Below are 72,089 nucleotides of genomic sequence, written 5' to 3' on the forward strand. Positions count from 1 at the left end.
TCCACCAATTCTATCTCCCCCAAATGGGAAGAAGCACATGCGCCTATATATTTCAGCTTCAGATAAAATAATAGGCAGCATGCTGGCGCAAGAAGATGAGAACGACATCGAAAGAGCCATTTATTACTTAAGTAGAGTACTCAATGATGCAGAGACTAGATATACCGCTATAGAAAAACTCTGCCTTTGCTTGTATTTCTCTTGTATCAAACTTAAGTATTATATAAAGCCAGTTGATGTTTATGTTTCGTCTCATTGTGATGTTATTAAGCATATATTATCCAAGCCTATACTGCATAGTCGAATCGGTAAATGGGCTTTAGCCCTAACTGAATATTCACTAATATTTCAGCCTCTCAAGGCAATGAAAGGTCAAATTTTGTCAGACTTCATTGTCGACCATGCAGTAGCTGAGAGTCATCAACAGTATGTGGGTTTAAAACCTTGGAAGTTATACTTCAACGGTTCAACGCACAGAGAGGGAACTGGAGTTGGTTTGTTGATAATTTCTCCTGATGGAATTCCAACAAAGCTCAAGTATAAAATCGAGGGTCCGCTATGCTCCAACAACGAAGCTGAGTACGAAGCATTAATAGCTGGACTTGAAGCTTTGTTAGAATTGGGGGCAACCAGAGTCGAAATTAAAGGGGACTCTGAATTGGTCATTAAACAACTGACAAAGGAATACAAGTGCATCAAAGAAAATTTGATCATGTACTTTGTCATAGCAAATAGGCTACTCAAGAAATTCGAATATGTGGAATTAAAACACGTATCAAGGATGAATAACCAAGAGGCAAACGACTTGGCGCAGTTAGCTTCAGGATACAAGGTATCAAAAGAAAAGTTAGAAGAATTGATTGAAGTAAGAGGGAGAGCAATGTCTACTAAACTTTCCCCAAGTGATCTGGAGAATTCACAATTGGGTTACGCCAACAAAGGAGAATTCGAAGTGCTAAACATAGACTCATTAGCAGATACAGATTGGAGGAGTCCAATAATAAACTATCTAAAAAGCCCTTCGACGGATACAGACAGGAAGATAAAATATAGAGCCCTGTCATATTTCCTGATGGGAAACGAATTATTCAAGAAAACTCCTGAAGGGGTATTGTTGAAATGCTTAGGTGAAGCAGAAGCATACTTGGCTCTGTCGAACGTACACAGTGGGGCATGTGGTGCACATCAAGCAGGACACAAAATGAAATGGCTTTTATTTCGTTATGGAATGTATTGGCCTTCCATGTTAAAAGATTGCATAGAGTTTGCAAAAGGGTGTCAAGAATGTCAAGAACATGCAGGTATCCAGCACGCCCCAGCAAACGAATTAAGTACAATAGTGAAACCTTGGCCTTTCAGGGGATGGGCGTTAGATTTGATCGGAGAAATTCACCCTAAGTCGTCTAAAGGCCAAAGATACATATTAGTAGGAATAGACTATTTCACAAAATGGGTCGAAGCAATACCAATAGCAAATATGGATCAAGAGGCCGTGATTGAGTTTATTCAGAAACATATTATATATAGGTTTGGAATCCCAGAAAGTATAACAACTGATCAAGGTTCGGTCTTTACTGGACGAAAAATGCAAGACTTTGCCAAAGAAATAGGTTTCAAGTTATTTACTTCTACACCTTACTATGCTCAAGCAAATGGACAAGTTGAAGCAGCAAACAAAATAATAATTGGCCTTATCAAAAAACATGTGGGAAAGAAACCCAAGAATTGGCATAAAACTTTGGACCAAGCACTTTGGGCTTGTCGAACATCTCCAAAAGAAGCTACAAACACAACTCCTTTCCAGTTGACGTTTGGGCATGATGCAGTACTCCCAATCGAGATATATCTACAGTCAGTAAGGGTACAAAGACAAGCAGATATTCCTCCCAACGTATACTGGGAGTTAATGATGAATGAGTTAGTAGATTTGGATGAAGACAGACTTCGAGCGCTGGAAATGATAAAAAGGCAAAAGGAAAGAGTATCCAGAGCATACAACAAAAAGGTGAAAGGTAAAACGTTTATTAGTAATGACCTAGTTTGGAAAGTTATTTTACCTATAGATCGAAAGAATCAAGCACTTGGTAAATGGTCCCCGCACTGGGAAGGACCCTTTCGAATCTTAAAGGTATTTTCGAATAATGCTTATGAAATTGAAGAGTTAGCAGAAGATCGTAGGATCTTGAGAGTAAACGGAAAATATCTAAAGAGATATAAACCAAGCATGTACGAAGTAAAGATTGCAAAAACGTAGACATTCAGGGGACTACGAAAGCCAAAATGGTCAGACATGTACCAAAGTATATGTGTTGCATTGATCAAAATGGCTTTACGATCAAAATAAATGGTAAATTAAGAAAAAGAGTCAGAGAAGCACCAAAATATTTTGTCATTGAAACATAGAAGTTCAAGCACTACAAAAAGAGATCCGGGGACATGACCCAGGAACTCCTGAAAAAAAAAAAAAAAGGGAAAGCATAAAAACCTAGGGCAAATATTGGCTAATTAATCCTCTGATCCAATCCTTCTAAGGACAGCACAGGCAAGCTTTCAGCCTCGAACATGTCCATGGATCCAGAAGTGCGCATCCGCCTCACGACACCCTTCTTAAGGAATATATAAGAGAGGAGTCTACCATACGGAAGACAGGTTACGTTTCCTTGACCGGCAGTAGCCACAGAAACGGCCTCAACAAGCCCTTTGAAAATCATCAAAGGGAAGTTAATCTTCTTCCCTCGAAGACCACAGAGAATAAACTCCAAGTCTTCGACCATGATGTTGTTTTCGTCAAGCCTCCGAGGACGGAAATTACCCACAAGCATTTGATGCCAGATCCTGATAACCTTGGCACTGAAAGGATCGTTGTCCATGAGAGTCCTCAACATAAGATGAGTAGTCATGTTGAAGCTGTTGTCATCAAATGTTTCCCCAGAGTTGTTGCATCTCATCAGGTTAGCAATGGTGGTGGGAGTGATGCTGAGATGAGCGTGTCGAACCTCAGAAACTATGGTGGTCCTCCCTTCAGGATCTATGCGTAGAGACGCAAACATCCAGAAATTTGCAAGCATGTTGGGGTAAACAGGACCTTCCAGGATTTCTTCAAAATAGAAATCCAGTTCTTGGTTAGCAAAGAGATTGCCAAGAGTGATGAAGTTGCTATCAAGTTCATCCTCACAAAGTTTGAACTCCTTCTTGATAACAGCCTTTATGTTGTTGTAAGAGAGAGGCGCAGCCATTTTTTTTGAAAAGAAAGTTTGAAGAAAAGGTTTCTCTCTTCTGTTGTTAGTGTTTGAGGAAATGCAAGAATGGAGAAATGAAAACGATCTTAGGCCTTTATATAGACCTGAGGTAATGAAGGGTGGTTTAAAGTTTTAATGATTGATTGGACTGCGGTTTGGTATTCCAAAAATGGAGTTAAGGCTTCCGCCGTTTCCCGCCCTTGGAAGTTGAAAAGTAATCATGAAACTGATGCACGCGCGTCTCAAATGAGCGTTTTGAAGAAAGTGACGTCACTGTTTAATAATGATTACGGCTAGAGAAGTAGAAACGTCAAGTCTAAGAATAAAGATACTGCGAAGAGTGGTCGGGGTTATGTGTTGCATTGATTAGAATCACTGTGGAAAATCTGAAGATATATATTTTGGCAGAATATGAAAGATTTGCTAAAAATAGTGCTTGCGAATATGGAAAACATAGACGAAAAATAGAGGTCAAGCATACAGATAGATATTTTTATAAAAGGTTCGATTACAAAACAAAAGTGCAACAAAATACAGAGTTCGAAGCAGCTAGTTGAAATCCTCAGGGAGACTATTTTTGATCTTCAAATATTGAGTTTCCCATGAAGACATACGAAGTTCGAGTAACGCCCGGTGTTTCTTCAATCCTTCAATCTCTGGCACTAAATTTTGTGCGGTTTCGAAGTGTTTAATCCCCAATTGCGCCACTGCAAGCAGATCTTGTTGATTGGCCTTTTGTATGGTTGCCTGACAATTCTCAGCTTCCTTTATCTTTTCTTCGAGAGCTTTTATCTCTTGTTTCCAGGAGTTGATATCCTTCTCATAATTATCATATGCCTTCAGATTTTCTGAATGTTTAAGCTTGAAGGCCTCACCTTGTTTCGTTGCATCCACAGCAGAGTTCCATGAAGAGTCATGAGAGGCTATTTTTTCAGATAGTTGCTTTTCGATATTTTGTTTTCGAAGAATATTAGCTTGAAGTTGTTCAACTAGAGAACCTAGCAAAACAATCACCTCTGAAACTTCTTTCGAGACTCGAAACAAATCCACTTTCTTTAAGAGTTGATTCAAGTTATGACTTTTAATAGGATCTTGACTAAGAACATCCACAAGATTGACCCCAAAGAATCTTTCTTTTATCTGTCGAAGGAGGTCAGGAATGTCTTCCTTGTCACCAGATTCTACAAGGACAGCTGGAGAGATGTCAAGTTCTGAAGGCGAAGTAGTATTCACATTCATCATAGCTTTTAGAAAACTGAGAGGATCAGTTTGCTTAAGCTGTTCCAGTTCCGAAGGAGTGGGCTTCGCAGGGGCAGGCATCGAAGTTGCCCCAGGAGTAGTTTCTGTGTCAAGAGTTGAAGTTTCTGGAGGATTGTGTCATACCCCAATTTTTGACCTAAGATACCACCTCATATCATAGCATATGCATCATTTGCATCTCTAACAAATTGCATAGCTTGTGTTTGCTACTTGTGACTCAGCAGGATTTGATCAGGAAATCACTCATCAGTACAAGTAACAATTAATTAGGGTTTTGTTCTCCCTTCATTTCAAATGAATCATCTTCATCAACAATCAACATTTGGTCCTCAGAGATTCATTTCAACAAGCTCAAAGGCTCTGAACCAACCAGATCAGGGTTTTGACTGAAGATAGTATACCCCTGACTTTTGCTCAGGATTTGACCTAATGACTTGGGACATGACCTCAAGACCCCAAGTGCATCATTTTGACCTAATCCATTGGCTCAAGACATCTCCTACACAAGGATTGATCAACAGTGAAATTTCAAATCATCAGAATAGGGTTTTAAACTATCAGGGACTAAAATCAGGGATCACATTTGGGAAACCCTAAAAATCCCCAGGAAGTCAATCAAAGGTTTCAATCATCTTCAAATAATCCCTATGACAATATCCAATGGAAATTGTGTCTCAATTCAAGATCCACAATCATCAATTTCATCAGGTCGACAATTAGGGTTTTTGACCTAATTCACTGAATAACTGACTTTTTAATCAGGACATGTTGCCACAACTCAAACCATGGCTCAATATCCTCCAATACCTCAATATGATCCATTCATACCATTCATTTGGTAAGGATAGCCTGGTTCATTTGAAATCTCCAGAAACGCGATCCGTCTGAAAAAGTCAACTGTACAAGATCACCATTGACTTTTTGGAATTTTGGTCAACCATGACTTTTGAAGTTTCAAATCATCAATATATGATATATGAAGTCATTTGATCAAGGAAAATCAAGAAAATCAATCAAGAATCAAAAAGTCAAAAGTTTGACTTTCCATACTTAGAAAAATTCTAAGTGTTTTTCAATGGTTTTTTTCCAAACTTTGGAAGGGAATTTCTCAAAATTTCACCTACAAACTGAAAAAAACTTCCAACATGAAAGTTGTAGATTTTGATCCAATGAACAACTTTGTCACATGCAATTTTTTTCCAAAAGATCAACCATTTAAGAGATATGGAGTTTCAAAGTTGGTATCTTTTGAAAATTTCACTTAAAACTTCATTTTCTTCAAAGTTCATGGATCTTTTTCACCCATTTCCTTAAAAGTCTTGAAGAAACTTTCAACTAGGGTTTTGAAGTGTGTAATATGAGCTTTCCAAAATGTCCAAGAGCATGAAAAAATATGGAGTGTAGCCATGGTTTTGAATTTTGACATTAGTGAACTTTTCACTTGAAATTTCAAGTCATTTTGCCAAAGTTATGAACCATTTTGCCAAATGATCCAAGTAATGATGCATAGATGCAATAATTGAAGATATTTTCTGATTTGAGATCAGAATGGAAAGAGATAAGAAGCTTGGCAAAATAACCATGGTTAAGTCACTTTTAACCATTTGCATTTAATGTGAAAGATTCCATTTTATCTCTTAAGCCAAATCATCACTTCTTGATCAACATGCAAGAGCTTTGCATTCAAAATCCTTGGCCTATAGATAGAGGTTCAAATCATCTTCAAACTCACACCAAAACCTCACAAATCATAGGTTTTCTCTTCCTTTCTTGAATTGCAAGTTTCATAGTTTTCAAAGAGATAGAAAACTCAACCTCCAAATCTTTGAAGTCATGGCCAAAGTGATGGTTCTAACATCTCATAAACATCATATGGGATGTGTTTGATCCACTCACACGCCCCAAAACACCTTAAAACTCAGAATCATCATCTCACCTCCATGTTTGCATAAAGAGAGCCTTATCATGCCAAAATCCATTCAAGATCATTTCTGTCCAAACTAACACTTCCAACACCTTATATACATCACATATGAACTATCCCAACACCCATCATCAATCAAAAGCTTCAGAATCATCAAGCTCGATTCACACTTGGTTCTACTGCAGATCGGGTTCCATGGAATGATCCAGATGTTTTCAATTCACTCCAAGCATCCAGACATGTTCTATAAACATCATTGAAGCTGTTCAGATCAAGCAACAACTTCTGTAACACCTCCAGCTCAAAATTCAATCTCCACTTTGGCCGTTTTTGAAGGTAAGCCTCATGAACTTCAAATTCATACTTGCACGCATCATAAATGAAATGTGAGCATACCATCTTGTTTCTGCACCTATGAGGATCATTAACCCTCAATCAATTGCATCTTAACTTGCACATACACGATTTCAGAATGAATCATAGAATTAGGGTTCTTCGTGTTCATCAGAAAATTGACCCCCTTAGAGTGAAAATAAATGAAATTAAATGGTACCATTATGTTCCTGGTGAAAAATCGAGCAAGATAGGCTATTCACTCGATCCAAATAATTCAGTTTTCAGAATTTTCAAATTTGAATTGGGTTTGTGTTCTTGGCGCCAGATTTTGAAACTGAGTTTAGAATTTGATTCAAAAATATAATTGGTTTGTTACAAATGTTAAACAGACCACGCGCGTGGTCCAGTTGGCAATGTTTTTGAGTGGTAAACACAAGGGCGTGGGTTCAAGCCCTTTGGAAGACAAAACCTAATTTTTATCACTATTTTTCTCTATTTTCTTCACAACTTCATCAATTAATTTAACCCATCAAATTAATTCATTTTGACTTCATTTTTTTACACACTTATCATTTAATATGTCTATTTTATGAACATCTAAAAGATCACAAAAAATATATTTATTTAATACATTTTTTAATTAAGTATAAAATGACATGTTTTAAGTGTTTTTAATACTTTTAAATATTGTTTTTCACTTGATTTTTCAAACTTAATCACTTGTAAATATTTTGTGATCAAACCCTAGTCATCTAGGTGTTAATTAAGTATAATCTTTTTGTTTATCTTGATTAATTTGATTTCTTTCAAAATTTCAAACCGTTTTAAAACAGACGATCACCATTTTTCAAAACAAATAAACCATTGATTAAATCTTTTTGGATTGATCAATTGATTTTCAATACCATGGGCCTCCATGTAGGTATAAGTCCCAAGCCCCTTTTGTACATACCCTTTTCTTTTTCTTTGTACAAAAAAAACTTCTTTCAAAACAAACTTTCAAACAGTTTTTTTAACAACAAAACAATCAACCATGTTTTATAAAACAAAACAGGGGCCTCCACATAGGTATAACTCCCATTCCTGTACATGAAATTAGGTATTTCATTGTACACACGCCTTTTTGTATATATCTCGTTCAATTTGTTTTTTTAACTTCGAATAACAAATCAAAAAGTGAAGGTTTTCTTTAAATCTTCCCAAAAATACCATGGGCCTCCATGTAGGTATAAGTCCTGAGCCCTTTTGTAAATACCTGTTTACATAGCTTTTGAATAAACTCAAGTGGGTCTCTCCCCGAGTATAAGTCCCGAGCCCCGTGTATACAAATGGATAATGCTTACAGGTATATTTCCTTCATAAACTCCATTATATACACACACCTTGTCATATATATGTATAACTGTTCATAATTGTTCATGTACTTGTTCATATTTGTTTGTACTTGTTCATACTTGTGATTGTGATATATATACTTGTTCAACTTAGTACATCATTAGGTTCCCCATAGCCTCCTATTGGGCTTCGTGCAAAGAATCTCCCTAGTTTAGGTTAGGACATAGAGTATGGTTTCCCGGTGAAATCGCTCTAAGAGCTCAAACCAACTATACCATGCCTCCCCTTGGGCTTTGTACAAACGAGTGACCCTCCCATAGCCTCCTCTTGGGCTTACAATGCAAGGACCCTCGATTGTCCCTCCGATAGCCTCCTCTTGGGCTTACAATGCAAGGACCCTCGGATAGCCTCCTCTTGGGCTTCGTACAAGGACCCACGGGCTTCTTATAAGCATCCTCAATATCCAAATCAAATACCCTAGGAGATTAGACATTTATCATCTCTATGATAGGAGTATCTCTTCTATATCATCACAAACAATCAATCAATCAATCAATCAAACAACTTAACTTTTTTTGCCACAAGGCTGGCTAATCAATCAAACCGTTTCGCCACCATACTGGCTGATTAATCAAAGTTTTTGTCACAAGGCTGACTTCATTGAAACTTTTTCCACAAGGCTGGCTGATTAATCAAAACTTTTTGTCACAAGGCTGACTTCATTGAAAGTTTTTGCCACAAGGCTGGTTAAACAAAAAAAACATCTTTATCATTCTAAGCGCCATAAGTGGCACAGCCCAGGGCTTATAATGAAAAGATTTTCAAACAAAAAACAAACTGATGTATGTGATGATATAGATTAGATACATCGAACATTTAGATGACATTTGTCTCTTTTCCTTTGCTTCCACTAGCATAAGTGGTAACTACAATTGCTCTGACTTTCTCAACATCCCTTTGAGAATACGTAGGCACAAGGTCGTATCCTTGGCGAGAAAAACTTCTCTCTCAAACCATTCAAACCTTAGCACCCGTAGACCCCGAGCTACAGATGCTCTGATTCCCTCTAATGGATATGTATGCAGGGGATCGCGATGATCTTTGCGAGCATAATCAAACAAACACCTTAGGTCCCACCTATTTCACAAGAACCTCCACCACAAAGGATGAAAAAAAAAACAAAACAAAGAAACCTATAGAGTACTATAGATACGTTGGGTGCTAATACCTTCCCTTCGTATAACCAACCCTCTTACCCGGAATCTCTCCCCCACTTGTGCATTGCTTTTAGTTTTGGGCTTTGCATCTGTTTTTAGGTTATTGCAGCTTTTTTCCTTTTCCTCCTTTGGAAACAATAAAAAGTTTGGTCGGAACAAAAGAAAAATCATTTTTTGAGCACTCGAGCCCAAAGAAGGCATCAGGTGTCTCATCCCGAAAAAAGATACGATTTTTCCCCGCGACAGATTGTGTTTATCTGGTTTAGAAATTTCCTCCATAGCATCTTGTTCGGATACAGTATCTTCACTACCATGTGGTTGTGGATTCACGTTGTCACTACCTGAGAATGGATGATTTTCTTCCAGGTTTTTATCTTGATGAGTAGCTGGGGATTCGTCAGTGGATTGGCTTTCTTCGACTGGCTCATTAGGTAAGATGGTGGTAAGAGGCCTGGCATCTTCAAAAACTGGTGAGAGAACATGGGATTTATTTTGGGAAATATCTGCATTAAACAAACCAGACTTGGTCAGAACGATAAGGCCTTGAGAAGTTTATCGATGAAAGTGAAAGAGTTATGATTACCTTGAGGTTTATCGACATTAATGGTGAGATTGTAAGTCTTAAGACCTGAAGTAGCAGTGCCAGTATCATCCTGCAATGAAAGGTAAGATGTTAACTTAATCATGTAGTTAAAATTATGAGATGATTTTAGGTTGAAACCCAAATACCTTGGGTGGAATATTGTCTGGACTTGAGTTATGACTTTCGACAACGAAGGCATTACTGGCAGTTTTTAAAGGTGATTCCTCAGAAGACGCCTTGTCGCTAGGAGAAGCAACTTTGGAGGAACCTAGCCCTTTCTCTTTTCCCGAAGGAGTAATAGCTTTCTGTCTCTTTCTATGGCCTTGCCTGGTACGAGGAGGAGATTTGTCTTCATCATCTGAGACAACTGTTGAAGAGACTTGTCGTTTCGAACCTACCGGGGGTTTCGAATTCTGGGAAATATAAAATTGAGTAAAATAAGCACTACTCACAGAATATATGAGATTAATGATATAAAATGGGTATGTACCGTGGGTTTCTTGTTGGTGGCAATGGAATCACTCTCACTTGGCTTGTTACTTTTAGATGCCCCAGAGTCCTTCTGTGTAGGAACTTCTTTAATCTTCTTTCTTCGAGCAACGGTTGTAGTTGAGACTGGAATCAGTATATCAACAGAAAAAAGAAATGTCAGTCGAAAGATTGTCTGAGTCCAAACCTTCAGGTATTGGGGTCAAGACACGAACATGTTCAAGATCTATATGAAGATGCCCTTTGAAAGTATCTAGGGTATGCTTAGTCGGAACCACTCGATCAACACGTTTTTTAGTACTTTCTTGAAGATCTTTTAAAACGTTGCCACAGACAAACCAATTTGGAAAAGGAGGGCTCAGAGCCACACCAAAATTAGCACTTGGTAGTGGAGGGAATTTGGAGGATTAAGTTTGAAAGCCACTTCATACAAGGAGTCAGTCCTTAAAAAGTCAGCATGAGAATCCTTCCGCTCAGTGGAGGTTCCTTGTTGGTAGTATATGTTTAGCAAGTTTAATTGCGAAGACATTATTGCTTTCATTGAACTGTAGAAGCTGAGTTGGCTGTAGAACCCCAACCCATCCTGGCCTTATTAGGTTGTGGTGCAGAAACTATTCAGGTGAAGACTTGGATTAGTTGTCATGCGGAGAACCACACTCAGACGAGTTTTTCTTGAGAATATTGCTGGCTCATAAGTTTAATTGTGCAAAGCCGGTAATATCCGAAAGAAAAATGTAGACTCTGACGTATCAGTAGAACATGTTTTGCAGGTGATAAACCCTAGTACTATCCCATGTTTGGTTCTCTGACCTCATGCTCGTGACGCTGGACCTTTGAACCTGTGTGTACCATATTTGTATTACCATGTCTGTATTACCATGTTTGCGTTACCATGTTTGAACTACCATGTTTGCTTTACCATGTTTGAATATGTGGCATCCACGCATCCATGCATTCATACATTCATTAAAAAACCCATCTTTTTCCATAAAAACATGATTTTTCCAAAAATATTTAGAGAAATTTTCCTTGCAAACATTATAGGATTAAGTGATGGAGTGGGTAAAAAGGCATACCAAGAAATACGGTTTCAAAGAGCCTAATGTGGAAAGACTGAAAGAGTTAGCATCTTTTGTACAAGATCCTTCCGATTTTAGGAAAAGCCATGGAAAGCTTTTGCCTATCTTGAACACTCACGTTGATGAAGGACTTCTCAAAACTCTGGTTCAGTTCTATGATCCCGTCTACCGGTGTTTCACCTTTCCAGACTATCAGTTGGTACCAACCTTGGAAGAATATGCCAATCTTTTGGGTATTCCTGTGTCTGACAAAATACCTTTCAATGGTTTAGAAGCCATTCCTAAGTCACCAGCCATTGCAGCAGGTATCCACTTGAAGAAATCTGAAGTAGAAAGTAATTGGACTACCAAAGGAAACCTTCCGGGTTTGACTTCGCAGTTTTTAATAAAGAAAGCCTTTGATTTCATTGAAACTGGTAGCATGATAGCTTTTGAAGCTGTACTAGCCTTGCTCATCTATGGGTTGGTTCTGTTTCCCAACATCAACGACTTTGTTGATATCAACGCCATAAAGATCTTTCTGATTGGAAATCCTGTTCCGACTTTGCTTGGTGACATGTATTTCTCTATCCATCATAGGAATCGCCAAGGTGGTGGAATCATTGTATGTTGTGCACCTCTTTTGTACAAATGAATTGTTTCACACTTACCTGAGTCTCCTACTTTCACGGAAAACCGAGAAGGTTTGCGTTGGTCTCAAAGGCTTATGTCTCTTACTAATAATGATATTCATTGGTATACCTTGGCTCGCTGCGGCACAAAAACCATTGATAGTTGTGGAGAGTTCGCCAACGTACCCCTCATTGGTACACAAGGAGGAATTAACTACAATCCAATCCTAGCCCGACGACAGCTCGGGTATGCAAATTCAGTTAAACCTGTTGGTCTTGCAGTGGAAAGCTACTTCTACCAAGAAGGAGAGGATCCTCAGAGGTTGAAGACAAGAATGGTGAAGGCTTGGTACGATGTCCGAAGAAAAGAAAAAGGTGGGATAAGAAATTGCATTGCCACGAACGCCTACACCTGCTGGGTAAAGAAAAGAGCAAAGGAGTTTCAAATGCCTTATGATTATGAAGAACCCATGTTCCCTGCAGTATCTCAATTGCCCGACATTCCCACTATAGAAGAATACCAAGAGACTTTAGCCAAGATGAGGTTAGAAAAAGACGCTTGGGAAGAAAAGTTTCGAAGAACTGATGTGGAAAACAGAAAGTTGAAGAAACGAGTGAAAGATCACGAAGAAACTCTCTATTATCAAGATGGATGGCTCATGAGTAAAGATGAGAAGATCCGTCGGAAAGACGCCGCAATCAGGAGGTACATCAAAGAAAGCAAGAAAAATCTTGAAGCCTCGACAAGCAACGCTCTGATGCCTGACAATTGGAAGAATGTTGTTGACAAGCTGAGGGCTGAAAAGGCCGAGTTGAAAGCTTACTATGGGAAAGAAATCATGAAGCTCAAGCTGCATAATGCATTTGGTTCTTCGTCTGATGAAGATGCTTAGGATTGTTTAGATTTTCATTTATCATTTGCTTCTGTAAGGAGCTATGCTCCAATGTTGTAACATTTCCCATTATTTCAATAAAAGAATAATTTGTGTTCAAATGTTTGCAAGAAAATAATCTTAAAATAATTGGAAAAATCATAAATTTCTTTTTGCATACATCATTCTGCATATCGAGTCTGTTGTATAGAGTCTCATCTTTTGGATCTTTCTCCATTAGATCGTCAAGCTGTCGCGTCTCAAAGTTTCTCGACCGCGCTCGCAATCAGATCACAGATACAATACTCGTTCAAGCAGAAGAAGAGTAATGGAACACTCTGAACAAGAGAATATTGAGCTTCGTGGTACAGTGACCACCCTTCAAGAAAAATTGGAAAGTCTCACTACTCTGGTTGACTCTTTAATGGCCGCACAGAATCAGCCGCCGCCACCTAACAGTCAAGCAACAGTAACATCTGAAGTCACTACTCCAGTTTCTACAGTTGCATTCAGCATTCCATCTTTCTCCATGCCAGAAGGTTGGGGCCCGCCTTTCAGCTTTGGTGCAGGTTTCCGCCATAATTTCTCTGGGGTTCAAACAACCACAACTGAAGCGCCTGCTGCACAAGGTTCGGCGTTTATTCCACATTCAGGGGTAACTTTTTCCCAAATCACTATGGCACTTTCTCAACCCACTATGACAGTTCCGACCCCTACGGTTCACACTGTTCCTTATGATGGCAATGAGATTTATCATGATCAAGGTGATAGCACAAATCAGCGTAACCTTGTGGAAGATCTCCAAGAACAATTCAACAAGATTCAACTGGAAGTCAAAGCTATTCGTGGCAAAGATTTGTTTGGAAAGAATGCCCAAGAGCTATGCTTAGTTCCCAGTGTACAAATACCTGCTAAATTCAAGGTCCCAGACTTTGAGAAGTACAAAGGTAGTTCTTGTCCACAAAGTCATCTCGTAATGTATGCCAGAAAGATGTCTACTTATGCAGATAATCATCAGTTGCTTATCCATTACTTTCAAGACAGTTTGACTGGTGCCGCACTGAAGTGGTACACAGGTTTGGATAGCACTAATATTCGGACTTTCAACGACCTAGGTGAGGCCTTTGTCCGGCAATACAAATACAACTCGGACATGGCTCCAGACAGAGATCAGCTCCGATCCATGGCTCAGAAAGACCATGAAGCTTTCAAAGAATATGCCCAACGATGGAGAGAAACTGCTGCTCAGATTAATCCACCGTTAAAAGAAAAAGAGATGACAAAGATCTTCTTGAATACTCTCAGCCCGTTTTATTATGAACGCATGATTGCTAGTGCTCCAAGTGATTTCACCGAAATGGTAAACATGGGGATGCGTCTAGAAGAAGGAGTCCGAACCGGACGTCTAACTAAAGAAGGTGGATCTTCAAGCGGAACCAAAAAGTTCGGAAGTGGTTTCCAAAAGAAGAAAGAACAAAGTGTTGACATGGTATCCCAAGGGAGGCCAAGAGGAAATGTCAATCATCAACGACAAGTAGCTGCTATCGCACCAGTCGTTAATACAACGCCGAATCCGGGATTTACCCCGCAGTTTCAACAACAACAGCCTCGACAACAGGCTCAGCAGTTCAACAATAATCATAATCGTGTGCAAAAAGCTCCACAGTTTGATCCGATTCCAATGACCTACACAGAATTGTACCCTGCTTTGATTGAGAGAGGTCTTGTTCAAACTAAAGCACCACCACCAGTACCTGAGAAACTCCCATGGTGGTACAAAGCTGAGGTCTCATGCCCTTATCATCAAGGAGCACCTGGCCATGATCTTGAGCATTGCATAGCTTTGAAATATGAAGTTCAGAGGTTGGTTAGATCTAATCTTCTCTCTTTCAGAAATTTGAATCTAAATGTGCAAGCAAATCCACTGCCCAACCATGGAGGGCATGTTGTAAACATGGTGTATGGATGTCCCGGTCCATATCGAGTCTATAATATCAATTTCTCAAGAGCAGATTTGGTACAAATGCACGCCACTCTCTGTCGAGGGCAGAATTTTCGCCAGCATCACTACGATTCCTGTAGCATATGTTGTGTAGATCCTCACGGATGTTCGATTGTGAGAAGAGATCTTCAAGTCTTGCTAGATAATGGTACTATTCAGATCTACAGAAATAGGAATGAAGATGAAGTTAACATGATAGGATGTTATCCGCATGAGCTTTTAGTCTCAGATATCAACTCGGAAATGCCTAAAGTTAACATCATCGTTCCTCATTTCAACATGCCTGAGCGCATAGAAGTTACCTACAACAAGCCAAAGGTTCCTATTGCTCCTATGATCATTTGTCTACCTGGACCTGTTCCTTATGACTCTGACAAGGCAGTTCCATACAACTACAATGCAACAATGATAAAGGATGGACAAGAAGTTCCTTTACCTACTCTTTCATCTGTCGTGAACATCGCTGATGTGAGTCGAGTAATAAGAAGTGGACGTGTGTATACTCCACTACCTCCAAAGCAACCTGTTGTTCCTGCAACCGGGCAAAATCCTATCAATACACCAGTGGGGAATCCTGAGGAAACTCCTGTCAGTAATACAAACACTGATGTTGGTCAATCCAGTGGAACCAATGTCAATCCTGACTTTGATGAAATTTTGAAGCTTATCAAAAGAAGTGAATACAAGATTGTGGATCAGCTTATGCAGACTCCTTCAAAAATCTCAATACTTTCATTGCTGTTGAACTCTGAAGCTCACAGGGAAGCCCTGATGAGAGTCTTGGATCAAGCTTTTGTAGATCATGATGTGACTGTTGACCATTTTGATGGGATAATAGCTAACATAACAGCTTGCAACAATTTAAGCTTCTGTGATGAAGAACTCCCCGAGGAGGGAAGAAATCACAATCTTGCTTTGCACATTTCTATGAACTGTCAGTCAGACTCTTTGTCTAATGTGTTGGTAGACACCGAATCCTCCTTGAATGTGATGCCAAAGACGACTCTTGCTCGTTTATCCTACCAAGGAATGCCTATGAAGTTCAGTGGTGTGGTAGTCAAAGCATTTGATGGATCGCGAAAATCTGTTATCGGAGAAGTCAACCTTCCCATGACAATTGGTCCACATACATTTCAAATCACCTTCCAGGTAATGGATATTCAAGCTGCTTATAGCTGCCTGTTAGGACGACCATGGATCCACGAAGCAGGGGCAGTAACTTCTACGCTCCATCAAAAGTTAAAATTTGTAACAAATGGAAAATTGGTAACGATAAGTGGAGAACAAGCCTTAATGGTGAGTCATTTATCCAATTTCTCTTTCATTAGTGCCGATGATGTGGAAGGAACTCAGTTCCAAGGTCTCTCTTTAGAAGACGAATCTTCCAAGAAGAAAGCATCAATCTCTTCTTACAAAGAGGCGGTGAAAGTAGTAAAAGATGGAACTACCGCTGGCTGGGGGCAAGTTGTGATCCCTACCAAGAATGAAACTAGAGCAGGTCTCGGATGTTCACCAACATTCTCAAACTGCACCAAGAAGGATGAAACCCTTCGTCCGATCAAAGAAACATTCATTAGTGGAGGGTTCCTCAATCCAATTCCTCAAGAGGTTAATGTCCTTATCGAAGAATGCATCGAAGAAGGTCTCTCCGATGATGAAGAAGAATGGAAATGTTATCTCAATGACTCGGGATACATATCTCAGGAAGAACCATATCCTCCGTCACAGAAATCCAAAGGCAATGAAACTGAGCCTGTTCCTGCAGAAATATGGGATACCTTGGGACAACCAAGTGGCAAATTTGATTATATGGTGAAATATACTGCACCTGAAAGTTCAAAGATTGCGATTGAAGATATCCAAACAACTGGATGGGGAGATTCCTTTGAATATAATAGTCAACCAGAAGAGGCTTATCAGCCCTGTCAATTTTCTCAGCAGCCTGAAATTACTGAAGATTTCAGCTTCAACGCACCTGCCAAGGTTTATAATCCTGAAGGTGGTTATTATCACATAAATGCCATTTTTGAAGATGAAGGGGAAGTGTTATACCCCAAAATTTGCCCACATATTTTTCAAGAAAACTCCAATCTGAAAATTAAGGGTCTCATATAATCATGGATTTTTATTTCAACAAATATCCTGACATATGAAATACTTAGTTTTTAAAATTTTTCTTATACAGTAATTTGGCTTGCAGTTGAATTTATTCTTACGCAAAACGCCAAATACTGTTTATTACTTCACACATGCTATTTATTTATTTACAGATAAATGGTACTGACACAATTGGTACAGAGTTAAATCTTTTTGCAGGCGCAGAATCAGGAAACTCAGACTGTACTGGTAACAAGTAGATTATTATTATCTTTTGTTTCCCACTAGTTTTTGTACTATATTCCATTATTTTCAAAAATCTTTTCAAATCTCTTTTTCAAAAATCAAATCTCTCTTTTTTCAACACTATCATACACTTTCTTTCAAATCTTACTTCCACTCAAATTTTCCTTTTGTACGGAATCACATCATTCCCCAACGTCTCTTTCCTTCTTTCCATTCTATAAATACCTCTCATTTCCTTCCATAAAATCTCACATCAAATTCCAACTCATCTTTCAAATTCCTATCTCATATCTATTTTCTCTTCTTCCCTGACAAGAATGGCAAAGTGGATAGAGACACTGTTTCTTACAGTCATCACCATTGCTACGGTGATCATGACTTGCTTCTGCCTGCATAGTCCTGAAGAGTGCGGACCTGCAATGGTTGCACTCCCAATCATCTACATGTTATTGTTCATAGCATGGGTCATTAATCGTCATTCTTAAAATTTGCCGTATTTCTTATTTCTTAAATGTACCGTTTATTCGTCGTACTGTTCAATATAGTATGTGATATTTGTACTGTCAGTATTAAATGTTGTACTATTTGTCATAATATTGCTTAATTACCAAGATAATATTTTGTGTGTTTTCTGCCAGTCAAATATTCCTATTTCTGTGCATTAAATGATTTTCAGGGTTATCATCGGTAATTTTGCCCGCATACCGTAAATATTAGTTATTTATTATGTCTGTGTTTTTCTAACAAGTCATGTAAATAAACTTTCATTTTTCACATAAAACAAAAACAAAAAACAACAAAAAAGAAAATTAACTTTGACTGTTGATTTTTCACTCTAACTGCTACATCAATACCTGAATAGTCAGTCGACAGCCAAACTGCTGGCAGTACAATTCTCAGTGTTTTGTACCATCAATCAAATCAATCTTTCACAATTCAAATTTCCAAGATTTTTGTGTTAGAAGTCTTCTGAATATCACGCGATTAGCAGAAACTCAGCACTGCACAAAAATCAGGTACGCTTAACTGTCTCCTACACAAACAGTCCCTAATCAGGGTTTTTCTTGTTTTTACAGGAGCAACAAGTTTTTGAGAGCTCAAATGGATTTCATACACATCCATATATCTCAAAGTACCATCATACAAATTTTCAAACTTCAATTCACTCAGACGCACCGTCAGCAGCTCAAACAGTCAACAGACGACCCGTTTGACCAAAAAAGTCAACAGACAGTCAAAAATGAAATTTTTTGTCAAAGTCCATATTTTGTCAAAGGATTCATCATTTGATCATTGGATGATCATAATTCATCAAGGAAAGATCAAAAATCAACAAAACCCTAATATTCAAAATTAGGGTTTTTGCCTGAAAAGTCAACTCAACTTTGACTGATCATAACTCTCTCATCCTTCATCCAAAAAATTCAAACCAAAGCTTGTTTTGAAGGAAATTCAATTATCTTTCAAATGCCATTGATCCCATGGTCATTGGATTCACCATTTGAAAAATATGATCAAAGACATTACAGGTCATTTTCAAAGTCAACAAAAAGACACTTTTTTCAAAAGGACACACAAGGAGCTTCAAAAATCATTTTGACATGAGACCAAAGGCATTGGTTAGAGGACTCTTTGAGGTTTCCAAAAAGTGCAAGATCTCCTTCATATGACAAAAATTGAAGGATTTACACCTTGTTGAAGTTGGCTAAATTTTGGGAAAATACATGAAATCAACATTGCTCAAAAATGTATTTTTTCCAAATGGGGCCAAGTTTTCAGCATTCAAACATCATTTCCATGATGTTATGGGCCTCCCACGACCAAGACAAAGCCCACATCATTTTTCTCCATTTTTTGATTTAATTTTATCATTTAAGATTAAATTAAAAAGGAAAAAAAGGAAGGATAAATCATAGCTTATTTTCTAAGCTAAAAGCTCACACATGTGGCTTAATTATGCAGCAAGAAAGCTGCAAGGAAAGGCTAAGGAAAGAGCAAGCCAAGGTTGCTTGAGTTCCAAGCTTGAAAGTCAAAATTCAACAAAAGCAATCATTGCTTTTAGCTTCAAATTTAAGCACTCCAAGGCCTATAAATGAAGCTGCATATTTCACAAACAAAAAGAGCCAAGACACCCACGAAATATAGCAAGAGTATAGCAAGAAAACTCATCAAATTTCTCAAAATTTCCATACACTTTGTAATTTTCAAATTCAATATTCCAATCAATATCAATACAAACCAATCATTCCAATCATCTCCTGGGATCTAATATAGTAAGTTAAGATCATAATTCATGGTTACATGTACATAAAACTCATGCTTTAAAAAGTTACATATTCATGTACTTTTCTAATTTTCGAATCTCATAACTAAGCATGTTTTAACGCCAACTAACGCTTCTAACAAGTTGCTAAGATGGTTTAGGGAAGATTTGAACCCTTACATGTAAGTCTTAACGTGAGAATACACATGTGCCATTCTTGAGGTTCCAAATATGTGAACTTTCGAATCCCATGATGCAGGCGTTTTTAGCCAAAACTAATGCCACCATCGTGTTCAGGAGGTCATTTTAAGTCGACCTGGGTGCCCCTTGTTTTTGTTAATGACCATTTTTGTAGGTTTTTGAAAGCATGAGAATCTGAAGCAAAATCCGCAGGTAAAGTTGTAGGAAAATCCGCAGCAAATTCCATAGGTAAATTGAAGAAGATGATGAATAGTGATGAGGACCCTTTGACTGCACGCGTGGCCTGTCCTTGTCTTTCTATTCGCCAGTCAACTGAACGTGGGTCCCACGCTGGACTCTCAAAGTCAGCATGATCTCATGCTACACCTCTAATCACGTGTGCCATGTGACTTCAATCTGGGCCATAGATCTCCACTAATTCTCCATCCAACGCATCAAAAACGTAGCTACACCATGCACCTTCATTTAATTACCACACATGATCATTGTCTTATTTTATTTTCTATTTTTATTTTAATTTCTTTGTTAAATTAATTAAAAATAGTTTTAAAAATCCAAAAAATACACAAAAAATATTTTTAGACTTCTAAAATAATATATTATTTTCTGAAAAAAAAATATTTTATTTTTCTTCAAAATTTTAATATTTTGCATAATTAATTAGTATATATTTATATATTTGCTTCTTAATTATTCTAACCAATCAAAAAATCATAAAAAAATTGTTCTTTATGTTAAATATTGTTTATATATTATAAACTAATTTTGTACATATTTTGAATAATTTTATCTTTAAGTTTTAATTATTTGTATAATTATTTACATAATTATGTTTTAATTAACTTAAATCAATTTCAAAAATCCCAAAAAAATTAGTTTTGTTTTGAAATTAATTGACAAATATTTTGTACATATTTTAAACTTAATTTCTAGGTTTAAATCTATTTTCATCTTTTTTCTTCATTTTAATTTAATTAATCATGCATTAATTATAATTAAAACCAATCATAAAAATTCCAAAAACATGCCTTTTATTTTTCTTGCAATTTAAATTCCTAGATAAATGTATAGGATGTCAAATTGATGTAAATAGGCTAGTTTACATTTCTCGCACAATCGATGTAATAGCGTAGATTTACTTTCCGCACTTTACATTTCCGCATTTTACTTTCCAGCATACATATAAACTGCGTGTATGTCAAAGATAAAATTGAACCGTTAGATCACTAACTTCAAAGATAAATATCTGAATCCAATCACAATCACACTTGCACCTCTTCAGGTAATCCTTTTCATTCTTTCAAAATCAAAGTCAAATTCTACTGTTTCGAGTACAAAATCGAACCTTGCTTTTATATCCGGTGAAAGGATAGATTTTTAAAGGAAATAGGATAAAGACCTTACAACTCAGGGTAGACCTCCTAGTTTGCTTGCTCAAATCAAAACAAACAAAATTCTCATACACTGTTGATTTTTCAAAACTTTCAAAAAAGACAACACTTTGTATACATCCAAACACGGGTTATTACAAAGTTAACGTTCTTTTCAAAACATCTTTCGAAAGATAAACAAGCATTTTGTATACATCCAAACACGGATCATTACAAAATTCAAATTACAAAAGTATTTGAAACCACATATGAGCAATTTCAGAGCAATTGAAAAGTGATCGAAAAACAAGTGAGCTAAGCAAACTTAAGAGCCCATGGATAACCATGGATACAAAGGGTGCTAACACCTTCCCTTTGTATAACCTACCCCCTTACCCAGAATTTCTTAAAGGTCTTTTTTCTGTTTCTTTTATAAACCTTTCCTTAATTGGATAAAATAAAAGGTCGGTGGCGACTCTGTGAATTTTCAAAATGCGAAAGCATTAAGCGACAAAAAAGAGTCAGTTCACGTATCTCTACAGATCAGAGGTATGGCCCGGTATTAAAAAAAATCGGAGGTCCACAGGAAGATGGCCCCGCAGTTGACTCGGAAAGTGTCGCTGACAATGAGTCTCTTCATCCTGAAGACTGGGAAATACATCCTGAAAATTCTGAAGATTGTGACTCATCATATGCTCTTCAAGAAGTAGAAGAAGACCGTTTCAACTCTACAAAGAACAAGGTTGACAAACCAGGACCTTCAAATCCTGCTCGACCAGCGGTCAATGTCAATACTGAAGATAATTCTGAGGAGAATTTTCCTGAATACATAATACACAGAGGAGTTCGTTGCTACTGGAAAGCTGTCGACGTTCCGAATGTTGTTCGCCGCTCAAAGTAATCACCTCGCTGTTATTTTGACCTCCTGCCTTGCCCAAAGCAGAGAGATGTTTTATAGGGCTTTGCTTTTAAATGTTCCGCCCAAATAACTTTGTGTATAGGGCTTTGTTTTAAAAGTTTCCCTCTTTGTCCTGCCCAAGACAAATGAGTTTGTGTTTAGGGCTTTGTTTCAAAAAAATGAATCATAAATAAAGTGTCACTTTGAATTCCCTACATTATATGTTTTATTTTTGCTTTTTCTGGAAATGGTAATCCTAAAAAACCAAAATAAAAAAAAAAAAACTTTTTCAAAAAAAATCTGCATACACTCCTGCATTCATAAATTTTCTGAAATAAATATAAATCATATGTGCAGATTTACTATTGATAAACCCATTGAATGCAATAACCCTATGCCCTCTCCCAACTTTGAGTTTCCTGTGTTCGAAGCCGAAGAAGAGGAAGAAGAGGAGATCCCGGACGAGATCTCTCGATTACTTAAGCACGAGGAAAGAGCCATTCTGCCTCACAAAGAGCCTTTAGAAAAGATCAACTTGGGTTCTGAAGAAGACAAAAAAGAAGTGACCATTGGATCGCTGCTTGATGCTGATATCAAGAGTAAGTTGACAGACCTTCTCAAAGAATATGTTGACGTGTTTGCCTGGTCCTACCAAGACATGCCTGGGTTGGATACCAGTATTGTTCAGCATTACTTGCCATTGAAGCCAGAATGTCCGCCAGTTAAGCAGAAATTGCGAAGGACTCACCCTGATATGGCTAACAAGATCAAAGTGGAAGTTCAAAAGCAACTCGACACAGGTTTTCTTGTCACCTCAGAATATCCTCAATGGTTGGCCAATATAGTGCCAGTTCCGAAGAAAGATGGCAAAGTCAGAATGTGTGTTGACTACCGTGACTTGAACAAGGCCAGTCCAAAAGATGACTTTCCATTACCGCATATCGACATGCTGGTTGATAACACCGCTAAGTTCAACGTCTTTTCCTTCATGGACGGGTTCTCCGGTTATAATCAGATCAAGATGGCTCCCGAAGACATGGAAAAGACATCTTTCATCACCCCATGGGGTACCTTTTGCTACAAAGTGATGCCGTTTGGATTGAAGAATGCAGGCGCAACTTACCAAAGGGCAATGACTACTCTCTTTCATGACATGATGCATAAAGAAATTGAAGTTTATGTGGACGACATGATAGCCAAGTCCAGCACAGAAGAAGAACATATTGAATACCTTTTGAAGTTGTTTCAACGACTAAGGAAATATCAGCTTCGCTTGAATCCTAACAAATGTACTTTTGGGGTTAGATCTGGAAAACTCTTGGGTTTCATTGTCAGCCAAAGAGGTATCGAAGTAGATCCCGACAAAGTCATAGCTATTCAAGAGATGCCTGCACCAAAAACTGAAAAGCAAGTAAGAGGGTTTCTCGGACGATTGAACTATATCTCTAGATTCATCTCTCAAATGACTGCCACTTGTGAGCCAATTTTCAAGCTTCTCCGCAAAGATCAAGGGGTTGTATGGACTGAAGATTGCCAGAAAGCGTTCGACAGTATCAAAGAGTACCTGTTAGAACCACAAATATTGATTCCTCCGGTTGAAGGAAGACCGTTAATCATGTACCTTACCGTGTTGGAAGAATCCATGGGTTGTATGCTTGGACAGCAAGATGAAACCGGTAAGAAGGAGCATGCCATCTATTACCTGAGTAAGAAATTCACAGATTGTGAGTCTCGTTACTCCATGCTCGAAAAAACGTGTTGTGCTTTGGCTTGGGCTTCAAAACGTCTCCGCCAGTACATGATCAACAATACTACTTGGTTAATCTCCAAAATGGATCCGATCAAATATGTCTTTGAAAAGCCTGCCTTAACAGGAAGGATTGCCCGATGGAAAATGCTGTTATCTGAGTATGACATTGAGTACCGTGCCCAAAAAGCGATCAAAGGAAGCATTCTCGCCGATCACTTGGCACATCAGCCAATTAATGAATATCAATCTCTCAAGTTTGACTTTCCTGATGAAGATGTCTTGTACTTAAAGATGAAAGATTGTGACGAACCGTTACCTGAAGAAGGTCCTGAGCCTGGATCAAGATGGGGCCTAATTTTCGATGGAGCAGTAAACGCTTTTAGCAATGGAATTGGGGCAGTCATCATCACTCCCAAGGGTTCTCATATCCCGTTCTCTGCCAGACTGCTATTTGATTGTACCAACAACATCGCAGAATATGAAGCTTGTATCATGGGTCTCGAAGAAGCCATTGACTTAAGGATCAAGATCCTAGACATATATGGAGATTCAGCCCTCGTGATCAACCAAATCAAAGACAAGTGGGAAACTTACCACCCTGGCTTGATTCCCTACAGAGATTATGCAAGACGTCTTTTGACTTTCTTCAACAAGGTTGAATTGCATCATATACCTCGAGATCAGAATCGAATGGCAGACGCCTTGGCTACTCTATCTTCCATGTTCAAAGTCAATCATTGGAACGATATGCCTACAGTCAGAATTACGCGCCTTGAAAGGCCCGCCTATGTGTTTGCAACTGAAGCAGTCATCGATGATAAACCGTGGTTCCACGACATCAAGCGCTTCCTTCAAACTCAAGAGTACCCACTTGGGGCATCAAACAAAGATAAGAAAACACTAAGGAGACTTTCTGGAAGTTTCTTCCTGAACGGAGATGTGCTATACAAAAGAAATTTCGACATGGTTTTGCTCAGATGCGTGGACAGACACGAAGCAGACATGTTAATGCATGAAGTGCATGAAGGGTCCTTTGGAACTCATTCAAATGGGCATGCAATGTCCAAGAAGATCTTAAGAGCAGGATACTATTGGTTGACAATGGAATCTGACTATTATAAACACGTGAAGAGATGTCACAAGTTCCAGATCTACGCAGATAAGATCCATGTGCCACCGACTCTACTCAACGTTCTCTCATCTCCATGGCCTTTCTCCATGTGGGGTATCGACATGATCGGAATGATCAAACCGAAAGCTTCAAACGGTCATCGTTTCATCTTAGTGGCAATTGATTACTTCACCAAATGGGTTGAAGCAGCATCTTATGCCAACGTTACAAGACAAGTGGTTGTGAGGTTTATCAAGAATAACATCATTTGCCGATATGGTGTTCCCAGCAAGATCATTACTGACAATGGTTCAAACTTGAACAACAAGATGATGAAAGAATTGTGTGAGGAATTCAAGATTGAGCATCATAACTCTTCTCCTTACAGACCAAAAATGAACGGCGCCGTTGAAGCTGCCAACAAGAACATTAAGAAGATTGTCCAGAAAATGGTCGCCACTTACAAAGACTGGCATGAAATGCTGCCATTTGCTTTACATGGGTACCGTACTTCAGTGCGTACTTCAACAGGGGCAACTCCCTTTTCTCTAGTATACGGCATGGAAGCTGTGCTCCCCGTAGAAGTTGAAATACCATCAATGAGAGTCCTCATGGAGACTAAGTTATCAGAGGCTGAATGGTGTCAAAGCAGATACGATCAGTTGAATTTAATCGAAGAGAAACGTATGACTGCTCTATGCCATGGACAGTTATACCAAGCAAGGATGAAACAAGCTTTCAACAAAAAGGTTCGACCTCGTGAATTTCGAGATGGCGACCTCGTGCTTAAAAAGATCTTGTCTTTTCAACCAGATTCTAGGGGCAAATGGTCTCCTACTTACGAAGGCCCGTATGTTGTCAAAAGAACATTTTCTGGCGGCGCCATGACTCTTGCAACCATGGATGGTGATGAACTACCGCATCCTGTGAATGCTGATGCAGTCAAGAAATACTTTGTCTAAAAAAGACAAAAGAACAGCTCGGTAAGTTGAAAACCCGCAAAGGGCGACTTAGGCAAAAATGAGCGTCTCGGTGGACTGAAAACCCGAAAGGGCGGTCCAGGAAAAAATTAGAGACAAAAACAGAAAAAATTTCATCCTGGTAGATTGAAAACCTGAAAGGGCAATCTAGGCAAAAATTAAGGAATAATGACAAAGTAACTGCATCAGTCTGTACTTCGTCACCTGAGGAGTCTTTTTCATCAAAGGATCTACGATCAAATCATCGCCAATCTGAAGCGACAAGCACAGTTGGAACTCAAAGTTGTTAGGGGGAATAGTGGTTATTGCTTTCAATGTAGCCTTTTCCGCATAATTACCATTTCCAACTTTTGTAAATACTCCATGGAATCACGCCTTTAGCTGATTTCCATCCTATTAAATAAATTCGAGCCTTGTGCCCATTTGTTTGAAATCTCTAATTTCTTTTAGCTTGCAAAATGACGCTTTAATTGTGTTATTCACTTTTGAGAAAAAAGAGTTTTAAATGAATTTACTTTCCTTTTTCAAAATAAAAGCGAAACTTTCCTTTGAGCTGTGAACAACAGAAGGAACATCAACAGCTATCTCCATAGGATGAATCAAAGATTATGATAGGAAAAGTTCTTCTATCCCCAGTGAAGAAGGTCTTTTATCCCCAGTGACGAAAATTTTCTATCTCCAGTGAAGAAGCTCTTCCATCTCAATAAGAAAAGATGCTTATCTTCCTCAGAGAAGTTTAAAGCACGCAACACCGTTCATCACCTGTGTTATCTACACCGTGTTGAAGAACATTTGCCAAGTATCTGGTTGTATTGCGACGTCGGTCCCTCTCCAGTATACTTCTTTGTCTGTCAGTATTGTTAGCATGCAAGTGACATTCATGACATTCATCATTCATACATATTTGCATCATTTATGCATCATTGCATTTTTCAAATGTCTGCCTAAAATCACTTGTTCAGGATATATCTATCCCAAAAAAAAGAGAGAGAAAAAGCAAAAAAAAGAAAAAAAGAAGAAGAAAAAGAAACAGGTACGGGCATGTCATCTCTCCAGTAGGTTGTCACCCATAAGCAGAAAGAACATCTTCTTTCTCCAGTTCCCCACTGAGATCATTCCTCGTGGAAGAAGGTTGCTTTAGTTTTCTCCTCTCAAAACAAAGGAGAAAATCCCCAATTGAGTTCATTCCTCATGGGTACAAAGTCTTGTTTGACTGTTTCTTTCCAATTCATTCTTGGTTAGAACCCTGTCTTTACCAAAGATTCAAGTTCCGATTCCTCAAATAGAATCGTGAAAAACAGACAATAAGCAATAGCCTCATCATCCGAGCAGCTTATGTCTCTTTCAAAAGCTTTTTTCCTCTCAAGGAAATCAATCATGAAGACCATTTGACAATCAGGGCCTTATTACTGTTCACAAGGCTGAATAACCAGTAATTTCCCTAGCAAAGTCTCCAGAATCATTTTATCACTCGGCTGATAATTGATCATGTCTTCAAAACCGCTATCACGAGGCTGATAGTCGGTAACCTTTGTGTTCTGGTTATATTATTAAACATGTCTATCACCATGCTGATAGTCGGTAATATTAACCGAACCTTTGAAACTCTTTTACCTTGTCAAGTCTATCACCATGCTGATAGTCGGTAATACAGTTTCATACCTTTCACCTTCGCATTATTAACAAGTCTATCCCTGTGCAGATAGTCGGTAATGTCGATAGGTAAGCTTTTCTTACAAAGCTATCATTCCCCGGTGAAGCATACACTTGCTTTCCCGAAAAGAAAAAAACAGATTCTCTTCCTAAAACGGATTGAACCATCCTTCTCGATCTCTTGTCCCCAGTGGAGTCAGTTTGATATCCCTCGGTAAAAATATCTTTGCATCATTCGCAATTTTGGTATCTTAGGTCCAAAATTCGCGTCTTCTGATATTTAAGTCTCTTCCACCCTATCAAAACGAAGATTTTCAATCTTCATGTCTCAGGTTGAAGAAACTTAAATAGGGGCATCTGTCATACCCCAATTTTTGACCTAAGATACCACCTCATATCATAGCATATGCATCATTTGCATCTCTAACAAATTGCATAGCTTGTGTTTGCTACTTGTGACTCAGCAGGATTTGATCAGGAAATCACTCATCAGTACAAGTAACAATCAATTAGGGTTTTGTTCTCCCTTCATTTCAAATGAATCATCTTCATCAACAATCAACATTTGGTCCTCAGAGATTCATTTCAACAAGCTCAAAGGCTCTGAACCAACCAGATCAGGGTTTTGACTGAAGATAGTATACCCCTGACTTTTGCTCAGGATTTGACCTAATGACTTGGGACATGACCTCAAGACCCCAAGTGCATCATTTTGACCTAATCCATTGGCTCAAGACATCTCCTACACAAGGATTGATCAACAGTGAAATTTCAAATCATCAGAATAGGGTTTTAAACTATCAGGGACTAAAATCAGGGATCACATTTGGGAAACCCTAAAAATCCCCAGGAAGTCAATCAAAGGTTTCAATCATCTTCAAATAATCCCTATGACAATATCCAATGGAAATTGTGTCTCAATTCAAGATCCACAATCATCAATTTCATCAGGTCGACAATTAGGGTTTTTGACCTAATTCATTGAATAACTGACTTTTTAATCAGAACATGGTGCCACAACTCAAACCATGGCTCAATATCCTCCAATACCTCAATATTATCCATTCATACCATTCATTTGGTAAGGATAGCCTGGTTCATTTGAAATCTCCAGAAACGTGATCCGTCTGAAAAAGTCAACTGTACAAGATCACCATTGACTTTTTGGAATTTTGGTCAACCATGACTTTTGAAGTTTCAAATCATCAATATATGATATATGAAGTCATTTGATCAAGGAAAATCAAGAAAATCAATCAAGAATCAAAAAGTCAAAAGTTTGACTTTCCATACTTAGAAAAATTCTAAGTGTTTTTCAATGGTTTTTTCCAAACTTTGGAAGGGAATTTCTCAAAATTTCACCTACAAACTGAAAAAAACTTCCAACATGAAAGTTGGAGATTTTGATCCAATGAACAACTTTGTCACATATAATTTTTTTCCAAAAGATCAACCATTTAAGAGATATGGAGTTTCAAAGTTGGTATCTTTTGAAAATTTCACTTAAAACTTCATTTTCTTCAAAGTTCATGGATCTTTTTCACCCATTTCCTTAAAAGTCTTGAAGAAACTTTCAACTAGGGTTTTGAAGTGTGTAATATGAGCTTTCCAAAATGTCCAAGAGCATGAAAAAATATGGAGTGTAGCCATGGTTTTGAATTTTGACACTAGTGAACTTTTCACTTGAAATTTCAAGTCATTTTGCCAAAGTTATGAACCATTTTGCCAAATGATCCAAGTAATGATGCATAGATGCAATAATTGAAGATATTTTCTGATTTGAGATCAGAATGGAAAGAGATAAGAAGCTTGGCAAAATAACCATGGTTAAGTCACTTTTAACCATTTGCATTTAATGTGAAAGATTCCATTTTATCTCTTAAGCCAAATCATCACTTCTTGATCAACTTGCAAGAGCTTTGCATTCAGAATCCTTGGCCTATAAATAGAGGTTCAAATCATCTTCAAACTCACACCAAAACTTCACAAATCATAGGTTTTCTCTTCCTTTCTTGAATTGCAAGTTTCATAGTTTTCAAAGAGATAGAAAACTCAACCTCCAAATCTTTGAAGTCATGGCCAAAGTGATGGTTCTAACATCTCATAAACATCATATGGGATGTGTTTGATCCACTCACACGCCCCAAAACACCTTAAAACTCAGAATCATCATCTCACCTCCATGTTTGCATAAAGAGAGCCTTATCATGCCAAAATCCATTCAAGATCATTTCTGTCCAAACTAACACTTCCAACACCTTATATACATCACATATGAACTATCCCAACACCCATCATCAATCAAAAACTTCAGAATCATCAAGCTCGATTCACACTTGGTTCTACTGCAGATCGGGTTCCATGGAATGATCCAGATGTTTTCAATTCACTCCAAGCATCCAGACATGTTCTATAAACATCATTGAAGCTGTTCAGATCAAGCAACAACTTCTGTAACACCTCCAGCTCAAAATTCAATCTCCACTTTGGCCGTTTTTGAAGGTAAGCCTCATGAACTTCAAATTCATACTTGCACGCATCATAAATGAAATGTGAGCATACCATCTTGTTTCTGCACCTATGAGGATCATTAACCCTCAATCAATTGCATCTTAACTTGCACATACACGATTTCAGAATGAATCATAGAATTAGGGTTCTTCGTGTTCATCAGAAAATTGACCCCCTTAGAGTGAAAATAAATGAAATTAAATGGTACCATCATGTTCCTGGTGAAAAATCGAGCAAGATAGGCTATTCACTCGTTCCAAATAATTCAGTTTTCAGAATTTTCAAATTTGAATTGGGTTTGTGTTCTTGGCGCCAGATTTTGAAACTGAGTTTAGAATTTGATTCAAAAATATAATTGGTTTGTTACAAATGTTAAACAGACCACGTGCGTGGTCCAGTTGGCAATGTTTTTGAGTGGTAAACACAAGGGCGTGGGTTCAAGCCCTTTGGAAGACAAAACCTAATTTTTTATCACTATTTTTCTCTATTTTCTTCACAACTTCATCAATTAATTTAACCCATCAAATTAATTCATTTTGACTTCATTTTTTACACACTTATCATTTAATATATCTATTTTATGAACATCTAAAAAATCACAAAAAATATATTTATTTAATACATTTTTTAATTAAGTATAAAGTGACATGTTTTAAGTGTTTTTAATACTTTTAAATATTGTTTTTCACTTGATTTTTCAAACTTAATCACTTGTAAATATTTTGTGATCAAACCCTAGTCATCTAGGTGTTAATTAAGTATAATCTTTTTGTTTATCTTGATTAATTTGATTTCTTTCAAAATTTCAAACCGTTTTAAAACAGACGATCACCGTTTTTCAAAACAAATAAACCATTGATTAAATCTTTTTGGATTGATCAATTGATTTTCAATACCATGGGCCTCCATGTAGGTATAAGTCCCAAGCCCCTTTTGTACATACCCTTTTCTTTTTCTTTGTACAAAAAAAACTTCTTTCAAAACAAACTTTCAAACAGTTTTTTTAACAACAAAACAATCAACCATGTTTTATAAAATAAAACAGGGGCCTCCACATAGGTATAAGTCTCATTCCTGTACATGAAATTAGGTATTTCATTGTACACACGCCTTTTTGTATATATCTCGTTCAATTTGTTTTTTTAACTTCGAATAACAAATCAAAAAGTGAAGGTTTTCTTTAAATCTTCCCAAAAATACCATGGGCCTCCATGTAGGTATAAGTCCCGAGCCCTTTTGTAAATACCTGTTTACATAGCTTTTGAATAAACTCAAGTGGGTCTCTCCCCGAGTATAAGTCCCGAGCCCCGTGTATACAAATGGATCATGCTTACAGGTATATTTCCTTCATAAACTCCATTATATACACACACCTTGTCATATATATGTATAACTGTTCATAATTGTTCATGTACTTGTTCATATTTGTTTGTACTTGTTCATACTTGTGATTGTGATATATATACTTGTTCAACTTAGTACAACACTAGGTTCCCCATAGCCTCCTATTGGGCTTCGTGCAAAGAATCTCCCTAGTTTAGGTTAGGACATAGAGTATGGTTTCCCGGTGAAATCGCTCTAAGAGCTCAAACCAACTATATCATGCCTCCCCTTGGGCTTTGTACAAACGAGTGACCCTCCCATAGCCTCCTCTTGGGCTTACAATGCAAGGACCCTCGATTGTCCCTCCCATAGCCTCCTCTTGGGCTTACAATGCAAGGACCCTCGGATAGCCTCCTCTTGGGCTTCGTACAAGGACCCACGGGCTTCTTATAAGCATCCCCAATATCCAAATCAAATACCCTAGGAGATTAGACATTTATCATCTCTATGATAGGAGTACCTCTTCTATATCATCACAAACAATCAATCAATCAATCAATCAAACAACTTAACTTTTTTTGCCACAAGGCTGGCTAATCAATCAAACCGTTTCGCCACCATACTGGCTGATTAATCAAAGTTTTTGTCACAAGGCTGACTTCATTGAAACTTTTGCCACAAGGCTGGCTGATTAATCAAAACTTTTTGTCACAAGGCTGACTTCATTGAAAGTTTTTGCCACAAGGCTGGTTAAACAAAAAAAATATCTTTATCATTCTAAGCGCCATAAGTGGCACAACCCAGGGCTTATAATGAAAAGATTTTCAAACAAAAAACAAACTGATGTATGTGATGATATAGATTAGATACATCGAACATTTAGATGACATTTGTCTCTTTTCCTTTGCTTCCACTAGCATAAGTGGGAACTACGATTGCTCTGACTTTCTCAACATCCCTTTGAGAATACGTAGGCACAAGGTCGTATCCTTGGCGAGCAAAACTTCTCTCTTAAACCATTCAAACCTTAGCACCCGTAGACCCCGAGCTACAGATGCTCTGATTCCCTCTAAGGGATATGTATGCAGGGGATCGCGATGATCTTTGCGAGCATAACCAAACAAACACCTTAGGTCCCACCTATTTCACAAGAACCTCCACCACAAAGGATGAAAAAAAAACAAAACAAAGAAACCTATAGAGTACTATAGATACGTTGAGTGCTAATACCTTCCCTTCGTATAACCAACCCTCTTACCCGGAATCTCTCCCCCACTTGTGCATTGCTTTTAGTTTTGGGCTTTGCATCTGTTTTTAGGTTATTGCAGATTTTTTCCTTTTCCTCCTTTGGAAACAATAAAAAGTTTGGTCGGAACAAAAGAAAAATCATTTTTTGAGCACTCGAGCCCAAAGAAGGCATCAGGTGTCTCATCCCAAAAAAAGATACGATTTTTCCCCGCGACAGATTTTGTTTATCTGGTTTAGAAATTTCCTCCATAGCATCTTGTTCGGATACAGTATCTTCACTACCATGTGGTTGTGGATTCACGTTGTCACTACCTGAGAATGGATGATTTTCTTCCAGGTTTTTATCTTGATGAGTAGCTGGGGATTCGTCAGTGGATTGGCTTTCTTCGACTGGCTCATTAGGTAAGATGGTGGTAAGAGGCCTGGCATCTTCAAAAACTGGTGAGAGAACATGGGATTTATTTTGGGAAATATCTGCATTAAACAAACCAGACTTGGTCAGAACGATAAGGCCTTGAGAAGTTTATCGATGAAAGTGAAAGAGTTATGATTACCTTGAGGTTTATCGACATTAATGGTGAGATTGTAAGTCTTAAGACCTGAAGTAGCAGTGCCAGTATCATCCTGCAATGACAAGGTAAGATGTTAACTTAATCATGTAGTTAAAATTATGAGATGATTTTGGGTTGAAACCCAAATACCTTGGGTGGAATATTGTCTGGACTTGAGTTATGACTTTCGACAACGAAGGCATTACTGGCAGTTTTTAAAGGTGATTCCTCAGAAGACGCCTTGTCGCTAGGAGAAGCAACTTTGGAGGAACCTAGCCCTTTCTCTTTTCCCGAAGGAGTAATAGCTTTCTGTCTCTTTCTATGGCCTTGCCTGGTACGAGGAGGAGATTTGTCTTCATCATCTGAGACAACTGTTGAAGAGACTTGTCGTTTCGAACCTACCAGGGGTTTCGAATTCTGGGAAATATAAAATTGAGTAAAATAAGCACTACTCACAGATTATATGAGATTAATGATATAAAATGGGTATGTACCGTGGGTTTCTTGTTGGTGGCAATGGAATCACTCTCACTTGGCTTGTTACTTTTAGATGCCCCAGAGTCCTTCTGTGTAGGAACTTCTTTAATCTTCTTTCTTCGAGCAACGGCTGTAGTTGAGACTGGAATCAGTATATCAACAGAAAAAAGAAAAGTCAGTCGAAAGATTGTCTGAGTCCAAACCTTCAGGTATTGGGGTCAAGACACGAACATGTTCAAGATCTATATGAAGATGCCCTTTGAAAGTATCTAGGGGATGCTTAGTCGGAACCACTCGATCAACACGTTTTTTAGTACTTTCTTGAAGATCTTTTAAAACGTTGCCACACACAAACCAATTTGGAAAAGGAGGGCTCAGAGCCACACCAAAATTCGCACTTGGTAGTGGAGGGAATTTTGGAGGATTAAGTTTGAAAGCCACTTCATAGCGTAGTTCTGGTCGAACATGCGAGGGCAATTTTAACTTATCCAGTTTGGCGGAAAACTTTTCGCGTAAAATAACTGCAGCTTCACGAATGGTCCGACTAAGATCATCAGGCCGATAGATAGTTTCAAAGAATTTTTGAAAAGCTTGGATTTCTTTAATATGAGTCGAGGTACCTTTGTGGAAATTCTCTTGCACATCATCAAAAGCTGTAGTTAGTTCTTGAGTGAGACTATCGGCGTCAAAGATTTGTGAAGTATAGTAATCCGTCCACCAATGGTGAAAGTCTGGTGTGGAGTAAAAGGCAGGTTCGAAGGAAATAGGAGAAATATTGGTGACGCCAACATATTTGTTGATCTTTGATTCACACTCCTTTTCAGTCAGGTGCAAGGTATGGAAGCACAAATGGTTCCTTTTATCATATAAACACTTGGGTTTTACCTGCACCAGCCCAAACTGTCTCGAGACCAGATTTGGTTGGTAGCATACGAGAACGCATTGACTTTTTGATGGTCGAAGACGATGATAAAACAACCTTGGGGTCAGAAAGGCTTCCCAAATTTCCATAGACTCAGTTTGTTGATCCTGAGATGTTGATGGGAACCTTCGGGTGAACCATTCAGGACCGATTGTTCTGTGTACAAACGGAGCCATGGAAGGATCGAACTGATTACGCTGGGCGAACATCATTGTATATGCTAGAAAATGTTCACGAAGTTTCCCAGTTTCTTCTTTTGGCGTTAGGTAAGCCAACCTAGTTCCTTCTATAGTTCGATTCTTAATTTTATTATCTTCTTCATTGACGTTGCTTCGAAAGGGAAGGTGAGTTTCAAATGTAGCGTTAAGCCACAGTTGCAGTAGCCAAAAAGGACCAGCAAAAAGTAGAGTGCCAGTTTGGTAGTTTTTGGTAAGATTCGCGGCTTCGCTGAGGTTTTCATAAAGAAATCCTAAGAGTAATTGGCTTAGGTTGAGCTTTTTTCCAGCATGTAGCTGATTAGCCATGCAAAGATACCTCTTTGCAACCTGTATGGATCTTGAGCAGAAAGCGCATCGCGAGAGCCATAGTGCTAAAAAAGCAATATGTTCTTCATCAGAAACTTCTGCTTGTGTTGTGTTGTGGTACTTCTGGATGAATGCAGTATAAGTAATTGTTGATTCATTAAAGCTAATAGTATCAATATCCATATCATTGGGGTCGAAGGTCTCCCCAGTTGGTCGAAGTCCTGTAATAGCAGCTATATCGAAGAGAGTGGGGGTAACCATCCCACATGGAAGATGGAAGGTGTTGTGGGAAGCATCCCAGAAATGAACCGCTGCTACTAACATGGGTTGGTTATATTCTAAGCCTGTTTTTGATAATTGAATCAAATCATATATTCCTAATGATTTCCAGAAAGATTCTTTCTTTTTCTCTACTTTTTCTAACCAGGCATAGTATAGATCAGGATCTTTGGCTAAAGGGATTGACCTAAATACTTTTACAAAGTTGGTCATATAGTTTAACCTAATTTGTGCCAGAGCCAAAGGGGGTGCAGTTGAAGTTTCTTCAGCATTATCAGGTTCTCCTAAAGAGGAATGACCATCTTCATCTATCTTAATCTTACTAACCAAGGGTCTAGTTTTGTAATAAGAAGGGAAGAATTTGTTTATAGATGGATTACTTTCACCTGGCAATGGACCCATAAAAGCAAGAGGTTTTCCAGAAAGTTCAAAGGGGATGAGTACCTGAGAAGCGTAAATTGCGCGCACCTCTGCGGTGTTAGGGTTTGGAATGTGTTCTCGTTCCCCAGACCGCGTTGTTGTTTGGAGCTTTAGAACAGGTTGAAGAACATTTGAAGATGAAGCCATAGAGAAGTTTGATTGAGAAAGTATTCTGTTGAAGAAGATGAAGAAATAGGAATGAAAAGTTGTATAAAAGTGAAGACCAGGTATTTAAAGGTTTAACGGGAACCTTTTTAAATCTTTTGGGTAAAACAAAAGGACACGCGGCGGGTTTTGATTTAATCCAACGGCGGTCAAATAAATTAGCTTTACTCCTAGTATGTAGGAATAATGATCAAGAAGTAAGGTCAAAAACGTGGGAATGTAAGTTATGAGAAGACATCTTTGAAAATGACAAGACGTTTTGAAAACAGGGTCATCAATGATTATGACGTTAGTCAGCAATCTTGGAACTTTCAAAGAGTAGCAAGGAACGAAATCTTACAATGACAAGAAACGCCTATTTCTCTTGTTTTTTCAAAACAGGCATTTATTGGGGGCAATTTGTTAGCTGAAGATTTCGTTTTGCAAATATATGGTTCTTCGAAGAATAAAAATTCGAAGAAGAGATGGTTACTGATGACCATCGTTTGAAGATAAGAAAATGGCTCCTGATGGCCATGCTTCGAGAGTGAAGATTTCTAAGTCACAGCGGAGATGATGAACACTGAAGCTCATAGGAGTGCATGTCTTCGAAGACTTAGGCAAATTTCATGAAATATGTTAAAGTATTACTAATTAGCGTGTTTTCGTAGTGTTTTAATGTTAAATACACTGCCACGCGTCGAAGAAGGACTTAGGCGGGAAGATTTGAAATTCGAAGACAGTTTCGTAACTGTCTAACAACAGATGGCATCCCTGGAGTTCTTATGAGAAACGTGGCATTAGATTAGCGTAGGGCCGTTAAGGTCGAAATTAGTATAAATAGGAGTCTTAATGTTAGGATTCTGTGTGTTCATTTTGTACAAATCACTCACATATTACTCAAGTATCAAGTGTTAAAGAGAAAGAGTTCGCTGAGAAATGTACGTATGACACCACCATTTTAATACATGTGTATTCCCTTTTCGTTTTCAGATATCTTTTCAGTATTATTGCATTTCCTTTACTTCTTGCCATTTACATTCTTGTACTGTTATTTTCATGTCATTTACTTTTGAAGTATTTAATATTTCTGCAATTTTAGATTCTTTGCACTTTAAACAGTTTTCGTTTCATGTCTTATTTTTACTTACCCTTTTGTTGAAGTTATACTTGCATATAACAAAGTCACTATCAAGTTTACTTGTTTTATTCGAAGAAACTCTTATTGACAAAGATAAATCATAAATATGGTTCGAACGACCATTAATAACAATCTTTTTGACTATGTGTCCTAGGATCAATCTAGTCGATCCTGCGAGTAACCAAATCATATTTACTTATAGTTTGGAAGACTAGCGGTTGTTTACCGGAAATCACCATAAACAAAAGGAGAGGAGTTATTAACCGTTAAACCCTTCTCATGAATAATTGATGGAAGTTATTAACAACATTATTATTTTTAAATTGTATTTTATTTATTAAAAAAAAAAAGAAAGATATTTTATGAAATAAAATAGGCCAACCCAAAAGAGTGTATCCCCTTTATATATTGTTATAGATACCATATTTGAAGCTTAATTAACTAACAACCTAGTTTCCTAAACTACCAACATAAATTTACAATGGTCCTTATAAAATTATTATGCACCTAGTTTTAGTCCTTACTCCTTACTGTCAAACCAATGTGTATTTTAGAATGTTTATTTTGCAGACATGTTCATAATGTTTTAAAAAGTTCCTGAAAAAAAAAAGAAACTAAAATTTAATTTTTAAGTTGAGATTTTCATAACTTTTATCATTATTTTTTGAAATTTGAAAAATTCATATTTAATTCTTCTCGTTTTAAAAAAATTCTAAAACTTGATAAATAAATATTTTACAGTATTCTAAACATATATAAAAAAAATTATTCAAAAATTTAAAAATTAAATGATAATCAAACAGTTTTTAAAATTTTAGAAAATAACAAGCACTGAAATTGCATGCATAAAAAATTTAGAAGGACCATTCATTGAAGAAAATTTGTATAGAGACTAAAAATGCAGGGTCGCATATTTATAGGGACTAAATGATTATTGAAGCCTCAATTATTATACATTGTTTCTATAAAACTTGAAGAAATTAGTAAGATCTCATTGAAGCCTTAATGATTATAAATTGTTTTAGATGATTTAAACATTTATTTGATTATTTTGGGACCAATATAAGATATAACTGTTTTGGTTTTGGCCATAACTCAAAACAAAAGAGTTACAAACAAATTTTGATTGCCACACGCCTTTCTACCGGCCAGTATGTATGAAAGCAGTTACTAAAGAGAGGAAACCACACCAGTAGCGTTTACACATTAGTTACTCCAAAAGAAGCACCGACATGTCACAGTCATAAGTTGCGTTTACACATGAAATTGGAAACCACACAATTATTATTGCATGATAAGCATATCCTCTTACGATACTCTATTAGTACCTTTTTAATTTATTACTGTACTTTCAATTTTGTTTGATTCTTCACTTTCTTCCTATTAATACATCTAACCATTCAAATCATTCCATAATCTCACACTCACTAAACACCATAATAACCCTCCACTAACCCTTTTGAGAATTACATCAGTTGAAAAATGGAGTCCAAAGGGTCAATTTTAATTAAGTTTTTCTTGCTTCTTCAATTACCAATTCTATGTCTTTCACAGCAACAAGATTTTGATTTCTTCTACTTTGTTCAACAGGTAACATAAAATTCATTTCAGTAGTCATGAACATGATTTTAGTTCAGAAATGAGTTTTATGAAATAATTATTTGTGATTTTGCATTTGCAGTGGCCAGGGTCATTTTGTGATTCACAGAAGAGTTGCTGCTACCCGACAAGTGGAAAACCTGCTGCTGATTTTAGTATTCATGGTTTATGGCCTAATTACAAAGATGGTACTTATCCATCTAACTGTGATCCTAACAGCCCTTTTGATCAATCTCAGGTACTTTTTCATTATTCACCAATAGCATTTTTATATCATGTTTTCATTCTACTCACTTGTGTTGGTGCATATGATTATTACAGATATCTGATCTCAAAAGCAGTTTACTAAAGAACTGGCCCACACTAGCCTGCCCAAGTGGAAATGGAATTCAGTTTTGGACTCATGAGTGGGAGAAGCACGGAACTTGCTCAGAATCAAGCCTTAAACAACATGATTATTTTGAAACAACTCTCAACTTGAAACAAAAATCAAACCTCCTTGATGCTCTTACAAGTGCAGGAATACAAGCTGATGGAGGTTCTTACAGTTTGAGCAGAATCAAAGGAGCTATACAAAAGGGAGTTGGGTTTGCTCCATTCATTGAATGCAATGTGGATTCATCTCGTAACAGTCAGCTATACCAAGTTTACTTGTGCGTCGACACTTCTGGATCAAACTTCATTGACTGTCCAGTTTTCCCGAATGGCAAATCATGTGGATCTAATGTTGAGTTCCCATCGTTTTAAGTATCAGTCTCTATGACAATACTGTATCTTCAAGTTTATTTATCATCTTTGTTTAAACCCTTTTCTTCAGATGTATGCACTTATTGTGCAATTGAATTTGAATTTGAATGCTATATAAAATATAAACCAGATGATGCATATTTGTATCACTTTTAGATTTTAAGTGAAGATGTTATATCCAAAAACAGTTGTTTGGTTGTTACTAATTCAATGTGATGAACTAGTCTTGTGTTTTTGGCTCCTCAAAAGTATTACAACATCTAATTTCTAAGATATGTTTTCTAAAATTCTTTGAAGAGAATTAAGATTTAAAATTACAATTGGACACTGTAGTGTTTTTGGCTCCTCAAAAGTATTACAACATCTAATTTCTAAGATATGTTTTCTAAAATTCTTTGAAGAGAATTAAGATTTAAAATTACAATTGGACACTGTAGTGTTAAATAATTTTAGGCTTACTCACAATAGAAACTTTTCATCTTGTACCACATATCAAAGGTAACCATACCAAAAATCACTAAAGTATCTCCAATATTAGGCTACCTCCAAGTTATTTCATCGGTTGAAACTCAGAACTTTAATTTTATGGTTAAAATCTGATACATTGAATGGAACTGATTATTTAATTTTTGATAAATAAAGAATCTTGCTTAACTCATCTTGGCATTATATCTATTTTGACTAAAGTTTATGCAAATTTTTGTCTCAAACTGAGTCTATTACAAGTAAGGCACATTTTGTTTAGCATCCCTATAGAAAGAGCACACTTCTCTATCTATTCTATGATTTATTGCTACAGTTTAAACTATTTTTGTGACTAATATTTTCCCAGTCATCAAACTTGAAGTAGGATATCAAGTTATCATCTTTCACGTCTTCTTTTTCTTAGGTGTCTTGAGTAGTGTTATCAGTTATGTTGACACTCTCATTTGTGATTAGGCTTTGAGTAGTTTCATCTACTTCAGGCTCATTGTTCTCTTTAATTCTATGCTTCTGATGAAGAGTTGTTGGTGGTTCCTCCTCTTCTTGTATTAACTTACTCATTTTTAAGCTAAAGTTCTTGAAATGTGTTCTTCTTATGCTATGAAGATCTTGTTTTATAAGTGTGTTTAACATAACATATTTTGTTTAACCAGTCGGTCTTTGAAAACAAGATGGTTTCGTAGTCCTTTTTCAACCATTATTTCTTGGTTCTTGTGTCTATGCGTTAGTTGTAGAAATTAGTTTGACTGTACTAAGAAGATGCATTTATTTTTGGATGTAATCTGATTGGATACCATGAGTTAAAATTGATTCTTTATCACATTTACTCAGAATTATCTTTTCCCATATATTTTATTGAACTGTACTGAGGATTTTGATAAAATAAAGTGAATATGCGTTAACAAAAAAGGAATTAAGATTTTCATTAATAGAAAAGGGAAATACAAGCAAAAAAATTTCAGATTCAATACATTAAAGAGAATATCTGAAACATTTGGTCTAAAATAAGTTTCCCCAACTGTGATCCTCCGAATCATCGTCTGAATCAAAATAAACACTATTTTTATCTGATTCAGAAGAGTCTTCTTCTGTGGGGGTCTTTCTCTTCTTGGACTTTTTATTCTTTGACGCCTACGGTGCTTCCTCAGGCTTGGAAGCCTTAGGAGCTGGGCTTGCTTCAAGAGACTTGATCACCTCTTGTTTCTGCTCAGTAAAATGCATCACTACTTTGGTCTCCTTGAAGTACTCATTTTCAATTTAAAAGAAGGTGAAAATAATTTGTGTGGTTTACAACTAAGAAGGCATGCTCTTATAATGACCCGACTGGAAGATTAATCGATATATCTGTTTAGCATTTAATCATTGATCAGCAATTTTTTTCTTCTCTCTCTCAAATTCTTTTTTTTCACTTTTTTGTTGATGACAAAAGGGGGAGAAATATGTGAGTATTTTAAAGAGAATGAAAAAAAATTTAGGGTTAAATATGTTTTTAGTCCTTATAAAATTACCCAAAATGATTTTTAGTCCCTATAAAAAAAATATTGACTTTTAGTCCTTATAAAATTATTTTTGCACTCAGTTTTAGTTCCTGTAGAGGGACCAAAAGTGAGTGCAAAGGTAATTTTATAGGTATTAAAAGTCAATATAGTTTTTATAGGGACTAAAAGCCAAAATTGAAATATTTATAGGGAGAAAATCATATTTAACTCAAAAAACTTAGGGGGGGGGGTGGGTTTACAAAATTTAGCCTAGGAACTATCAGACTCAAATAAAGCTTAATAACATTATGCTCTGAAGTTATCAACATAAAAGTTTAATAATTTGGATAGAACTTAGGGGGAGCTTACAAAACTGAACCTACGAACTATTTTACTCAAAGAGAGCTTACAAACCTCTTGTCCTGAAGTTGTCAAGTTACTAAAATTGGTTTAAAAAACTTGGATATTACATAAGGGGAGCTTACGAACCTCAACCTATGAACTGTTATACTCAGGGGGCAGCTTACAAACCTCAGACTCTGATGTTGTCAAGATGTTTAAAGCAATCAACCATTATTCTTAAAATACTTATGTTTGTCATCATCAAAAAGGGAGAGGTTATTGGAAAATAATCTATTCATACTCCTTGGATTTTGATGAAAATAAAGTACTTAAAGAACAATATGATATACTAACATTTTCTTAAGTGTGCAGGATCATTAATCTGGTATTTAACTAAGTTTTGCCGTAGTTAAATGGATTATAAAGAAGAAGCATATAATTCAGATTCTAATTGATCAGTAATTGATTTTCAAATGGAACCTCAACACCAAAATTGACTCAACCTCTAATAAGTTAGAGATGTAGTACAAACACATCTTGGTCCGTACTCTGTGCAAAAGCAGCTCCATCTTGTCAAAATCCCATAATTATGGAGAAAGTTAACTAGAAGTTTTAACACAAGGCTTAAGGATGTATGACACGATTTCTTCAATCTACTCCACATGCCTAAGGATGCCTCTCTTGAGAAAGAAACAATGGGTAAAGAGTTTACTCAAAAGATGAAAATCCTAATCGTACCACTCGAAAGTCTCATACTAAGTGTTTGAGCAAGGAAGTCCTAAACTATGAGTTTAGGAAAAGAAGTTTCTTTCAAGTGTGATTGAGCAAGGAAGTCCTAAATTTTGATTTTAGGCGGGAAGTATCTGAAGGAGTGAAAAACACTTAGAAAGGGGGGGGATTGAATAAGGGTTGTTTCTAAAAATGGCAGATTAAAAATATTTAACACAATTATTTTTATCCTGGTTCGTTGTTAATAAAACTACTCAAGTCCACCCCTTACAGAGTGATTTACCTCAACTAAGGATTTAATCCACTAATCAGTCTTTATTACAATGGTTCTCCACTTAGACAACTTCTAAGTCTTCTAGAGTATGCTGATCACAACTTGATCACTCTGGGAATTCTCTTACAGAAAATTAAACAATGTTTACAAGAGTTTAAACTGCTTCTTAATAAGCTATAATCACCAAGTGATATTTCTCTTAAGTTCTAGTTCTTAATCTCACTAAGATATAACAATGTTTGTGAGGTTGAAGATGAAGATCTTGCTGTTTTAGTAAATAACGTGTAGAAGTATTTTGACAGCGTAAGTTTGCTTAGCGTTAGTTCTCTAGATGTTCTGCATCCAGAGCTTCTCTTATATAGGCATGAGAAAAGTGATCGTTGAGGAGTATTTAATGCTTTGTGTGAATAGTACACTGCTGCATTTAATGTTTCACTCTTTTGTCAACTGCCTCGAGCCTTGTTTCAACTGCTTTGACTGACTTTGCCTTTTGTAGCTTCTAACGTTCCTTTTGTCAGTCAGATGTGACATTGTAGCTCTTTCATCTTGTACTTGCTTCTGGACTCAGACTATTGGATTGACGTTTGAATATCAGAGTCTTCAGCATTGGTGCAGATGCAACTTCAATCAGCAGATTATAGAAGTGCTTTGTAGTGTGATACCATCAGATCTTCAGAGTCTTGCTTCTGACTGCCATCTTGATGCTTTCCAGATCATGTTTTGATTTTTTCAAGACCAACTTCTAATGTCTTCAGATCATGTTCTGATGAAGCCATCCAAATCTTCCGGGTCAGAGTTTTTGAATGCTGCTTTTGTGCATACTCTCTTAGACTTTTCCTAAAATGGAAAACGTGAATGATTAAAGTACCACATTGTCTTATACAAAATTCATATATAATGTTATCATCAAAAATAGAAATATTGATCAGAACATTTCATGTTCTAACAGTATCTTCAAGTGTGATTGAGCAAGGAATTCGTGAACTGTGACTTTAGGCAAGGAGGCCTCTTTCAGGTGTGATTGAGAAATGAAGTCCTGAACGGGTGTGTTTAGACAAGAAAGTCTCTTTCAGAGTGAGTAGGAAGTCTTGGACTGGTGTGTCTAAGCAAGTTGTAATCAGGTTCTAATTAAAATGAAAAGCTCTTGTGTGACAAGGGGGCTGGACTACTCTCGTAATAGAGGAACGAGGATAATTGTTATGTGTGAATTACTTATTGCTTCTGCACTTTAAATTATTCCGCTCCTGCTTACTTTATCTTAGAGTTTAAACTTGGTCAGATTCAGAAGCTGCTATTTTGAAAAAGGCATAAGTTATCAGATACACATTTCAACCTCATTCTTATGTATTTTTCTCACCTCCAGTTGTTTTCTTTTGAATATTTGATTATAGAAATCTATGGTTATTCATTTATATTACTTTCATCCTAGTCTCATGTATTTATAAATTTAAACAATTGGAGGAGATCTGACTCTCATTGTAGAAAAAATTGTTGATTTTGTATATATTAATATTTCTTTAGGATTACGAAATTTTTGATTTCAATTTCCAGCTTGGTTTTTAAAGAAATTGCTGATTACTGTATTTAAGGGACATGTTTAGATTTGATTATTTGGTGAGGCCAAAATAGCCAGTAAACTAATGAATGAGTGACTCTGCCTTGAAGAACTGTGTTGAAGGTAGGCTGTCTAAGAAAAGAGTTCATGTAAAGGAATTGTATTCTTATTGAGTTAATGGATAGTAATTGTAATGCCTCGAATTTAATTAATTATTTAATTAAATTAATCAATGATTTATTCATTGGAATTAGTCAAAGTCGGAATTTATCGATATTATTCTAAAGGCGTAATTGGATTAATGTGTTGATTTTAGCAGTTAAGTTGTGGTCGGATTAGTCAGAGAAATACAATTGCGAGTTGGTATTATTTGCGTGATGGGTCAATTGAAGTTGTGGAATATTATTGGAAATAATATTCGTTACGTTATGTGATTATTTATTTATGTGTGTTATTTGGCTTAATTGAATAATTAGAAGAATATTATGAATTGGGCCTAAGTGGAAGAAATATAATACAATGGATGGGTTATGAGTTAAGCCCATTAGTGAGGTAGTAAGAGTTAGGGTTTTAGAAATTTAGTTTCATATATCATTTGGAGAAGAGAAAGAAGAGAAAGAAGAGAAATAAGGGAAGAAAGAGGAAAGCTATGGCATGAAGAGGAAGGACTATATTGAAGAAGGTAAAGCTTTTGCTAAGGTAAGGGTGAGATTCTTACTCTCTATGGGTTGACATGATGATGGGTATGGTAGATTAGACTTCATAATTGAATATCCATGTTTGTGTGAGAATTGCAATCTTGATGTTGTTGATGAATGATTTGTGGAGCAAATGGTGGAATTGATAGAGGTTTATATGATGGGGTTTTGATTGTATGTTGTTATCCATGATTGTGTGAAAATTGAATTGAAATTTTTAGGGTTCATACTAGATTTCTATGAAATTGTGATTCTAAGTATGTTGGATGATGTTTGTATGTGAACCCATGGTTAGGAATCTTATATGTGTGCTAAATTGCCGTTAATTGATGTATAAATTGTATGAGGGTTAGTAGTTGTTGTATGAGGTGAATGGGGAAGGAAAATGGTGATTTCTGAGTTTTTATGCAGCGTAGGTCGACCTGAGCAACCCAAAAAGGCAGAAAGTCTGGTTTTCTTCAGCATGCGTCGACCTATGAATTATGTGCGTCGACCTATAGAATTCCTTGCGCCGACTCATGAGTCAACCTGAGCAAACCCGAGGGGGGTAGAAAACATCAGTGCGTCGACCTGAGCAGCATCCAATTTTTAACATATTTTTGTAAAGGCCATAACTTGAGTTTCCGGACTCCGATTGATGCACCATTCAAAGCGTTGGAAAGCTAACGCAATGAACTATACCATTATGCAATAAAATGATTCCTAGTATATAGTCTCCTACTATGTTTATTAGGATTAAGTGATGAACTATGTTGTGTTAACATGTGAAGTATACTCTTTGCTATGAATCGATGTAACCATGTTGTAGCATAACTTGATGTATGTTTTTCTTGTGACGATAAAATGCTATTGAGATGATGATATTCACTTTCATTATGATGAGAGAATTATGTATCGTGATGAAATAATAAATAAATATACTTTTAATTAAGAAGTTGAACTAATCGTGTTATGTCGTTACTTGAATTATGTAATGTGATGTTTGTTGTTAATATGATGAATTTGTTGATGTTTGTTGTTAATATGATGAATTGGTTGTTGTTGTTGTTAATATGATGAATTGGTTGTTATTATTAATATGATGAATTTGTTGTTGTTAATATGATGAATCTGTTGTCGTAGTTGCTAGTATGTGGAAATTTGTTGTTAATATGATGTATCGACAATTTTTTTGTTAATAAACCACTTTTCAAAACTATATAATCAAGTCAAAACTATAAATAAAACAAAGTAACCAAAAACCCCCAAATTGAAATGAGCATTATCGCATAGCAAACACACCTCAGTCATCAACCACATTAAGCGAGCAATGGACGAAGTTCTGTATGCACAATGGATTGTTCTGCAACAGCTGCTCCAACCATTCATCTCTAACCATTCCAAAAAGAACTATCAAAGTTGAGAAAAATTATATCATAAAGATCGACAAAACCAATATACCATAAAGATCTATAATAATTTTAGATCAATAATAATTAGTTCAGATCTTGCATTTTCTACAATAGAACGAGTTAATAATGAAACATAAGTTGAAAATGTCATAGATAAACCTTTCTGATTTCGGCCACCACCACACTCGTCGGCGGAAACCCGTTTCCACCACCACCACCATACTAATCGTCGGTAACCTGTTGTTGCCACCACAGATCTGAATGTTAAAAGCAACTTGTTAAAACATTATTCATATTTTTGTTAGAAAGATGAAAAGAACAACATACCTCCATTTGGCCAATAGCAGCATCAAAACCCTAACCACAAAATCATGATATCAACCACAATCACAAAAACCCTAACCATAAAATCATCATATAAACCACAAAATCATCATATAAACCACAAAAACACTAACCACAATATCTAAACAGTAACTTTAAACAGAAATCTAAAAAACCTGATAACCGTGTCGATTTCGTTTTGGGAAATGAAGAACATGATGAAGAAAAAGGGAAATGAAGAGGAAGAAAGAAGAAAGTATAAGATGTCGCTCTGAGAGAGAAAGAAGAAGAAAGAGACAAAGAGGGGAAGGTTGAGGGAGAGGAAGAAGACACGACAGATTGAAAGAGAAGAGAGAAAGAAAGAAAAAATGAAAGGGATGTACTATAAGAAATGGGAAAAGATTTGGGCTTGTTCAAAAAAGCAGAGAAAGTGAAAGCTTGTCACACGTAGCATAAGAAGTAGTAAAGGAAAGGAAAAGGAAGTAAGTAAAGGGAAGAAAATAAGGCAGCCACATGGCTCATTAAGAAAGGAAAGGGGCAGTTCGGTCTTTTCCAGAGCATTGAACTTTTTTATATTGTAGATAAACATAGGTCTTGAGTTAACTGCTATGTGAATGACATTTCTGATTTCTGGATGAGCTTTATATCATATTTTGTGAGACATAACACCTACTCAAAGAAAAATGTTATAATAGATGGTGATGTGTTTATTAATGGAACAATTTCATATACAACAATTATCACAATTACATTCCCAGTTCCACAAGATGCATAGTAGTAGAAAAAAATAAAGAGAAAAAATTCACAAACTTGTCCCTTGCTCCAATGATCTACATAAGAGAAAGAAAACAGAAAACATTATCTGCTGTGAACAACAGAACTTTTCACTATCACTTCTTTTTTTAGTTGGAGAAACAAATAAATACTATATCATGCTCTTGAAATCAAATTATAATACATAATCAACCCTCATTCAATCGTTCTTCCTTAAAAAAAAAATCAGACACGTGATGAAATTCATAACCGACAACAATGTAGAAGGGTGATACGTGTCATGATGCAGAAAACACAACCGGCAGTAAACTCTTTTTACAAACACTTCACTTTTTCTCATTCAATCAAATAAGAAGAACAATAAGAAACAGAATAAACTAGAACTAGAAATGAACAAGTCTCATTTGCCATGATCTTCTAGCAATAAGAATACTTTTATTTTGAACATAACCATTCTATTGACCCAAAAGTTAATTCAAGGTTTAAGTAAAACATTCACCTAAGTATGGTCAACTTGTGGATACCTCATCATAAATAAATGGCTACATTAGTAATAGTAACATCCCGTCCAGATGACAGACAAGTACCCATTACCAAAAAAGTAAATTATGAAGCTACAAATGAAAACTGCAAAACTAGTACATAAACCAATAGAGGTGTCAGATGTTTTAAAAAAACTCAACGCCAAGAAGATAATTATCTCACTTGCAGAAGAATACTCTATATACCTTCTTAACCTATAATAATCAGTAATATGGTTAAATCTATAAAAGCTAAAATATTACGCATGCTCCCTTTTACTGGTTGTGTATATTCATTTAACCATGTCATTCATGCTTTCTTTTGCATCCTCCAAGTCGAAAAATTGAGAAACAATATTCACACAAAATCAATGTGTTAGTATTTTAAGATTACAATCATACATCTTGACACAATATTCACACCAAGTTCAAACAAAATTCAGAAACAAGCATGAATCGTTAAAACAACCGATTGAATTGAAAGAAAAAGGTTCAAATGAAACTAAAAAGCTAAATTTACTTATCTGAAACACAGAAGAGACCTTCAAGATATTGTTGAATAACAATTTCGTTGGATTCAAAGAACGATTTCGTTGAGTTTGAAGAATTAGTTGGATTTGGGATTAGGGTTTTGGATTTTGTTCTATATCGTTCATGGTTGGGAGAAGGGAGAAAGAGACGGAGTGTGAATGTGGTACCCGATAAGCTGAACCAGTTTAGAATCCGGGTACCGTTTTTTTTTAATTTTATTAAATGGGCCACTAGTTTTGAAATATAAAAGTGGGTTGACAGTAATTTGGTTTGTGGTTATTGGTTTATTGCACACCCCTATGTGACATAAATCTGAAAACATTTGAAATTGCGGGGGTTTTAAACCTCTTCAAAACTAACCAAAAAAAAAATTGGTTCTGAACTTTTTTCAAACACCTTGCAAACAAGTTTGGCGACACATAAATTCTCTTACACTTTCTCAATATTCCAAACCATTTTCATCAATAGTGTGCTCTTGATAGGAAGTTATTCCTACCAAAGCTATGAACTTGGGTTTGTAATTGAAAAGAGGAAGAACAATACAAAAAACTATCTAAGAGATTAAAATAAAGATAACATTTACATTTTCATTTGATAATTTTGTCCTCTCTCAATGAGTACATATAAAGTAGTAGAAGTTGATTGTAACTAAAGACCCAATAACTAATTAAAATTCACCTCAACAATATTTTAAAGTCATAAGAATATTCTAAAAAAGCATTACAACTTAAATAACAATAATGTTAATTCTACTTCTAATTAATCATAATCCTTACTCTATCATTGCCAACCCCTTCAAAAACAATCTTGTCCTCAAGGTTGTAAAATAACACTTAAACTGCTAAATTGTTGTGGCTACATTACTCTTTCCTGGATCCCACACAATGAAGAGAAAAACTTTAAGAATGTAAATATAAGGGTAGTAGAAAACAGAAAGAGTTTGAAGGAATTCAATATGCTTGTGAAGGTTCTCCGCAGTTGCTTTCAAGTTACCAAATCAATGACTTAGTCCTCCAATGAATAGCTTTGAGATTTCAAGTTCCGAATCCTTGAAGCTAAGTCTGCTGTAAGCCTTTTGTAACAAAATATTAGCAGGTACCTTCTCTAACCACTTAATTGGCTCAGCGTTTTGGGAAATCCCGAACTTATAGATTGTTTCAGTGTCACACAATCTACCTTTTGCTTCAAAAAAACAAGTAGAATACACATAAAGTGAAGCATCATTGGCACATATATTACTGTTCAACATTCCTTTGAAAACACTATCAAAATTAATTAGTATCCATAATAGCATTCACCACATCCAATTGATTTTGGACAACAGCAAAATAAAGTGGACTCGTGTTCGACGAGTCGCATAAATTTCAAGCCTCTGGCCAAATCCTCAAAATCTCCCCCACAATTTCCAAATGACCACATTTAGCGGCGTTTGATTAGCGTATTCATTGTTGTTTCGGTAACCTCCAGTAGTCTGTATTTTGATATGCTCCTACTTGCCGTGAATAAGCATGATTAGGTTGCGGCGGCTGATAGTTGTTATAGCGTACTGCTGCCATAACCATATAGTTTAGAATAATTTGCATATGATGTGTATGCATTGTAATCTTGCGGTACATTAGCTATTCCCAAATTTTATGTATTACCAGCAACTAATGATACACTTTGACCATCTTGAACGCTTCTTCAAGGTGGCTGCGGATGTTGATCATACTGGTAGGTTGGATTAGAATTGGTAATGTGCAAAGTGGTTTTTGTCAATATTACTCTATCACCAACACATATGGGTTGAACATTTCCCTAATAATTCTCATTCAGAGGTAATGTCTTGAGATCTTTAGAACCTGTACCGCAGAACCTTGTCTTCAGCATCTTCGGAACTTAGATAAACAAAAGTAATGTCTTCAGAACTTATTCAACATAACCGTGTCTTCAGCATCTTCAGAACATGGGACAACAGGAGCAAAGCTTTAGAAGGCCTCCAAAGCTTCGTTGCTAAAGTCTATATTTGAAGCTCCTGTAGTAATGTTCCTTAGAACTGTTGCAGAAGTAGCATTCAAAATCTTGACTTCCTTTGTAACACACCGTAGGTATTCTTCTAGAGTGTTGAGTTTAGAATGTGATGACGTCACACGCCTTCTTACCAGAGTCAAAACTTGTTTAGCAAAAGTTACACATTAGATAGAAACCATTAGAGTTCACCAATTTTCTTTAAGATAACATGTAAAGTTATCATCAAAACTCAAGGTCAGATGCAAAGCCAATCTTGTTCTTACAAGTATCTCCTGGGACAATGACTGATTTTTAAGAGGATTGATTTTACCATTTAACAAGGAATTTTGGCACAATTTATTACTTGTTTGCATACTATATAAGTATAATCTTGAATATATATTATTCCATAGATAAATTAATAAAAAAAACTAATCATAATTGAAAATCACATACTTGATCCGTATTGAAATTTTTTTAATTCCCACAGTGGTTAACATAGAATTTTGAAATAGTTTATAAACAGTGACACCTCACACTTTATAAATCGATTTTGAAAAACTAAATTATATCTATTCTTATAATCCGTAATAAAATATAAACTGTTATGAAATTAACCAAAACAATATAGATCAAAGAGAGATAGAGAAGAAAGAGAGCAATATTATCTTATCTTATTTCAAGTGTGCTTTACATTGTAATATGTGTCTCTATTTATAGGACTCAAGGGAGATAGAAAATCACACATATTAAATACATATTAAATATGGAATAGGAAGATGAAGAACTAGGAGATGGATGGACATCCACTAACATAAATATTCATAACACTCCCCCTTGGATGTCCATTGAGGATATGCCTCGTTAAAACCTTACTAAAAAAAACCTAGTGGGAAAAATTCTAGTGAAGGAAAAGGAGTACAATATCCTTTGAATGTGAATTGCCTCGTTAAAAACCTTACCAGGAAAACCCAATGGGACAAAACCATGGTGAAGGAAAAAAGAGTGCAAAACATATGTATTTCTCCCCCCTCATGCAGAAATTTACATGTGAGACGATATTCTTTGTAGTCGTTGCTTAAAATGTCTTCTTCGAAATGACTTCATGTAGTGCTAATAGTTATGCAGGATTTGAGGAAGTTGTTTCCATGAGTTGTTTCATAGATCTCCATGAAATGGTTGTACCATCACATGTAAACAAATAGCCTGTTTCTGATCTACCATTGTGAGAATCTGACAAGTAACAAGCATCTTTAAGATAACGAAGTATATGTTTGACCGCTTTCCAATGTCTTCATGTAGGCGAATCATTGTATCTTGGTAATAGATTGACCACAAACGATATATCCAGACGTGTATAATTAGCAAGGTACATTAGTGCTCTAATTGCACTAAGATATGGTACCTCAGGACCAAACAATTTTTGTAATCATTTTCTTGAGGCCTGAAAGGATCTTTCTCTACATCTAATGATATAACAATCATTGAAGTAGACAACAAATGAGATTTGTCCATATAGAAGTGTTTCAACACTTTTCTATATAATCTTCTTGATGTACAAATATTCCATTGTCCAAATTCTCAATTTGTAAGGCTAGACATAATTTTTGTTTTTCCTAGGTCATTCATCTCAAACTCTTTCTTTAAGGAATTTATAGCTTTTGGAAGCTCTTCAGGAGTTCAAATAATATGTATCACATTCACATAGATAACTAGTATTGCAAATTCTTATCCATATCATTTTATGAAAATACAAGTACAAATTGAATTATTTGTATATTCATCATTTAGTAAATATTCACTGAGGCGATTATACCACATGCATCCAGATTCTTTCAGCTCATACAGAGACTTGTTCAATTTGATGTAGTAATTTTCTCGAGATCCATAATTACGTGCCTCTGGTATATTGAACCCTTCAGGGAGTTTCAGGTAAATGTCACTATTAAGTGAACCATATAAATAAGATGTCATTACACACATCATGTTCAAATTATGCCCTTCATGTGTTACAAGGCTAATTAATTATCAAAAATCGATTGAATCCACTACAGGTGAATATATCAAAATCAATCTTAGGTCTTTGTGAAAATCATTGAGCAATAAATCAAACTTTATATCATTCTTATTTTTCTTTTTCACAAAAACTCATTTATATCACATTAGTTTCACATCTTGAGGTGTTCGGACTACAGGTCCAAAAGCGAGTTACTTGTAAAGTGAGTTTAGTTCTTCTTCAATTGAATATATTTATTTTGGCCAATTCTCACTTAGTCTACAATCTTTAATAGATTTGACTCATGATCCTCGTTACCATTGATCACTTTTACCGCTATATTGTATACAAAGGCATTGTCAATATTGACTTTATTTAGTTATCTCAATTTCGGTTCCATTCCATTTTATCCATGACATAATTTATCGAGATCTCTTTATTTCATATTTCAAGTACTTGATTTGTTCTTCTGGAACTGAAAATTAAATTAGATCAAAGTGCTCTTAGCATTTTCATATCCTCACTTGGGTCATCTTTAGTTTCTTTTCTTAGTAGAGGATTTTTAACATTGGAACCAACTTTCATACCACGCTTCAGGCGCAACAACAACTCATTTGCATTATTATATTATCCAATAAGAGAATCCACTTTGAGTGGAGTATTATCAGCTGATAATTTATTTCATAAACTTTGGAAATGAATAATATTTTGAACATTTGGTTCATATTGATTTGTACGAGGATCAAGACAACAATTTATTTTAAATTGTTCATTTGAACTTCTTGTTCATGATTTCAGTTGTTCATTTCCCTCCCCCTAATATTGGGAAAATTAATTTATCGAGTGATAATCAGCCTATTGGGTTGCAATCAAGTATTTGATTATTTTCTCAAATTATATCCTCAAAATTGAGAGTCATATTAATTATATTTTTCCAATATTCTATCATGACTCATCTTAATGTATTATATTGGAGCAATTGGAATATACACAACACATCCAAATGTTCATTTAGATGAGAAGTATTAGAATAAATTAGGGAGGACTAAGATATAGTATCTTGTTGGCTTAATGCGAATAAATATCTTAATATCATACTTCGGGTGTTTCAAATATATAATTTAGAATTGATGATCTCATAAGTATCAACCATATAATTAACTTTAGACGTCTAAAGAATGGATCTTCGGGTCCATTTTCTTTTTATGAACATATATTACATGATATTCAATATCAATTTTAATAAAATATGTGATACTTATACAGGAATTTCTAAAAAATCCAGAAAACAAGATCTTAGTCTAATTAGTTGAGAAAATAAATTCACAAACTTCTGGTTGTGAGTAGAGACATATGCATGATATTTTAGTCGATGCAACAATTAGTGTCATGAAATCGTAATTTCTCAAATTTTTATTTTCCTTTAGAAACACACAAAAATTGACTGGATTGAAGAAACTTCTGGTTCTTCAATACAAATTATCCGCGTCATATTAAATCCGAGATGACCCAACCGGTTTTACCAACGACACATTTAAGTGTAATTTGTAAACTACAGGTTTACAATGACATGTGCTTCAATTGTACTAATATAAGTGTAGTACAAGCCCGAGAAAAAAGACGGTAGCTTTTCTATTACCCATTTTCTGTCCAAATTGTGTTGTGTAATACAAAAATATTCGATACCTCCAATATAAGTCAAAACCAATATAATAGTATTTCATTATTAAACACTTTAATCAAATACATTCATATCGATTAAGAAAAATAATTCTTTAAGTAATTCTCTTGAGATATCTTAACATTAGTTTAAGAGAGGTTTTTTTTTTGTGTAGTTCTTCAGGAACTCAATCACAATCACAATTTTTTTATAGTTCTTCAGAAACTCAATCATATTTTGTAGTTCTTCAGGAACTCAATCACAAATCGTTTACTAATAAAAATAATAATATTTATAATCCTTCTGGGATGCACGTTATTCATGCAATTCTTCAGGAATGCATGAAAATTACAATTGTTGTTTTCATAAAATTTGAACAATCATTCTTTAAGCAATCCTTCAGGGATGCTTCAAGAACTTGTCGATGATAGACAACTTTAAAATATATAATTGTGTTAATTAAACAAAATTTCCAATGAAATCTTATACAAAAAAAAAATAGAATAGCATGCTAAAATTTAATCTATAAAATGAAGAAAAATCTTAAAAACTTACTCGAAAGAGAAGAAATGTGATTATGCAAATTGATCATAAAATCGCTCACACGGTAGAGTTTCGTGCTGATAACGTGTTATGAAATTAACCAAAACAATATAGATCAAAGAGAGATAGAGAAGAAAGAGAGCAATATTATCTTATCTTATTTCAAGTGTGCTTTACATTATAATATGTGTCTCTATTTATAAGACTCAAGGGAGATAGAAAATCACACATATTAAACACATATTAAGTATGGAATAGGAAGATGAAGAACTAGGAGATGGATGGACATCCACTAACATAAATATTCATAACATAAACAAACATTAGTATTTTAATTGTAGCAAAATATTTTTTTAACTCATACTTTTGACATTATAACAAAGATATCCTTAATTTATTGTATTGATTGAAACAATTTTCCACTTATAATTGATGTTTGACGTGTGAAACTAATCTATGAGATTTGGTGGGTATTTAAATCATTCCGTATAGTTTAATCGTAAAATGAAAGGTCGAGGCAACTAAAATGTATTCCCCCATTCCCCGTTTTATAATAGGTGTTCTCTTTTTTATTTTTATTTATCTCAAATTATTTGTCCATTTAGAAATTAATGCTATATTTATTATTTTTCCCATAATTTGCCCTTATTTATTGTGTTTTGATTCATTTAATTACTCCATTATCTTTTTTTTTTAATAATCAAGATGCATAACGGATAAAAAGAACGACTCCGGATTACACAAGAGGAGCTAAAGCCCACTAAAACCAAAGAAAATTACATACCAAATAAAACCTAACTCAAGTATAGCAAAGAGTTTTTACTAAACTCATAAAAGTTACAATTGGATTGAGTAATTTTTCCTCTGAAAGACCACCTCCATAACAAAGCTTTACATCCCCATACAACGTCCGTAGCATTCCATTCCGTATTATTAAAGATGATTCCATTCCTACAAAGTCAAAGACTCCAAACAATAGCCAACCACACACACCCCGCCTTACTCCTCTTAATTTTCTTACGAAGGCATAATGACCTCCATGAAGAAAAAGAACCTTTAAAATCATCCGCCGATAAGAAATCCAATCCTAACCAATTGGACATTTGCTTCCAAACCACCACCACATTACGTACGGCAAGACAAAAGAGAATGACTAGAGGATTTGGCTATCACATTACAAAAAACACACAAGAGATTAGAAGAAAGGGGAAGAATACCTCTAGTTGCCAACAAGTCTTTTGTAGGAATCATATTTATGAAGCATCTCCAACCAAAAGCTTTTACTTTTAAAGGGGCTTCCACTTTCCAAATTGAGGTGTAAGCTTGATCGAAACGATTAACTGTACCGTAAGGAATAAACCTTTTACTCAAAGCACTATAGCAAGAAGATACAAAGAAGAGACCGTCTCCCATCGACCACCATGTAACGCTGTCTGTTTCGGCTGTTGGAACAGCCCCTGGCAGCAGCACAAAAAGCTGCTGGAGATCATTAGCAGCAGCCAAGGCAGCCACAGGGGGGATCCCGAAATCGTGCCAAAGCCAATGGCCATTCCTCCATCCTCCCATGCTAGCAATAGAAATGTCTTGCAAAAGAGAAGAGTGGACCAAGATCAGAAAAATATCCTTAAGAATCCTCTCTTCCAACCATCTCTAATGCCCAAAGGATGTAGAATATCCATCGCCTACTCGGAATTTACAATTCTTTGCAAAAACCTCCTCTGGAAGCTTAATCCCCAAAGAAGAGAAAATCGACCACCAAATTGAATTAGACTTATGATACTCCAATTTACCTCTTCCATTAGCGGTGCAAAGGTTAACATCTCCATGACGGGCCTTCAAGATACTATACCGCAATGAGGTAGAATCTTATAAAATTCTCCACCTCCACTTATACAAAATGGCCATATTAAAATCTTCCATTCTCCTAAAACCAAGACCTCTGTTGTCAACCAGTAAACACACGTCGTTCCAATTGACCCAATGAGTTTTCCGCTTCTCCTCCGTTCCCCCCACAAAAAGTTACTTTGAATTTTATTGATCTCCCTTATTACCTTCAAAGGCGCTTTGTAAAAGGATAGGGTAAAAATGGCCAAACTACTTAACACCGATTTTATAAGAGTAATCCTCCCTCCAAAGCTAACCCACTAACACTTCCAAGAAGAGAACCTCTTCCTAATCTTGTCTACCAAAGGTCTCCCAAGTGTGAACCCTTTTAGGATTAGATTCAACTAAAATCCCAAGAAAAATAAATTCCTTCGACTCCTTCCTACAAGCTAAAAAAGAAGTAGCTACATCCATAAATGGGAAATGATATTTATGCCAATTAACTTACTTTTGTTGAAATTGATACTAAGACCCGAAACTAATTCAAAACCGCTTTGATAGCCCAAAGATGCTTCTAGCTACCATCCCCTACCATCAAAGTATCATCGGCGAGTTGAAGGACATCCACGAAACACCTACCATTGACATTACAACCCGCATAATCACCGTTGCTAACCGCCTTATTCACCAAAAGCTTTAAACCTTCCGCTACAATAACAAAAAAAAGGAGAAATAGGATCCCCTTGACGCAATTTCCTTTCCACCCCAAATTCCTTGGTAGGACTACCGTTCACTAACATCGACATATTACTCGTCAAGAATAAGGCCTCCATCCATTTCATCCAAATATCTCCAAACCCCAATTTCCTCAACATGAATCTAAGGAAATTCCAATTAACTTTATCGTAAGCTTTCTCGAAATCTACCTTAAAAAGAAGACACTCCTTCCCTTCTTTAAAAGCATAGTCAACCAATTCATTTGCGACTAATATTTCGTCGATCTTTTGCCTACCCTAAACAAAAGCAGTTTGACAATTAGAAATAACCAACGATAAAAACTATTTAATCCTCCTAGACAATAACTTGGTTATAATCTTATAGATACTTCCCACCAAACATATTGGCCTATAATCATCCAACCCCAACGGATTAGAAACCTTCAGAATTAGTGTGAGGAAAGAAGAAGTAATAGATTTGGATAACACCGCTCCGGAATGAAAGTATTTTAAGAAAGCAAAGGCATCCTTCTTAATATAGTTCCAACAACTTTTAATAAAAAGAAGAGACATACCATCCGGTCCCAGACTCTTCGAACCGTCACAACTCCACACCGCTTCCTTTATTTCCTCCTCCAAAAAAGGAGTCTCAAGGGAATGACTATCTTCCATACTCAAAAAATTAAAATCAAATCCCACTAACGAAGGTCTTTCCAAGAAATTCTCCACAAATTTGTCTTCAAAATTTTCCTTCACCGCCTCTTTTACCTCCCTAACCGAATTGACTACACCCCTTTTAGTAATGATGGATCCAGTATGGTTCCTCCTCCTCCTTTCCTTCAAAATTCTATGGAAATATTTGCTATTAGAATCCCCATCATTCAACCACTTCAATCTAGACTTTTGAATTATCATGTTTTCCTTAATAATTTAAATTCAACCAAATCCTTTTGCTAGCTTTTCTTTTGATAGATAACACTTCCATGTTCAAGTCTACATCCTCGTCCAATTCATTCAACTCCCTAACTCCTTCCTCCACTTCCAAATCATACTTCCCGAAAATCGTCTTGTTCCACCATTTCAACTTATCTTTAATTAGCCGGAATTTTTTATTCAAAACGAAATTCCCTCTACCCGTCACCTCCATTCCCTTCCGCTTCTTTTAAATGAATAGATTAAAATTCTTATCCAAGAACCACTCATTATTGAATTTAAATGGTTTGGGACCCCAATCTTCTTTGTCCACTTCCAACCATACCGGGCAATGATTTGACATATCCCTCGTGCCAATAAATTGACCAACCACACCCCACGAAGCTACACTGTTATTGAACACAAGAAATGTATCAATTCTAGTTTTAGATCTCCCATCGCCACTTTGCCAAAAAAACTTCCTGCCGTTGTATGGGACATCGACAAGCTCACTCTTAAAAAAAAACTCTAAGAACTCCCTCCACTCCCCATAATTACTCGACATAGAATGGCCAATTCTCTCATTCCTCTTTTTGACCGCGTTGAAATCTCCAGCGATTAGCCACTCACCATCCTGAAATTTCTGTTTCAAATCCAGTAATGTTTTCCAAAGAGTCCTCTTCATAGACAGAGAGCAAGAAGAGTACACATTTACAATATAATAACACTTCCCCTTCCGCAGAACCTTTGTTCCCAAATATCCGTCTCCTCGAAAACTATTAATCATCGACACCAAACAAATATTCCACATAGTCAACAGCCCTCCCGACATGCCTCTGAAGCTGAAAAAGAAAAATCAATAGCCTCCGATACCCAAAATCTAATGGCTAATTGAGAAGAAACCACAGGTAACTTAGTTTCATGAACAAGAAACATGTTGGCCTTCCCTTTGTTGATAATCGAACTAATCCTCTTCCGCTTGATTCTACAACATCCTCCCCTAATCTTGAAGATTCCTACAATCATTTAGACACTGAAAATTTTGCCTCCCTTCCTTCATTTCTCTTAAGCTCATCTTATAACAATAATTTTACTTTACCCCGATAATCCCTACTGGAATCAGTTACAATCACTCCTAATTCGGCTACAGCTCTCTGTAATTTCTCATCAGCAGAAGAAAAACAAAAGTTGGACCAAGTTCTGAAATTGCATCTATGCATACCTAACTCGTCTGAGTTATCACCATGCATCACCCCGTTGCCGTTCTCCTGTTGAGATGAGATAACACCAGCCTCTAGAAAGGCCACCTGAGAATCATGAGGATTTGGACTTGCTGAATTGATATCCTTTGTGCCAATATTTAGCTTTTTTATTTCTACCTTTTAACTTAAAAAATGGCCCCTTTTTCTTATTGGGACTGTGTGATATTTGTTTCTTTGGCGCATATAAACTCTCTACTTTTTTGAACTTCATCTTTTTCCACTTCTTCTTTTTCACTATATTATCCTTAGAAACTTCCACCCTTTTGTCCTTAACATAAACCTCCCCATCAAAAATTTTTGAGTTATCCAACGAGTCCTTAACTTTTGAAATAGAAGTATTAGGGTCAAAAATAGGATCAGAGGTAGATTCTATCCATTCCTTGCCTTTTTCGAGATATCTCCTTTTCGATTCCACAGCTAGCAGAATAGCTGCATCGAAAGTTGCAGTACTCTGAACCGCCCCTTTCGCCTTTATCCCCCCGGCTCTGTATCCTCCCCCTGCTCTGCCCTGAGACATCGTAGTTTTCCTCACCACCTCTATGCTCCTCCCCTTGCGATTACTAAACTCCTTATCTATGACCATCTTATCAAGATCGTCACATGAACTACCTCCTTCCTCACCTCCAAAATGGCTTTCTTATGAGAAAACAGACAAGTTATCCGAACTAGAGGAATAAAAGTTGTTCGTGGTTTTAATACTCTATTCGTTATAGATTTGAATTGGCCCATATGAATCTTCCCTAAGCACCAAATTAAAATCAGATCCATCAATGTCTACCGAAAACATTTCTTCCAATTTGTAATCAAAAGGGACTCTAATTAGGATTCTCGCCACATCCATGTTGCAACCTGAAGACGTATTCTCATCGACACAAACGTAGCTTCCGATAGAATTACCGATATGAACAAAGAACTCAGAGCATCAAGCGTGACAAGGTACGCTGTGTACTCTAATCCACATTACCCTTTCTTTATCCACGTCGGTAGTTTGCCAAGGTCTAGTGTTTCGAAACCATTGTTTCCACCATGTAATCCCTTCTTTAATCAGTTCCTGTATTGTTCCTTCTTTCATCTCTTCCAAAATGTAAAGATTAGCTCCCATCGGGTGGACCTTGACTGAAAAGAATCCCTCGATCTCTAAATGGGTTTGAATGTTATATGACTCACATAGGTACATTTCCTCTAAAACAAAAGCCTTCTTCCACCTTTCCCTAACCTCCACGTTTGTGCAGAACTTGGACTTGGAAGAACCCGCCTGAAGATCCACCTTCTTCCCTTCTAAAATAACTTCAGCGTACAACTTGTTACCCGTAAGACTCCTCTTGGCAATGGTTGAAACCCACTTCTTGAAATTCTCTACCTTCTTGAAATGGTCTTTGTTCTGACTCTCACCCCCCCCCTTTATCAAATCTGCCTCCACTATTACGATCATATCGCAGTTGATTGGCGTGTATCTTCTTTCCATCGATCAATATGTTATCTAATTTCACAGCTAACATCTTGACATCTTCAACCCCCTTAAATCTAGAAAAACCAAATCTCCTTCCCATATTATTCCTTATTGACGAAATCACCATCTCCACTACTCTCCCAATGCAACCAAACAATTTGAAGATATCAATATCCCTAATCCTGTCTGGAAACTCAGAGAAGTAAATGGAAGAGATTACCTCCTTTGAATCTCCCTGTGTCCTTCCAACTGGGAATAAGTCCCATTTCGAAACCAAGTTGCGAAATACTTTTCTATCCGCCCTTTGCCACTCCATTGTTAAACAGAGAAGCTAAAAATGTTATCTCCGGCATGGTTGAAACTAGACGGAAGAGGGAGAAACTTTCTCTCTCATCTCTCTTGTTCTTGTTTTTTTTTTGCAAAATTAGATAGATCAAAAAATAAATGCATGATAATTTCATTATTTATTATTAATAAGGTTATTTAGTAAATGACATCCAATTTATCAATCAAATCAATATTTTTTTTATAAGCAGTTGATTCAAATAAGAGTATTAGGGGCATGATCCAACCCGAATACAAACGATACGACATCAAGTCTAATCAAGAAGACTTAATTTAAATAAACCCGTCGGCATTTGCTCCACTCATAAAAACTGCACCTAACTTTACTTTTGGTTCCTAAAACCAACCACCTCCAAGAAAATGATTTAATCCTAAAGATTAAGGGCCCGTTTGTTTTGGCTTTTTTTAAAAATAATTTTTATAGTATTACAAAATTTTGTGAAAATTTTTTTTATAAAGAAACTTTTTATAAAAGCTTCAAATGAAAATTTTGTTTGAATAGTTATTCTTAAAAGAGCTTCAAGGTAGTGAACTGTCAGTGTACAATTTTTTACACGGTCAGTATATCACAACCCTTAAAAATAAATAATTTATATTTGATTTAAGAAAAAAGTCAAATGTTTATAAAAATTAACGGTTTAGATTTCATTGACAGTGTAAGACTGCTTTGCACTGTCGGTGTATTTCCATTAAATCCTTCTTAAAATGTGATTTTAGGCATTTCATTTAATTATGGGAAAAAAATTTGGATATCAAAATTTCAAAAAATCACTTAATTTTGAAGCTATTTCAAATAGATTTTCATAAAAATCATTTTTAAAATACAACTTTTTGAAAAAATTGCAATTTTGACTAAGTTTTGGTCTTCAATAATCTATATTTATGTTATAGGATGTCAAAATTAGTGTTTCATTTTAGAAAAAACGAATATAAAAAAACTTGTAATATTTTGAAAAACAATTTTAAAAAATCTATTTTAAAAAATAAAAAGAAAAAATATATTTTTTTAAAACTCAAACAAATATGCCCTAACTCCTACATGTCCACCTTCCCTTAATTAAATATCACCTCATTTCTTACTATCCATTTACACCAATACACCACCAAAGCAATCATCCCAACCAAATCTTTTCTCACTTTTTCTTGGAAAGCAGTAACGCATAGCAGAAAGTTGCTGCAACAATCGTCCCCTAACATATGCGTCATATCCAGCCATGACTGTATCAACTCCCACAACTTCCTCACCACTGGACAGTTCAACATTAGATTCCCCAAATCTTCCACTTGAACAGTTAAGAAACATTGTTTTAAAAAAGTGAAAAAAATCTCTAAGAGAACACGTATCGGAAGAGAGGAGGTATTAACTTGGATACTACACTGTTTCACATTATAATTTACTTTGCTAAATAATTATTTTAAATTATAAGTTTCAATACAAAATTACTTTTTTTTCTAATATATTTTTTACTAATTATTTCTCTTTCTTCTTTTAATTATTTTAATTTCTCTTTTTTATGTAATTAGTTAAGGACAATATTATAAAATCAAACCTAATTTATTTTTTTATACGACATTAATTATGTTTATTAATTTATATAAAAGGTCCAAAGCGTTTTATAAAATATTTTAAGTTTTAATGCTTTTTAAATCATTATTATAAATAAAATTTTATTCTTTTATGATTGTTGATTAATCAAAATAAAATTATTTTTATATAGATTAAATACACCACTTATTCAATTCACATAAAATAAAATAATCGCATATTGTTATTAGAAAAATTTAGATATTGGAGTTTGTTTTAAAAGAAATAAACCAAAGGCAGAGTATTATAGAAGAATATACTATAAGTAAATTCTAAATTATTATGATTTTTAATAATTGAGTTAAAAAAGATTTATATAATTCAATTGACTTGTTTTTTGACTCAATTATTAAAAAATTAAAAATTAAAAAATTGCTTATAAAATATTATTATATTCTTCTACAATAATCTGTCTTTTTGTTTTTTTTTTCAAATAAAATATATATATTAATTATTTAATTTATTTAAAAAATAATTTTTATAATAAAAATCAGAAGAATATTATTCAATTTATTATTATTTTTTAAATGATTTCTTTTTTAGAAGACAATCATAAATTAAACTTTTTATTGTGTTGTGTAATTTAAATTAATTATTTTTGTTTTAACTATATTTAAATTAAATAAATAAATTATTTAATAAACTTAAAATGGAAAGTTTTGTTTATATAGTAGTAACATGAAAAAGTAATAGTATAAAAAGATTTCAATATATTGTAATAAGACAATTTAGGTATGAGTTTGTTGTGAAGAGAATTTAAATAGTTTAATTGGAAATATAGGTGGTTGGCAAATTTTTTTTTTTTACACAATTGACTAATTTTATTAAATAATTTGACAATGTTGAATTTGCTTATAATAAATCATATATCCTTTATGAGAGATATTTTTAAGTTATTATAACTTACTTCACATTTTGATCATTATTTTTTTCAATCTAATGGTTAAAAATAATAAGTAATTAAATAGGGAGAGAATACTATTACTTATTATTTTCAATTATTATATTCAAAAGAATTAATGATAAATTTAAACATATATATATATATATATATATATATATATATATATATATATATATATATATATATATATATATATATATATATATATATATATTAAAATTTATTATTATTATATGTTTAAAATTAAACCTCCATTTCAGAAAACAACCATAAATTGATATTTTTTATTTTATTTTATAATTTCAAATTAATTAATTTTATTGAATTGAATTGATACAGACTATTTATTTATATAAATGAATATAAAGTGATAAAGTTTAATAAAAAATAACTTTATAGTTTTTAAAGTTGGGTGAAAATAAAACTTCCATATAAATAGAATAATTGCCTAAGAAAAAAAATCAATTTTACTTAAAAATCAATTTTACTTGAAAAGATAGTATAGATGAGCATATCCTGCTACGGTCTCTGCACCTTTTGTTTACTAGGTTTAATATTTTTCTTTAAATACATCATTAGTCCATTGAATTGAATCCATTCCATAATCATCATACTCATTAAAACGTCACTAACTCTTTTGAGAATTACATCAATCGAAAAATGGAGTCCAAAGGATCAATTTTAATTAAGCTTCTCTTGATTCTTCAATTATCAAGTCTATGTCTTTCACAACAACAAGATTTTGATTTCTTCTACCTTGTTCAACAGGTAACATAGAATTCATTTCAATCATCATCAACATGATTTTAGTTACTGTGTACATTTGAATTTGTAATATAGTTTTTTTGTATTTGCAGTGGCCAGGATCATTCTGCGACTCAAAGAAGAGTTGTTGCTATCCAACAACTGGAAAACCTGATGCTGATTTTGGTATTCATGGTTTATGGCCTAATTACAAAGACGGCACATATCCATCTAACTGTGACCCTAATAGTCCGTTTGAGGAATCTGAGGTAATTTTTCATCTTCACCAATTTCTTTTTTATATAATGTTTTCATTTTACTAACATGTATCTGTGTGTATATGATTATTATAGATATCTGATCTCACAAGTAGTTTACAAAAGAATTGGCCCACACTAGCATGCCCAAGTGGTGATGGAATAAAGTTCTGGACACATGAGTGGGAGAAACACGGAACTTGCTCTGAATCAGTCCTTAAGCAACATGATTATTTTGAAACAACTCTCAACCTGAAACAAAAATCCAACCTCCTCGAAGCTCTTACGAGTGCAGGAATACAAGCTGATGGAAATTCATACAGCTTGAGCAGTATCAAAGGAGCTATAGAAAAGGGAGTTGGGTTTACTCCATTCATTGAATGCAATGTGGATTCATCTGGTAACAGTCAGCTATACCAAGTTTACCTCTGTGTGGACACTTCTGGATCAAACTTCATTGATTGTCCTGTTTTCCCTCGTGGAAAGTGTGGATCTGAGATTGAGTTCCCAACCTTTTAAGTATCACTTTTACGATAATAATATATCTTCTTGTTGTTTACATGTATGCAATAATAGTGATATTTGGACTTAAATATGTGTTTGTCTTTTTTAATTGAAATTTTATCTTACAAAGGAATTGATACTTCAGCTTCTACCAATCTTCTTTACTCCATCATAATGAGTAAGTTTATTAGAAAATTAGTATAAAATAAATTATGTTAAGCTATATTACAGAAATAAACCTAAGAATAGTAAAAAAGCATGGATTTAAAGGATGATAGATCAAGATTACATTGCAAAACATTTTTTATTCTTTTTAACTCAAATCAAAACACACATAAGGATTTTCTTCAATGTATATATGACACCTTAAACAATTTTTTGAATTATAAATTTTTTAATAGAGAGTTGGAGATAATTGAGATAAATAACAAAAACTCTCATTAATGAGCTTTAAAATTTCTAGATTCACCGTTAGTGTTGCATATTAGAAGAGTATCCTGCATTACAAGGAATAGGACATTCCATCATATATGTATATGTATAACACTCATAGATGTGTATGTATGAAATTGATATAAATCCTCATGTATGTGCATGAGCACCATAGGTGAGCTAGTGGAACTCTATAAATACAAGAGTCATGACATTGTAATTAACTAATTATCATGAATGCAAAAGTACAATATGAAGTTCAAAATGACATATCCATCATGGTATCATTCACCTAGTTGGCTCCTTCCACTTTCTAACTACGTAACTAATTTCAGTTACAACACCAAAATATGAAAAATGCATTAATAGAGTCATAATAGATGTCCAGAAAGTTTTCGGATTTATCCAAGAATGGCATGGCGGAGGAAGCAGTATAATCCTAGGAACGGATGGACAATGGTGGAAAGGAACTTCTCTAGGAAGGAAGGAGCAGGAAGATGGGACGTGGCGAGGGGTGATAGTAGGAAATCGGAGGGTGCCTCAGTTTCTACGTACTTCGTGACGGAGTTTGGGAGCAGATGGAAGGCTAGGGACCTGCTCTTCGAGTTCAAGGAGTTGGGAGATATCGATGAAGTTGTCATTCCATCGAAGAGGGATAGGTTTGGCAGGAGGTACGGGTTTGTTCGCTTCTTCAATGTTGAGGATGAGAAGCTTTTGGGGGTGAAGCTGGATAGTATGATTCTAGAGGGCAGAAAGTTGCATGCGAATCCTCCAAGGTTTCAGCGTTTCGAGAAGGAGGCTTCTTCTTCGTTTTGGAAGCATGGAAGGGGAGGACAGGAGGCTGTTAAGATAAGGGGAGAGGTAGTGGTGCAAGATAGAAGTGGTAGTTGTTGGGTGGACAAGAGATCTTTTGCGGATGTGGTGCATAATCGTAAAGGAAGGGGCAACAGTGGTGAGGAGGTTAAGGGGTGTAAGTCTATTTTTTTCACGGCGGAGGTAGATGAAACGGAGCGGTATTCGAAGGCGTTTATCGGTGTTTTTAAGGAAGCGGCTGTAGCTCTGAAGATCAAACAGATTTTTTATGAAGAAGGTATCTTTTCAGTTAGGATCACGGTGCTAGGTCCTAATCTCTGTGTGATGGAAGAGTTGGTGTGTGGAGCGGTTGAAGCCCTAAAGGTGGAGCGAAGAGGGTGGTGGGAGAACTAGTTCTCTGTTATCAGACCTTGGGACCCTAGAGATGTCGATACAGAGAGGTTGACTTGTCTGAGAGTATCTGGCATCCCTTGCAATGTTTGGGGTGATAGTTTCCTTAAGAAGGTATCGGAAACTGTTGGTTCATTCGTTAAAAGTGAAGAGTCGACGGAAGCTCGCATCAGAATGGATGAAGCGATAGTATGCATCAAAACAGGGAGGAGGGAGATGGTCAATGAAACTATTAGAGCTGTTATAGATGGTGTTCCTTTTATGTTAAGTTTAAGAGAAGATTGTTCGTTGCTAGTGGATATGACGAAGGTGAGAAGGAGTCTGGAAGAACCAGGAACGGTGTTTTCAGAGTCGTCGGAGTGTGACATGTCCGCGGAGGAGAGGTTGGGAGAGCTAGAGTGCGAAGAGGAAGATAGCTCCCTAAAGGTCTCTGAATTTGTGATGGAGACGGGTCGAGCAGGGCCTAGGGTGGACGGGTGCACCCAGTCTGTTGCCTCTGAGAATCCCAGGATAGTTTCATCTTTTAAGGATGTTTCTAAGTCAAAAGGAAAGAAAGCAGTGCTTGATCATTCTTTTTCGGAGAAAGGAGCGGGTTTTGCGGAAGGAGTGGCTGCGGCATTTATTGCTCCGCCGCTTATTAAGGAGAGAAGTTTTAGAGGGGAGGTTGACGTTTCAGGTGAGGCTGAAGGGGAAGCAGAAAGTACCTCTGGAACTGGGACAAAAGTAAATGACGTGGCATATGCTTCTGGTGAGGAGAGTCAAAGGTTAAGTGGGTCCACAGAAAGGGGTATTTCGTCATTTTGCACTTTGCCAGATGGGACTATTCCTGTTGGGCTGTTGCCACCCATCAATAATGGGCCGGTTTTGGGTGGAAAGGGGAGCGGTGATTTCAGTTCTTTTGATCAGGAATGTAGAAGAATTAGTAAGAAGAAGTCTAAAGCAATAGTAAAAAAAAGGAAGATGAAGCCGGTGAAGGATTTAGGGAAAAAAGTTGTGATTTCTCCCTCTTTCTACGCGTGCATCGCGCCCAGAAATGATGTGAAGCAGCGGTTGGATGGCGTTAATCAGCAGGAAGATCCGTCCAAGCTCGACGATATTTCTTCCGGTAAGTCCTTTTCGTGCTCTTCTTTAGCAGAATCGGATGTTTTACGTTGTAACCATAGATTGGGTCATAATTCCTGTTCTGAGGTGGGCAAGAAGTTCTGGGATTCAATCACTAAGTTGGGTATTAGCGGTATCGTTGAGGATAATATCACTGTTAAGTTACTGGATGTTCTGGAGAGGAAAGATAAATCTGTTCTGGAGGGTAAGAAGAAGGTAGAGGCATCGTTATTATGAATCTGTTATCCTTAAATATAAGAGGAGGGGGGTCTCTTTCAAAGAGGAAGAGAGTGAGCTTTTTGTTAAAGAGCTTCAGCACTGACGTTTGTTTTTTACAAGAAACAAAATTGGTTAGTTTTGACGATCGGGCAGCTAAGTCTTTTTGGGGTAGTGATGAGGTAGAATGGACGGCGTGTCATTCTAATGGTGCTTCAAGAGGTATGGTGATTTTATGGAAGAAGGACCTTTTTTGCTTGACGTATAGTTTTAGAGGGAAGGGCTTTGTTGGTATTAATGTTCTTTGGAAAGGTGTGTGTTACAATTTGGTTAATGTCTATGCCCCGTGTTGTGCTACGGAGCGGAGGCTTGTTTGGAGTTCTCTTCGGGAATGGAGGCATAAAAGTGGTGGTGAGGAGTGGTGTGTGGTGGGAGATTTTAATGAGATTTTGTGTAGGGAGGAAAGGTCGGGAGAAAGCTCTTTTGTGCATACTAGAGGAATGGTGGATTTTCGGGATTTTATTGAAGATATGGGTCTCATTGATTTTCCTTGTGTTGGAGGAAAGTACACGTGGTTTAAAGATAATGGGAAGGTGATGAGTCGGCTTGATAGGTTCTTGATCTCGAGGAACCTAGCGGATGAATGGGGTGTGGTGGATCAAAGAATTGAGAATAGAGACATTTCGGATCACGCTCCGATTCGGTTGAATGTTGGTGTGTTGGATTGGGGCCCTAAACCCTTCAAATTTAACAATGTGTGGTTTAGACATGAATATTTTAAGACCTTTATCTCGGAAGAATGGGATGAGCTTAATGTTAATGGTAGGGGAGACTTTATCTTGTATGAAAAACTCAAACGTTTGAAAGTTAGTCTTCGCGAATGGAATAGGGAGGTGTCTGGTTGGATTGACTTGAAGGTAAAGGAGGAGGTGGAGAATCTTAATGTTATGGATGGCTTATTGGTGGATAATTTTGGTGGGAATGTAGAAGGGTTGGTCTCTAATAGGACGGAGGCTTCGAGCGAAATTCGGAATTTATTACACCTTAAAGATAGTATGCTAAGACTAAAGTCTAGAGAGTTATGGTTGCAAGAGGGAGATAAAAATTCTAGATTCTATCATAATGCTATTAAAGATAGACAGAGGAGAAGATCTATCACTGTTTTGGAAGGGGTTAATGGGAGGATAGAGGGGGTGGAGAATATTAAGGAAGAGATCTTTAGTTATTTTCAATCCTTTTTCAAAGAAGAAGACTTGGAGAGGCCTATACCGAGAGATGTTAATCTAAAGTGTTTGAGTGTTGAAGATTCCGATTGGCTTGAGCGACCGTTTTCGGAGGAGGAGATTAAAGATGCGGTGTGGGCGTGTGATGGGAATAAAAGTCCCGGGCCGGATGGAGTTTCTCTAGAGTTCTTCAAAGGTAATTGGGAGGTGGTCAAAGGTGACATTAGCAAATTTGTTTCGGATTTCTATGAAAGGGGTAAGCTTACGAAAGCTTGCAATTCGTCTTTTATAACGCTTGTCCCTAAGTTGAATAATCCCCAATCTTTGACCGATTTTAGACCTATTTGCCTTGTCGGTAGCTTGTACAAAATTCTAGTTAAACTCTTGGCGGGTAGACTAAAGTGTGTGGTAGGAAAGCTAGTTTCTAATAACCAATCGGCCTTTGTACCGGGAAGGAGTATTTCGGATGGTGTTCTTGTGGTGAATGAGATCTTGGACTTTGCTAAAAGAAGTAAAAGGAGTTGTGTGGTCCTTAAGGTTGACTTTGAAAAGGCGTATGACCGTGTTAGTTGGAACTTTGTGAGATTTTTTCTTGTTCGGATGGGTTTTGGTGAAAGATGGATGAGATGGATGGAGGGAAGTGTTTTTTCTAGTTTTATGTCCGTTCTTGTTAATGGGAGTACAACTAAGGATTTTAGGGTAGAAAAAGGATTTCGGCAAGGAGATCCTTTGTCGCCCTTTTTGTTTGTCTTGGTGATGGAGGTTTTTTCGGCTCTAATGAGGAAGGAGAAAGATGTTGGAGAATTTAGGGGGTTCAAGGTGGATACGGAGGGGGAGGTTGATTTACTTCAATTTGCGGATGATACAATTATTATTTCCGAGGGGGATACGGCAAATCTTTAGAGTATGAAAGCTATTCTTAGAGGATTTGAGTTAATGTCGGGTTTGAGAATCAATTTTCATAAGAGTAATATTTATGGGATAAATGTGGGGGATTGGTTTCTAGACGCGGTCTCGAATTTCCTTGCATGCAAAGTGGGAAGTTTACCGTTTAAATTTTTGGGTGTAAAGGTGGGTGGCAATCCTAGAAAAATCTCAATGTGGAAGGATTTGATATCTTTCTTGAAGAAGAGGTTAGCGGTTTGGAGAGGTAAGATCCTTAGTATAGCGGGACGGGTGGTGTTGATCAATGCGGTTCTCAATTCTATCCCGATATATACTCTTTCATTCTTTAAAGCGCCGTCGAAGGTTCTTAAAGAAATTCGTTCTATTCAAAGTAATTTTTTGTTGAGTGGTGGAGATTCGGTTAAATCGATACATTGGATTAGGTGGGATATCGTTTGTAAACCGAAAGAGGAAGGGGGTTTAGGAGTGAGAAATGTGGAAATCATGAATGCGGCTCTTATTAATAAATGGAAGTGGAGGATTTTAAACGAAGAGGAGGCGGTTTGGTGTAATGTCTTAAAGGCTAGATATGGTAATGTGAGACTTAAAGTGTTGGTTGGAGACATTTCGGTGGTGGGGAAAAAAGATTCAATTTGGTGGACAGATGTTTTGATTTCGGATAACTATGAGAGAATGGGTGATAGGCACTTTGCGAGAGCGGTTGATTGTAAGGTGGGTAATGGTAAGGAGACTCCTTTTTGGTATGGGTGTTAGTTGAGTGAGCAGCCGATAATGGAGGCTTTTCCGGAATTGTTTGTGCTGGCGGAAAACCACCTCATTTCGGTGGCTGAAGCTGGGAGTTTTGGTTCGGATGGGTGGTCGTGGTCCGTGGCAGATGTGTTGGGGCTGTCTACGCTGCCGGATGCGGACAACAGCGGTACCTTAGCATTAGTGCAGGACCTTACGGTCATGCTGCAGTAGTGCAGCCTGCGTGTCCATGTTTCGGACACTTTTACGTGGAGAGATGTATCGTCGGGTGTGTTTTCGGTAAAGTCTTGTTATGATCGCTTTAAAACTTATCTCTCGGGTCCTCCTCTCAATGTAGGTTTGGTTAAAGAAGTGTCGTTTTTGTGGAATGTCAAAGCTCCCGCAAAAATTTTGTTTTTTGGTTGGCGTTTAATTCATAATAGAATAGCAACTAAAGATCATCTTTTCAAAAGAGGTGTGTTGGTGGATGTGTAATACGGTGAACTGACTTTTATAATCGAAATGTCGCGGTTAAGCAAGAGTCGCCACCGACTTTTATTTTATCCAAACAAGTTAGAAAGGCTAAAAGAAACAGGAAAAACCTTTTAAATAAAATAGGGTTCGGGGGGTAATTATGCATAGGGAAGGTGTAAGGCACCCTTTGCATCCATGGTTTTCCAGGGGCTCTTAATTGCTTTGCTCTTTGTTTTTTTTAGAAAAGTAGATGAAAAAGATAGGGACTTTAGCTCGTAAATGAGCGTAGCCCTTTTGAAGGATTATGAGAAAGAATATAAAATTTTAGAGCAAGGCAAAACAATTAGGGGCAATTACCTTAAACTTAGATGATAGGTTTCTTTTAGCCTTTCAGGATGAAAGGATCTATCCTTGCCATAAAAGGGCAGGAAGCCTTTCGTTTGGAGGTTGAAGGGTCATCACATTATCATTCGCCATAAGACTGACCCATGCCATAGAGAGGCAGGTAGTCTAAGGGAAGGATCAGAATAGCCTTTCGTAGGCAGCCAGAGGATACCTTAGCCTTTTCGTAGGCAACTTTCGAGGGTCGAGATCATGTATATCGAAGGCAGCATC

The 72,089-nt window shown here is 36.2% G+C and overlaps 4 protein-coding genes across 4 annotated transcripts; 2 read left to right on the forward strand and 2 right to left on the reverse strand.

Annotated features, from left to right (window-relative positions):
- Positions 1-9,838: 9,838 nt before the first annotated feature.
- On the reverse strand, positions 9,839-34,569 carry LOC131643128 (uncharacterized). Its single transcript, XM_058913283.1, has 7 exons — positions 34,512-34,569; positions 33,644-33,768; positions 33,300-33,566; positions 33,153-33,222; positions 10,385-10,509; positions 10,041-10,307; positions 9,839-9,964 (listed from the first exon to the last, which is right to left on the reverse strand). The coding sequence occupies exons 1-7, from the start codon at positions 34,567-34,569 to the stop codon at positions 9,839-9,841; spliced, it is 1,038 nt and encodes a 345-aa protein (XP_058769266.1).
- A 3,850-nt stretch (positions 34,570-38,419) lies between these two features.
- LOC131643077 (ribonuclease 1-like) lies at positions 38,420-39,635 on the forward strand. Its single transcript, XM_058913220.1, has 3 exons — positions 38,420-38,646; positions 38,738-38,893; positions 38,977-39,635. Exons 1-3 carry the CDS (start codon positions 38,539-38,541, stop codon positions 39,400-39,402), a joined length of 690 nt encoding a protein of 229 aa, XP_058769203.1. The 5' UTR covers positions 38,420-38,538; the 3' UTR covers positions 39,403-39,635.
- A 17,453-nt stretch (positions 39,636-57,088) lies between these two features.
- Positions 57,089-58,145, reverse strand: LOC131643129 (uncharacterized). The gene is made up of 3 exons (XM_058913284.1): positions 57,627-58,145; positions 57,326-57,527; positions 57,089-57,222 (listed from the first exon to the last, which is right to left on the reverse strand). The coding sequence occupies exons 1-3, from the start codon at positions 58,143-58,145 to the stop codon at positions 57,089-57,091; spliced, it is 855 nt and encodes a 284-aa protein (XP_058769267.1).
- Positions 58,146-64,300: 6,155 nt separating this feature from the next.
- LOC131643078 (ribonuclease 1-like) lies at positions 64,301-65,320 on the forward strand. The gene is made up of 3 exons (XM_058913221.1): positions 64,301-64,456; positions 64,546-64,701; positions 64,786-65,320. The coding sequence occupies exons 1-3, from the start codon at positions 64,349-64,351 to the stop codon at positions 65,206-65,208; spliced, it is 687 nt and encodes a 228-aa protein (XP_058769204.1). The 5' UTR covers positions 64,301-64,348; the 3' UTR covers positions 65,209-65,320.
- The last annotated feature ends 6,769 nt before the right edge of the window (positions 65,321-72,089 follow it).

Source organism: Vicia villosa, unplaced genomic scaffold (assembly GCF_029867415.1).
Source record: "Vicia villosa cultivar HV-30 ecotype Madison, WI unplaced genomic scaffold, Vvil1.0 scaffold7, whole genome shotgun sequence".
Classification (NCBI taxonomy): Eukaryota; Viridiplantae; Streptophyta; class Magnoliopsida; order Fabales; family Fabaceae; genus Vicia; species Vicia villosa.

Coding starts and splice junctions, on each gene's coding strand:
- LOC131643129 (XM_058913284.1), bottom strand. CDS start 58,145: ATGATAATTCAAAAGTCTAGATTGAAGTGGTTGAATGATGGGGATTCT. Junction 57,528..57,626: donor ATTATAGGCCAATATGTTTG/GTGGGAAGTATC, acceptor GCTTTTGTTTAG/GGTAGGCAAAAGATCGACGA. Junction 57,223..57,325: donor GGAGGCCTTATTCTTGACGA/GTAATATGTCGA, acceptor TTGTTATTGTAG/CGGAAGGTTTAAAGCTTTTG.
- LOC131643078 (XM_058913221.1), top strand. CDS start 64,349: ATGGAGTCCAAAGGATCAATTTTAATTAAGCTTCTCTTGATTCTTCAA. Junction 64,457..64,545: donor TCTTCTACCTTGTTCAACAG/GTAACATAGAAT, acceptor TTGTATTTGCAG/TGGCCAGGATCATTCTGCGA. Junction 64,702..64,785: donor GTCCGTTTGAGGAATCTGAG/GTAATTTTTCAT, acceptor TGATTATTATAG/ATATCTGATCTCACAAGTAG.
- LOC131643077 (XM_058913220.1), top strand. CDS start 38,539: ATGGAGTCCAAAGGGTCAATTTTAATTAAGTTTTTCTTGCTTCTTCAA. Junction 38,647..38,737: donor TCTTCTACTTTGTTCAACAG/GTAACATAAAAT, acceptor TTGCATTTGCAG/TGGCCAGGGTCATTTTGTGA. Junction 38,894..38,976: donor GCCCTTTTGATCAATCTCAG/GTACTTTTTCAT, acceptor TGATTATTACAG/ATATCTGATCTCAAAAGCAG.
- LOC131643128 (XM_058913283.1), bottom strand. CDS start 34,569: ATGCGTTCTCGTATGCTACCAACCAAATCTGGTCTCGAGACAGTTTGG. Junction 33,769..34,511: donor GACAGTTTGGGCTGGTGCAG/GTAAAACCCAAG, acceptor TACTGATTCCAG/TCTCAACTACAGCCGTTGCT. Junction 10,510..33,152: donor TAATGTCGATAAACCTCAAG/GTAATCATAACT, acceptor TACTGATTCCAG/TCTCAACTACAACCGTTGCT.